Genomic DNA, 72,089 nt, shown 5'->3' with positions numbered 1-72,089 from the left:
CCTTTCTACCAAACACGCTTATCCCGGGGCCCCTGTGGAACGAGGCGATGGACTGAGTGCAAAGAGCTTGTTCTCAAGCCAGACAGCGAATTAAGTTCTTATTATGACGTTGTTCCTGTGCTTTCCCAGTCTCTCTGATCGTAAATTAGCCGAACAAGAGCAAAACATCCTTAATATAAACTGAATGATCATTTGTGAACAAGTCTTCAAAGGCAGAGTCATCAGCATGATGTTTTAGAAAAAGTGCTGAAATAAGAATTAGGAGAGAAGCATTCTGGCACCATTTGTACCTTTCAGCTCTTGGTGGAACGTTAGGTGGGTTATTCCACTTCTGTGACTCCCTTTTCTTTCCTAAAAAGAGAGAGCAGAGTGAAGAGTTAGACACACTAGCTCTAAGGTCCTCTCGGGGTCTAAATCATATCATTCGAAGCGTATTACTCTAATAATAATAATATAACAATAGTTACTCATATGGTGTATTTACTGCACGTCAGGCACGTTCCATACAGTTTTTGAGTATCGTCGCATTGAATCCTCACAACTGTACAAAGTAGGTATTATCATTCCCATTCTTGAGTAAGGACACCAAATCACAGAGAGATTAAAGTTCCCAAGCTGTCCTCACTCTAAGGGCACAGCTCTCCTATGTGTGTATTTCGGTAAACAGAACGTCTTGAAAAGGTGGTCACCGGACCAGAAATGTCAGTATCATCTGTGAACTTGGCAGAAATGCAAATTCTCCACCCCACAAATTCAGAAGCTCTGGCTTTGGGGCCAAGCAGTCTCTGCGAACAAGCCCTCTGGGTGATTCTGATGTGAGCCAGAGTTCGACAACTGCTCACGGTCCTGCTCCGTGACTCTTGGCAGAGGTGATGGTAGAAACCAGGAAGTGTAGAAAGTGATGGCTGAGGCAGTCTCCCAGGTCAACTACTCCAGATGAACAAAGGGTCCCCTAAGCTGAAAAGGACCTTAAGAAAACCTACAAAAGCAGGTCACTTCTGCAGGCTGGTTACCTCTAGAAGACATCATCTGCCTTTAACATAGCACTTCAGTGAGCAAGGATTAAGAAGAAAATCCATTTTTTCCTCAAAATATTGTCCCTGGCCATTTTTTTTTTTTTTCAAGTTGAGGTATCTTCAAGGCATAGCTCTGTGCTTCCAAAATGCTAGCCGTGGACTGCCATTGGACTCCTCTGGAGAAATCCAGCTAGAGCCACGAACGGATGCTTTGATGTCTTTACCTCCAACGGACAGTCTCAGACCCAGCATCCGATGTTCTGAAAGTGGTAGAAAGCATCTTACGATTCTCTTTTCGCTCTTTGGGCCCAACAATGTTGATTCAGTGGCTTTTTTCTAAGAGGCACACCGGATTGTCAGCTTGCTTTCTTTAAAAAAAAAAAAAAAAAAATCTCCAGGCTAAGATATTCAAATTACCAAACCAATGGTATCATGGGAGACCATTATAAAATCCTCTCCGAGTTAAGTCTGCATGCCTCAAAGAGCAAAAAATTAATATACTGTCGTTACACAGTTGAGAGGGGAAATTAATTTATACAGAAACCTTTTCTAAGGCATGTTCACACTGCCCGGATACTGCTCCAAATGGGAGCATTATCTGCCTTCCCAAAATAATACACCATATGCCCTAATCTGGCAGACACAAAGATAATTACATGACTCTGGCAGAGGCAATATGCTTGCTAATAAATGGGAAAATGAGGACAATGCAAATCAAAGTTAAGTTCAATGGTTATTCAGAATTGTGGTGGGGAAGCTACCTGCTACAATTAAACATTATGACAAGCAGAAAATGGGTCTCTTGCACAGATTAAAAGACCCAAAGCTGCTATGAGATACCCCTTTGTATCAAGGAATACTAATGGACCAAGTGGAGCCATGTGTGGGCATGTGTGGTAGTCTCATACGTCTCCAAATCATGGGGCAACTCCCTTTCTAATAATCCGCTCTTACAGGGATTCAATGGGAGTTCTTAAAAAAACCAAAGCTCAAAATGATTAATTCAAAATTAGCTCAAAATTCACACAATTATCTGCAATTTTAAAGCAAAGAAAATCGGGGCGCCCGGGTGGCTCAGTCGGTTAAGCGTCTGACTTCAGCTCAGGTCATGATCTAACAGTTTCGTGAGTTTGAGCCCCGCGTCAGCCTCAGTGCACTGATTGTGCAGAGCCTGCTTGGGATTTTCTCTCTCTCTGCCCCTTCTCCACTGGCACTCTGTCTCTCTCTAAATAAATAAATAGTAAAAAAAAAAAAAAAAATTTTTTTTTAATAAATAAAGCAAAGAAAATAAAATGCAAAACGTGGTCTGGGAGTTGGATTCACATCAACACAAATCTGCTCTTGATGTTATGCCCCCAAATCATGGAAAGCTCTAGCCTATAGTCAAAGATCACCATCTGACATCAGCATACTCTTCAGCTCTCTCTTTTTTAGGCAAGTGATCTTTTTTCTTCACTATTTTCTCATAAAACTACTTGGAATTCTTGTGTCTCAGCTTCTGGGTCCCAACATGCACTAAGAAGTGCTAAGAAACTATAATTATCAGGCCTCACTCCACAGGACTATGTATGAAAGATGTGGATAGCCACCCCCTGAAAAGTGGTGCTCCTTTTAACTTGGAAAGCATGCCATTTATGTTGGAGAAAATTCTTTTCCTGCAATTTTTCCCTTTATCTTTCCCCACCGATATGCCCCTTGCCCTAATCTCAGCAAGCCTTCCTATGTCCCAGTGATAAGAGAAACATTGGCTTGAGGGACCTAGAACCATCCAGAATCATAACATACCAGTGGGGTGAGATATTGGGAACATGGCGGGTCCTGTGTGACCTTCTAAGCTGAAGTGCCTCTTGTCAACCATGGGGAAAAAATCAGACATTAGGAACAGGAACCCTTGGAGAAAAAATCCCTTCTAGAATGCTAACAAATAAGGTCCCACGAGTCACTCGTGCCAATTAAATTCCAGGAGAAAGACAGTGACAGATGTGGGGGTGCCAGCAGATTTGAGCTCTGTCAGTAAAAATACCTTCACAAGGGAGATTGCATTGTAGAGAGGAAGACAGCAGTGATGAAATATTTACATATTTATACATATCTAGACATCAACAAGCTTGCCAGATTCATTCGGTGCATTCTAAGGAGTAGTCCCAGGGAAGAGAGAGAGAGAGAGAGAAAGAGAGAGAGGGAGAGAGAGAGAGAGCCCTTGATGAAGGGATGACCACAGATTTAGGAAACCAGGCAGAGGCTAACCATAATCTCCATTCCAGGAGGGTACCCATCACGTCATTGCTTCAGGGCTAGAAGCAAAGAAGAGATTATTACAAACCCAGATATGCCTCTAATACAACATCTCCTAAAGCATTTTCCCCACTATTCCCGGGGGATGATGAGGGGGAGGGGTGCTTCACTGTCAACTAAACTTGGGAAATGTTTTATTCTTAGAGACTCAAGGTGTTCACAGGCTTAGTAAAGGCTCTGGAAAATCCTGCAGTAAAGGCAGGTGTTAAATGTCGTCTAACCCAACATTTCCCCAATTCTTTGGTCATAAGAATCCTTCTATGCGCCGGTACCTACATCTTGTGGAATCCAAATTATCCTTCATCACACTGTGTAATATAGTCAAATTTAATTAGGAAAAATTTCATTTGCTTATTCAGTATTTTAATGTTGAATTAAACAATAGTGCATTTATTTTCCAACAGTCTAGCCTAAGACAAGTTCATTTGAGAAGAAGGAAAAAAAAGGAACAGGATTGGAGTGCTTCTCAGGTTCTGTTTGATTTAAATCTTTTTTTATTTACCATTCTTGCGCCGGAGGCTAAGGTCAGACTTCTTTCTATAAAGACAAACATAAAAGGCACAACCACACTAGAGGTCATTCCCTGACACTCTAAAACAACAATAGAAGGATTGAGGATAGTTCTCTCGGGGTGGGGGAGCGGGGGGGGGGGGATTATTCCTGAGAAGTGACTGAGTTTGATTGATTTCTGGTCTAGCTTGTCCGCTTGCCATGGTTTCGAACAAGATACTTAACTTTTTAATAAAAAGGAGTTGCTGAGCTGCTTACCCAAGTTCATTCCCACTTACAACAAATTCTGAATGTGAAACTATCAAAATTAGTCCTCCTGGCCACTTTCCCCACTCCCACCTAGGGCTGACTTCCTTATTAGCAATCCAACATGATTCACCTGCTTTCACCTACCAACCAGGTCTAGGCTAGTTACACTCTAGAACTGGCCCTAAGTGCAGACTGAAACGCAGAGAGACTTCCTTGCTGAGGCAGGAATGACCTTTGTGCCCTCAGTTTCTCTAGGATTAATCAGTTATTGCTGCAACGATGCCACATCACAAAGTACCCCAAAACTCAGTGGCTACAACAACAGACGCATATTTCTCGCACAGTTCTCTGGGATGGCTCACTCTGCTTCCGGTTGGCTGGTTTGGCTCCAAGCTGTGAGGTGGGCTCGGGTGTCTTCATTCTAGGTCTCAGGCTGAAAAGGCAACAGATGCTTGGGCATTCTTCCCTTAGAGTGGATCACTAGAGCATAAGAGGGTATGCCCAGTAACCCAAGCACACGTAAGGTCTCTGTTCTTATCATCTCTCCAAAATTCCGCGAGACAAAGAAAGCCATGCAGCCAAGCCTGACATCAATAGGGTGGGAAAGTGAGGGAGAGAGGAGTGAATAATTGCTAAACGATAGTTCAAACTACATCACACGTCTCTTCCCTTGCTTCTCTTTGCTCTATGTGTCTTGAGGTCCCCTCACCCCTAACTGCTGGCCTGGCTTTCAGCAGTCTGGGTGATTTTGATCACTGCTATACTGCCTGCTCTCTAACTTTCAAGGGGTCTTCTAGGATGCCGGCCCAATGAATGAGGCTGGAGTGGAGACATAGAAGGCAAAATCGGATCAAGTGCGATGAGTAGCGTAAGGAATCCAAAATAGAATCAGAGTGGGTATAAGCCCTCATAATAGAAAGCTGCAAGATAACAGGGGGAAGCCCAGCCCCACCTTCCCGGCTGGAGGGTCCCAGCACAGAAGGTAATAAGAGATGAACCTCAGTGGTCAGAGGCTGAACTGACCCTGAAACAGGATGGAAGCTATAGAGGCAAGGAGACTGAGCGGGTTCTGCCGGCTGGTTTCTGCTTGGCCATTAGAGTCTCACTTTGGACTGTCCCAAGCCAAATTTGTTACTGTGACCTACTGTCCCACCACAGGGCCACGGCACCCTCCCCGAGGGTAGTAAGCTGGCGGTGGTCTCCCTCAGCTCCTCACTCACCCCCAGGCATCGGGGCAGATGCAAGAGGTGGTTTTGAGTCCCTTGTCCCAGCCTCGGCTTAGCCCTCCCTGTGATGAGGAGACATGGCCCAGAATCCTCCCAAATGATTTCCCCTTTCCACCAAAGCCAGTGGGTCCCAGACTTTATATGGGAATCACCTACAGATCTTCAAAAAGTAGCTCCTACCCATAGGCCCTCTGATTTCATTGGTTTGGGGTACAACCTGGGAATCAGAGTTTTTAAAAGCTCTTCAGATTATTCCTTTTTTTTTTTTTTTTTTTAGAGAGAGACAGAACAAATGCAAGTTGGGGAGAGGAACAGAGGGAAGGAGGGAGAGAGAGTGGGAGAGAGAGAGAGAGAGAGGGAACCCTCTCAATCCCATGACCCTGGGGCTCAATCCCATGACCCTGGGATCATCACCTGAATTGAAAATCAAGAGTCAGACACCTCAGCCAACTGAGCCACCCAGGCGCCCCATCTCCTCAGATTATTCTAAGGAGTGACAAAGTTTGGGATCCACCAGTCTGAAAACCTAATCTAGCCAATGAGACTGTAAGTTGGTGTATAGAAACCAGAGAGACCCCAGTGACTCTGCATGAGCAAACAAGGGTCCATAACCCCTGATTCTGAAACCCAGAAGACTCTGAAAACTGAAAGTTTTTTTTCAAAACTCCATGGCGGCAGAACCTGACCTGACGTGAACTCACTTGGTGGCAAGACTTGACTCTTTATAGTCTTTATTCATCCTACTTAGTGTGAATATTCACGCATTTTGCCAGGAAAATATTAATGTATTTAATTACACAGCGCTTTCCCAGACCCTGCTGGAGTTGTTACATAACACAGGGTACGTGTACCTTTCTACATTCTGAAATTTCTGAATTCAGAAAACAAATGTGTGGTCCCAAGGGTTTAGGCTAAAGGAATGTGAGTTTACAGAAGGAATCTCTGTTTTTGCTCCTTGGATATAAAGAGCAGAAAGGGAAAAGAAAGGAATAAAAGAGAGTAAAATGACCAAACGACATGGCCCTTGTGTGACTTACATAGAAGTGTCCAATCTGGGTGGATTAATTAGACAAAAGGACCGCCTCTGGCTAAACACAGCCCTTCAATAGGGCTCACAGCTTGACAAGCAGATCACAGGCTGGATTTTACCCCCACTCACCTCTCTTGGCCAGATTCTTTTGTGCAGTGCACAAACTACACAACCAAGCAGGTGGCCTTGCCAAGCAATTTTGATAGCAGCTGGAACCTAAGGTATCGAAATGGGCAAAGCTTTTTCTAAGCACAAGGATGTCTAATATTCAATGTTCCATTGTCTCTGTCAGCGGAATGAAGTTGTCTCTGCCTCCCAAACCTGGGGCGAAGCGCATCAGAAGCTTTGGGGCGAAGCGCATCCGAGTCCCTGCATGGAGTGTGTGCATGGAAGGGCATGTATGGGATGGCACGCACAGAATGGCAGCATGGGAGGGCCAGGTTTCAGAAGATGGGGCACTGGACCTTACACAAACTATTAAAGGGGTTTAAGCTATTTTCATCCAACTATTACAGTACAGCGTCTAGTGTGACCTCAGCCAGTGTCTGGGCTACAGAAACATCTCACTAAACATGGAAATGAATGTAAAAGGAAGGAAGCTAGGAGCAGTTAGGTGATTTGCCCAAGTAAAAGTGGTGAAAAAGTGGCAAGGCCAGTAATTCAACCTACATCTTTCCCATGTCAGAGCCAATGCTCGTAACCACCAGTCTGCACCTGCCTCCTCCTTGCAGCTGTAACAGCACTTGCCACGACGTCTGGCATATACGTACTCAAAGGCTTTCAGCAAAAGCAAAACCTGGTGCCCACCCAGCACTGCATCTGGGGGGATCTTGTTAAAGCTATGCCTTAAAGCCAAACCATAACAAACACCCTACCAGATGAACACAAGCGTGTGAAACACTTGACTGGCTCCTGTATACCTACCTGCCTCATTCACATTTATATAGTCTCCCGTACAAACTTCAGCTGTATTTTCAGGAGAAGTGTTTTGTTTGGGGCATTTCATTCCTAGGATTCATTAAGCTACATCTCCAGTGGTTGCTTAGAACCAAAAAAACTTCTCATGTACTAGGCAAAGCTAAAATTATTCACGGCATTGTTCATCTGCTAAGGTGGTTTCCACTACCCACAGTCTAATGAATATGCAACAGATCACAAGAAATTCAGCCAATCCGGAGCCAGCAGTGCCTTGTCCTGTGGCCAGTCACATACGGGGATGTTTGTTTAAGTTATCAGAACTCAGCAACCAAACTACACTGGTGATGGATATGGCACTTAATAAGCAATACCAATAACATCATCTTCTTTCTGCTGTGCTAGTTATGTTCTGTTTTGGGATCTGGAGCCAGCCATTAAGTTTGTGAAAATGTGTTGGGCTGTACATTTATGATACATACACTCTTCTGATTGTATACTGTACTGCAGTGAAAAGTTTCTAAAACACAAGTATCCAGTCTATACAATATGGGCAAATAAAAAGAATAAACTGAGAAAAAGTGCTGTGTTCTTTTCCAGGTCTAATGTTGTTAATGGAAGCAGATGCCCTGGCAGGGACTCCATTTCCCAGAATCACTTGCTCGAGCCCTTTTCATCCCCAAATGTAATGCCTGGAAGACAACGGGAGAGGAAGATGATGTCAGGAGCTTACAGGACTTTACTCATCATTTGCATTTCTCAGGATTTCAGGTAAGCCGACCGGATTTCATTTCAGACACTAGGTAATGAAATGCAGAGCTAGTTTTAGGAGTTATTATTTACTAATCGATTAAGTCAGGAAGTTGTTTAATACCCCCATGTGTCTTATTCTCACCAAGAGAAAATGAGCAGAAGTAATATATCGCACTTCTAGGCCACAGTGGCTAAGATATTGTGTACTTTCTCTCCTTTTTCCCATCTCCCTAATGGATGAACAAGATTCCACTGTCCTAGAGCACAGCAAATCAACAAAATGGAAAGCTTCCCACTGACCAGGAACAACCATATTGGATTTTTAGTAACCTATAAATAAAATTCTGTGGCGTTAAGCCGTCAGAATTCGGAGTCTCCTTGTTAAGGCCGCTAGCATTACCCTAACTTATATACCTGCCCGAAATCTGTTCGCTCCTTCTTCTTGACTAATGGAACCCTAGTTTTGGGTTTGGGGCTTTTTAGGCTGACAATGTGTCCCCTTAAAAATACTAACCTCGCGGGGCGCCTGGGTGGCGCAGTTGGTTAAGCGTCCGACTTCAGCCAGGTCACGATCTCGCGGTCCGTGAGTTCGAGCCCCGCGTCAGGCTCTGGGCTGATGGCTCGGAGCCTGGAGCCTGTTTCCGATTCTGTGTCTCCCTCTCTCTCTGCCCCTCCCCCGTTCATGCTCTGTCTCTCTCTGTCCCAAAAATAAATTTAAAAAAAAAAAAAAAAAAAAAAACGTTGAAAAAAAAATACTAACCTCGCTATATTTCCTTGCAACTAGGCCATGTGACTCCAGTCCTGGTCAATGAGATCTAAATGGAATTTGCTGGCTATGACCTCCAGAAAAGTCCTTGGAAAGATTCAGCTGTATCCCGTGTGGAGCAGAGGCATATTATGTGACGTCCAGCAGCCATTACACAACCGTGAAAGCATGCTAAAGACAGCCATGAGCACCTCTTATGAGAACCACTCAGTCAAAAAGTAGAAAACAGCCACTCCCCACCCCAGAAATCCCTGGGGTACCCTTTCCTGATCTCCACCCCTTTTCTTTCCCTAGAAGTAACCACTATCCTGTTCAGTCCTCTTATTTATGGCATTCCCCAATCCTACACGCATGCACCCATATTGCAACACACATATTGCAAACATTCCTTTCCAATGGCATTTGGGTTTAAGGAGTAGGGGACACAAATGTCCTCATGGCAATGACCTAGTGATATGCTCAGGCCTAGTCTCCTCTAAGGGTGTATGCCATCTTCACAAGAGAGAGTATCAAGACCCACAGGTTGTACGAGCCCTCTTTTCTGCCTCAGTGTCTCCTTCTCTTTCTGCCTCCTCTTTGCCCTTAAACCACCTCACCAGAAGGGACAGGCTTCCTATTGTGTCATATTCTCCTTCTTCTCAACTCCAGCCTCAAGACCAAGCCTTAATAGGAACAAATATTTCTTTCTTCACTAAATAGGAGAAACTCTAGGAAGGCTGACTTTTGCTACGCTACAAAAAGAACTAAAGGAATTTAGAAAAATCACCCTTCTCAATAATGCCTAATGCTGGAGTCTATCTCTTGCCAAAGAAGTCAAGAACTTAATCTTCCCTGCCTAAATCACTGCCCCTCCAGGCTGGTAGTTCAAGGAGAACTTAGTAGCTTAAAATACAACCATTTATCCTGCTCAGGCATCCACAGGTCAGCTGGGCAGGTTCTTCTGATCTCAGCTAAGCTCACTCATGCGTCTGCAGTCCAGCTGTGGATTGGCTAGTTAGCTGTGCCGATCTTAGCTAGGCTTTCCCTTACATGCCCAGGGGTCATTTGACTGTCAGCTGTTCTACAAAGGCCTTGGCTGCTCCATATGTCTCATCTTCTGACAGGCTAGCCTGGCCATGATCTCATGGCAATCACAGAGGAATAGAGAAGAAAGCAGAAATACACCAAAAGCTTTCTCCAGCCTCTGTATCAAGTCTGCTAACATCCTACGGATCAATAAAACACGAAGCCCAGTTTCAAGTGATGGGGAAATAGATGCCCTCTTCACTGAGAGAAACTACAAAGTCATGGATTCAGAGAGGGTTAAAGAGTTGGTACCATCAATGCAAATGATCTATCATTTCCACCATTTCCCATTTGCTATTGACTTAGGACTATTTCTCAGAACTGCCAGACTGCCCTAAGAGGTTGGGTCAAAAGAAAGCCCTCAGGAGGCGCCCGTGTGACTCAGTTGGTTAAGTGTCCAACTCTTGATTTGGGCTCAGGTTGTGATCTCGCGGTTCGTGAGATCGAGCCCCATGTAAGGCTCCAAGCTGACAGTGCAGAGCATGCTTGGGATTCTCTCTCTCCCTCTCTCTCTCTCTCAAAAGCCCCTCCCCAGCTTGTGTGCATGCATGAATGCTAGCTCTGTCTCTCTCTCTCAAAATAAATAAATAAACATTAAAAAAAAAAAAAAAAGGAAAGCCCTCAGGCACAGAATTACAGATACTTAGAGTACCACAATGTTGGCAATTACTGGAATGGTGAGTGCTGAGGGAATGCGGGTATCAATCTACAGTTTGGTGGGTGGTCCATGATGGAACTGACCTATCAGATTCTCACTCAGGAATTCGTACTGGAGGTCTGGAGAGATGTGACAGAAAAAGAAAAACACGCCAATTAACAGGACATAGAAAAATGGAGTCTCTCTGTCTAGTTCTAGGCTACAAAACCTAGAAATATGCATTTTATAACAAACCCCCTTTTCTTGAAAGTACCTCACTGTACCTTTGTGTGTGTTTTGATTGCCAAAAATGGGCCAAATTCTCCATCTCTCCGTGTATCCATGACCTTGTGCAAAGTGATTTTTAGGCCTTCCAATGAAAAAGTCTATCAATTTTCATAACTTTTGAATCTTGTTACCTCTTTGGCAATAACATACAATAAAAATGATAGCGATCCAGTTCCAAGTCTGGATCTCACGAGGTGCACAATTCCCTTCTCTTTTTTGGATCCTCACTACCACCACAAAAGAGAGGACTAGAGAGACCGTGTGAAGAAAACGAATCATTTTTGCAATCCCAGCCAAATTTATCCCACAGCCTCCAGTGCAGCTGGCCCTTAAGCACCGAAGATCAGCAGAGGGGTCTGCCCAACCCACCACTGATCACATATACCTGAGGGAGCCCAGCCCAGCCCAGAAAAATTTCCTAGGCAACCCAAAGGATTTTTCTTCTTTATTATTGTTAATATCGTAGATTAAATTGATTTTTTAATACTAAACCAGCCTTGCTATTCTCAGGACAAACCCCATCTGGTTGTGATGTATTACTCTTCTTATGTATGGCTGGACTCAATTTGTTAATATTTTGCCAAAGATTTTTGCACCCGTATCGTGAAGGTTAGTGGTCTGTGTTTCCTTTTCTTGTACTCTCTTGGCCTGGTTTTTGAATCAAAGTAATGCTGGCCTCATAAAATAAATTTGTAAGTATTCCCTCTCCATCTGTTTTTCTGGAAGAGATTTTGCTGAAATGGTGTTATTTCTTCATTAAGTGTCTGGCAGAATTCACCAGTAGAGTCGTGTGGAATGAGAGTTCTCTTTTTTTGAAGGTTTCTAAATATCAATTCAATTTTTTTAATAGATACAGGACTATTCAGGTGATCTATTTCAGGACTATTCAGGTTAGTTTTGGTAAATTGTGGTCCATGTCTATTATTGAATTTGTGTGCATAGAGTTGATCATAGTTTTTTCTTATTATGCTTTTAAAGTCTGTAAAGACTGTAGTGCTATCCCCTATTTCATTCTTGATATTGGTAATTTGTATCTTCTCTTTTTTTCCTGCACATTGTAGCTGCAGGTATATGAGTTTTACTGATCTTTTCAAATAATCAACTTTTTGTTTCATTAATTTTTCTTTTTGTCATTGTTTAATTCATTCATTTCTGCTTTTATCATTATTATTTTCCTCCTTTAGCTCACTTTGAATTTTTGGTGACTTCTGTTTTTTTGTTTTGTTTTGTTTTGTTTTGCTTTGCTTTGCTTTTACTGGTTGCTTAAGGTGGAAGCTTAGATTATATATTTGAGAATTTATATCCTTTTTAATATGTGCCTTTAATGTCACAAATTTTCATCTAAATACTGCTTTACCTGCACTACCTCCCACTAATTTTGATATATTGTATTTTCACTTTCATTGAATATTCACCTTGAGATAAATAAAATAATTTACCTTGAGAGTTCTTCTTTGACCCATAGATTATTGGCAAGTGTGTATTTAATTTCTAAAATTGGCGGGGGGAGGGGGGGTTCAAGTATCTTCTATTATTGATTTCTAGTTTAATTCCATTAATGTCAGAGTTTATACTTCGAATTATTTCAGTTCTTTTAAACTTGCTAAAGACTGTTTTATGATCAAGGATATAGTCTATCACGGTGAATGTTCTGTGTGCAATAATTTTCCTTGCTCTGAAGTCTGCTTTGTCTGAAATTAATATAGTTACCCAGCTTTGTTTTAGCATTAACATGGTATAGCTTTCTCTATTTCTTTGTTTTTAATCTATCTGTTTCATTATATTTAAAGTGATTTCCTATAGATAACAGAGAGTTGGGTCTTTTTTTTTTTTTTTTTAAATCCATTCTAACAGTCTCTGTCTTTTAATTGGTATATTTAGACCATTCACATTTAAAGTGATTATTGGTGGGGGTGCCTGAGTGGCTCAGTCGGTTGAGCAACTGACTTCGGCTCAGGCCATGATCTCACGGTCCATGAGTTCGAGCCCCGCATCAGGCTTTGTGCTGACAGCTCAGATTCTGTGTCTCCCTCTCTGTCTGCCCCTCCCCCACTTATGCTCTGTCTCTGTCTCAGAAATAAAGATTAAAAAAATGAAGTGATTATTGATATAATTGGATTAATATATACCGTATTTTTAATTTTGCTTATTACACATTATAACTTAATTTATTGCCTTTGTTGTTTGTTTCCTTTTTTATCTTGTCTTTCCCCTTTTTGTCTGCCTCCTCTGGTTTTAATTTTATGATTCCATTTTCTCTTCTCTCTTAGAACATCAATTATATATATTTTTTTAAATTTTAAAAATTTGCAACAAGTGGGCCAGGTGGGTGGCTCAGTCCATTGAGCATCTGACTCTTGATTTGGGCTCAGGTCATGATCCCAGGGTGGTAGGATCAAGCCTGTGTCAGGCTCCATGCTAAGCATGGAGCCTGCTTGAGATTCTCTCTCTCCCTCCCCTGGCTCTCTGCCTGGTCTTGCTCGCTCTCGCTCTCTCTCTCTCTCTCTCTCTCTCTCAAGTTAAAAAAAAAAAATTGCAATGCACATTTACAACTAATCCAAGTCCATGTTAAATTAACACTGTATTGCTTTGCCTGTGTGCAACTACATAATAGAGTATTTCCAATTCTTCCCATGCCTTGCAACGTTACTGCCATTCATTTTATTTATCCATAACTATAGTCATCCAATATTGTCACTGTCTCTGAAAAAACTACTATCTGATATATCAATTAAGAATAAGAAAAATAAAAATTTTATTTTACCTTTATAATTTCCCCTCTAATGCTCTTCCCTTCTTTATGTGAAGCTGAGTTTCTTACCTATATCATTTCCTTATCTCTAAAGAACTCCTTTCAACGTTTCTTACAAGGAAGATCTGCTGGTTGCCTCAATTTTTGTTTGCATTCAACATCTTTATTTCTCCTTCACTTTCCAAGGAAAATTTCACTGGATACAAAATTGTAAGTGGGTGGCTTTTTTCTTTCAACACCTTAAATATTTCACTCTATTTTCTTCTTGTTTGCATTGTTTTTGAAGAGAAGTCTCATCGTTGTTTCTTGATTGGTCAGGTGGGTTTCTTCCTCTGGCTTCTTTTAAGATTTTCTTCGTCTTTGATCTTCTGCAGTTTGACAATGATATGCTGAGGTGTAGTTTTTCTGGCATATATCCTGCTTGTTGTTCTCTAAGCTTCCTGGATCTGTATTCTGGAGTCTGGCATTAATTCGGGGAAATCCTCAGTCATTGCTGTTTCAAATATTTCTTCTATTGCTTTCCCTCTTTTCCTTTTAATATTCTCATTTTGTGTATGTTACACCTTTGGTGATTGTCCAATGGTATGTGCATATTCTCTTCCATTTGTTTTCCTTCCTCTTTTCTCTTTCCTTTCCCACCTGGGAAAGATATTGACATATCTCCAAGCTTACTGATTTTTGTTGTTGTTGTTCAGCCACATTCAGTCTACTTAGGAGTCCATCAAAGGCATTCTTTGTTTCCGTGGGGTTTTTTTTCCCTAACACTTTGTTTTGATGCTTTCTTAGCACTTCTATAGCTCTGCTTACATTATCCATCTGTTCTTGCATGTTGTCCACTTTTTCCATTAGTGTTGTTAGCATATTTAGTATAATTTATTTTATTTTAAGTGTTTATTTATTTTTAGAGAGAGAGAGAGAGTAGGGGAAGGGCAGAGAGAGGGGGAGAGAGAGAATCCCAAGGAGGGTCTGCACTGACAGCATATGCGGGGCTCGAACCCACAAACCGTGAGAACGTGACCTGCGCCAAAATCAAGAGTCAAATGTTTAACTGACTGAGCCACCCAGGAGCCCCTACTATAATTATTTTAAATTTCTGATATGAGAATTCCAGATTTTTTGATATCGCTGAGTATGGCACTGACATTTGTTCTGTATTTCCAGGCTGCATTTTTTTGGTGCATCAGCTTCCTGACTCCTAAGCAACACCACCTTCTTCTTCTCCTTCTTCTTCTTCTTTTTTTTTTTTTTTTACATTTATTCATTTTTGAGAGACAGAGAGAGAGCACAAGCAGGGGAGGGGCAGAGAGAGAGGGAGACACAGAATCGGAAGCAGGCTCCAGGCTCTGAGCTGTCAGCACAGAGCCCGACACGGGGCTCGAACCCACAGACCGCGAGATCATGACCTGAGCCGAAGTCAGATGCTCAACCGACTGAGCCATCCAGGCGCCCCAGCAACACCACCTTCTTGCTGTTGCTTCTCCGGCCACTCTGAGACTTTTACAACCAATTCTCTGCATTAAATCTCTCTCTGTTTGGAGTATCTAGAAAGGTTTATGTTTTCCTATTAGATATTGACTGGAAGAATAAATGGAGTAGGACCCTCCTATGCGGTCCCTGGAGTGCAATGCATGGGCAGCAAAAAGAATTCTCATTAATGCAATTGAAGCAAAATGTATTCAGAAATATGTGGCTCAGGGAGCAGCAAAGACATAAATGTCATCACACAGTTCAAATGAGAAAAGGAAACAAAAGTTTTAATTCATGAATTTGCTGGTGCTCTTATCCTATTCCTAACTGTTGTTTAGCCTTAACATGATATACGCAGCTATTAAAATTAAATGTGGACCCTATGCCATCTCCTTTAAAAATTGTTTTAAACTGATGTCTTTCAATAGGTGAATGGATAAATAAACTGTGCTACATCTGTACAATATCATATTATTCATCAGGAAAAAGAAAGAAGCTCTCACACTATGAACAGACATGGAGGCAACTTGAAGGCATATTACTAAGTGAAAGACGCCAACATGAAGAGGCTAGATACTGTATGATTCCCAGTCTATTCCTTCGGGAAAAGACAAAACCATGGAGACAGTATAAAGATCAGTGGTTGCCACCGGGTTTGGGGAAAAGGAGGGACGATGAGGAAGAAAACAGGATTTTTAGGACAGTGAAATGATTCTGTACGATAGTATAATAGTGAATACATGTCATTATACATTTCTCAAAACCCATAGAACATCCAAGAGAGAGAGTGAACCCTAATATAAACTATAGTCCTTGCTGATAATGATGTGTCAATGTTGGTTCATCAGCTGTACAAATATACCACTCTGGTGGAGGATGTTGATAAGTGGAAGACGGGGTGCCTATGTGGGGGCAGAGGGCATATGGGAACACTCTGTACTTTCCACTCAGTTTGGCTGTGAACCTAAGTGCTCTTAAAAAAATAAAGTCTATATATTTAAAAAACTAATTGTTACACTGAGAAGGACATTGCACAAAAATGCTCCATTTAGGGATAAAGCCATTGGTTTACTAATCCACATAATAAGAGGAAAACCAACATATTCTCACAAATTTCCTCTTTCATGCATTCCCACGAAAGCCAAAGAGTTAAAGCACATCAGAAATAAAAACCACTGGTTGTATTATCCAGCAAGTAGGACTATTCCTTAGGCAGATTTTTAAATCTTCTGTTCTGTAGAAATTAATCCTTCCACAAATATCACAGAAACTGCAAGCTTAACTTGATGTTTCTATAGAGAAGGAGAAAAAGGAACATAGACCAACATGCATACACCATCTCGGAATGCAGCCTCTTGCAAACACAATCACATTTGCTTCTTCATGCTGAATCAAGATCACAGAGACACGCAGAAGTGAAATTAAATGAGGGCACAATAACAATCAATATGCCTGCGTAGTTTATTATTTGTGCCAGTCTGGAAAAGTACATTACACTCTAAAGAAAGAAATAATAGTACAGTTGAATGACAGTATATTTATTGTTTATTGCAAGAACAATTTATTGCTTTAATACCACGAAACTACATCTTATAACTGTTCTTTAAGTCAACAAACAAAAACAAAACTTTTTCTTTTTTTACAATCTGACCTTTCTCCAACTTCATCTATGCTTCTGTCATGGCCGATGCCTGTAAGCAACAAAAGCTGGATGTGAGGCAGGTCACAAAATCCTTTGGAGGGCTGGACAACCAGGCGTGAATGCGCTTCTAGAAACGGTTCCCAACACCCTGCAGAACTAGGCTGGTGAGGAAGCTGTTGCCACCACGGTTGCCACCCAGCAAGAATTACGCAGTTTGAACCACTGTCACATCCATGCCAGGAATTCTACCTCACAGTCTGACCTCCAAAGAAAGAAAGCAAGTTCACCATGTGTATTAGTCAGGGTTCTACAGAGAGACAGAATGTATGTGTGTGCATGTGTGTGTGTGTGTGTGTGTTACTGGTTTAAGAAATGGGCTCATGTGATTGTGGGGTCTCGGTAAGCCCCAAATCTGATGGGATAAGGTGAAAAGGAAGAGTCGCAAGTTCAAGTCCAAAGGCAATCCGTTGGCAGATTTCCCTCTCGCCTGGGGTAGGTCGGTTTTTCATTTTAGTCATGCCTTTAACTGACTGGATGAGTCTCATACTGGAGAGGAAAATCTGCTTGATTCAAAGTCCACTAATTTAAATGTTAATCTCATCAAAAAAAAAAAAAAAACAACCCTCACAGAATAACGTTTGACCAAATATCTGGGTACTGTGACCCAGCCACGTTGACATAGAAAACTAACAGTCACACCATCCCAACATTTTTCTGTCACCAGCTTTGGGGCAATGTTTGGCAAAATCATGTTTGATTGGCAGAGTGAATCAGTGGGGGTCCAGGCAGGAGAGAGATGGCATATTTAAAAGGATAATTGTAGAGGTTTTATTACGAAGACAGTTTGTCTCGGGGCGCCTGGGTGGCTCAGTCAGTTAAGCATCTGACTCTTGATTTCAGCTCAGGTCATGACCTCACAGTTCATGACTTCAAGCCCTGTGTCAGGCTCTGCATTGTCATTGCAGAGCCTGCTTGGTATTCTCTCTCGCTCCCTCTCTCTCTGCCCCTCCTCTGCTCACTCTTTCTCTCTCAGAATACATAAATAAACTTTTCAAAAAATTTTTAAAAACAAGAAGACAGTTTATCTTGATGTGGGAAGAGATGGTGATGTACCCAAGGACTAGCCACAGGGGGAAACCATTACTGCACCTACACCTGAAGGTCCAAGGGGAAGGAGCTATTTCTAGAACAGCCGGTAGAGATAGCAAAGATACTAAATAGTTGTTCTGTTTTGTTTTATTTTGTTTCATTGCAGAGCTTTGAAGGAATTTATTGAGAGCAGCTTTCATGTACCAAAAGGGTGCTAATCTTTTCTCTATCCCTGGCAGGTTCACTGCTGGTGGTCCTTTAATTACCCCTAGTTGCTAGGCCAGACTGCAATGACCACAATAGCCACAAGGGGCAAAAAAGTCACCGTTGTCTTCCCACAAGACGTTGACTTTCTGTCCCCCATATTCACACACTTGGTTTCAGTATGAAGTTTCTCATCTGTATTGCCCACCAGATCAGCAAGGTCATCAATTATGTCCATAACTCTCTGACATTCCTACTCTCTATTCCTGAAACAGTAGCAAGAGTCAGAACACTTTCTTGGCATTGATGGAGCTGGGGAAATCAGTGTTCCACTGTTCTTTTCTTCCTCTCTTCAGTCTCCTCTTATTGCCTCCCATTGGCTAAACCCAATCAGAAGCCAGAGGCAAGGAAACCTTGGCAATGTGGTCCATACAGGTCAGCATTGTGGGTGGGGGAAGGGTGGCAGGGCAAGTAGAGAAAGGTAGAGAGTGGATTTAGTAGGGAAACCTGCCACCCAGAGCCTAGATCACAGATATGAGATGGACCAGGAAGGTGAGAGCCAGGGACACAAGACCTGCCTTCTCCCTTCAGGGAGCAGGATTTAAAATGAAGGAAATTTCCAAAATACAGGAAAAGTGTTCCAGTGTTACTGGGTAGATATAAACAAGACAATCGTCCCCTTCGAATTCCATCAATTGGGTACATAGAGGTCTTCAAACAGTAGTCACTCCTGTGGTACACACCTTTCTAATCTTAGAAAAGCTGAAAACAACAAGGATGCCTCCTCATGCACAGATCTTTCTCTGCTTTTCTAAAACATCCCTTGTTCTGGGACTCCTAACACTTTGCACCTTCACGCAGGCCTTCATCCCTGCCCTGGGAGGAGATTGGAAATTTGCTAGTGTTATCGGAGAAAAAGAGACAAGAAATAAACACCCTTGCACAAAGACAAAATGTTTCATTTCAGCAAGGGGACTCTAAATATATAATTCAGTACCCAAATCTCTGATTTAATCTCAGAAATATTCAAAGTCAAAGGGCATTGGCCTGAATCAAGGAGAGACTCTGAAAGGACATATAGCAGGCTCCTGCTATCCTCGTGGTGGCCTGGGTGATGAGTCACCAATCTGTGGTTCGGGGGCCACGGAAGCTGGCACCAGCTCTTCCTCCAGGTGTTTTCTAAAATCACACACACCTACGCAAATACAATCTTAAACTCTAAAGCTTTCATCCCAGAAGCCATGCTTATAAAAATAGACCAAGGTCAGAAGTTGTTATTGGTGGCTTAGGGTCAAGTCTGCCCTGCAAAGTTGTGCTGTTGGGCCTGCGTGGTATTATCCTGCACTGAATATTAGTTTTTACTTGCCAACATTTGAAAATTGGGAAATTCAAAACCAAAATTCAGATTGTCAGCTGCTCTTAAAAATCAAGATGCTCTGGGGGCGCCTGGGTGGCTCAGTCGGTTAAGCGTCTGACTTCCGCTCAGGTCATGATCTCACCCTCTGTGAGTTCGAGCCCCACGTCGGCCTCTGGGCCGACAGCTCAGAGCCTGGAGCCTGCTTCAGATTCTGTGTCTCCCTCTCTCCCTGCCCCTTCCCTGCTCGTGATCTCTCTCTCTCTCTCAAAAATAAAATAATAAAAAATATATTAAAAAAAAAAAATCAAGATGCTCTGAGAAAACTGGGCCCATGTTCCAACATGGCAGCACTCAGTAGGAGCTGAGACCTACTTGACTCCTTTTGCTGGGACATGTGCTCTCCAAGTTATCTTCTTTCGTCCCCTAGAAACTAAGCTGACCATGAGTGACGAACTGTCATCATAACTGAGCCTTTGTTTCTCCTATAGTCAAGTTAGAAAAATATTTCTCATGTACGTCCATCTCAAAGTGTGGGGGAATTAAAGATAGACTAAGAGAACCATATGTTTTGAGAAAAAGGGGAGGAAGCCTATTTTTGTGCTGATGTGACCCAGCCTGCTTCACTCACTGCTTCTGGCATAGCCCCGAGTGACAGATGGGACTGTGATACCAGGTGTGACCCTAGCAGCCTCCTTTAGACCATGTTAGCCTCTCAGTTCCTTACTTGATTTTACTTGCTTTTCAAACCCTACACATAATTTGTTTTCATCCAAAATGCTACATGTCACCTGTAAGAATAGAGATGTGCAGGGTACCTGGGTGGCTCAGTCGGTTAAGCGCCCGACTTCGGCTCAGGTCGTGATCTCGCATTTCATGAGTTCGAGCCCCGCATCGGGCTCTGTGCTGACAGCTCAGATCCTGGAGCCTGCTTCGGATTCTGGGTCTCCCCCTCTCTCTGCCCCTCCCCTGCTTGTGCTCTCTCTGACTCTCAAAAAATGAATAAATGTTAAAAAAAAATTTTTTTAAAGAATAGAGACGTGCAATTTCATTCATTATCCAGTCTGAATTCGTTATCCAATTATGAAAGCCAATTATATAGGCAAGGTACTTTGCTAAGCACCAGAGATATAGCCATGGCAAAGACCAGCATGATCTTGGCCCTCAGGGAGCAACCACTCTCTGTCCAACTCTTTTCCAGAAATTAATTGGAGGGTATTACTATGTAGAAATCTCATTTTTCAATGAGCAGCTTCATAGCTTTCTCGTCAGCCTGCGCTCTGACCTTACGTATGGGTAAGGTACAAGAACGTATTACGTATGGGTAATAAGGGTTGCTCTCTGTGAGAAGAAATCAGACAAAGAGGGACAGGGGCAAAAATGATTTCCCCTGACTAGGCTTCAAATGTTTTCACTATTGTATCAGTCAGGATGGGCTGTTGTGCTGTGGTAACAAACGACTCTAAGTCTCAGAGGCTTACTTCCTGTTCACGCTGCACGTCTCTCCCAGGTCAGCAGTGGTGTTCCTCCAGGTCAACTTCATACAGGGACTCAGGCTGACAGCCTCTACCTGTGACCTGGCCAGTACGCAGCAGAAGGAAAGAACTGTGGCAGAAGTGAGTACTACTTATCTGCAAGAAATTGATAGTTTCCAATTTAGAAAACCAAATAATATCGCACAGGAAGAAATGGACAGCCCAGGGTCAGATGCGTCCCCTGGTTCCTCGCAGCAACGGCCCTGGCCACGTGTTGGCCTCACAGAGCAGCTGGATGCTCACACTATGTATCACAACCTGCATTCCAAGGTCAAGTTTCCCCTGCTTGCTCATCATCCGAAGTGACTAAAACAGGAAGCCTAGAAAATTGTTGGGGGGCGGGGCGGGTATTAAATACCTTCCTGACTTAATGGATTGATGAATAATAACTCCTAAAATTAGCTTGCGCTTCATTACATAGTGTCTGAAATGAAATCCAGTCAGCTTACCTGAAACCCTGGGAAATGCAAATGATGAACAAATGTCTTTAAGCTCCTAAAATTGTCTTCCTCCTCCTCTGTTGTCTTCCAGGCATTACAGATGGGGGTGGGAGGGGGATTCATTTCCATTTGTATAGCCTCTCTTTTCCCACAGCTTCCAAGAGCACCCACAGGTTTACAATCTTAACCATCAGAAACGTCTTAGTTCTTTCTTCACTCCCTTAGAAGGAGATAAAGATTTGGGGACTGAAAACTATAATTACTTCCCACCCATGCTAACTCGTACCTTTTCTTTCCAAAAATTCACCAGTAGAATTTATAAAATACAGATGGGAGAAGGCAGCCATGTGATTCCTAAAGATCTCTGGGCAAGGGCCAGAGGACTGTAAATACATAGACGCCTTGCAGAAGGGAAAGGAATCCTCTAGTTCCCGGACAGGAAGGCACTTAATCCCGATAGGGACTGGTGAGGAATCCTGGAAGATGATTCCTTTGCCAAGGAAGGTGAAGGAAACCTGAGTCTTTTAAAGCAATGAACTATACCTGCAGACTATCTGAGTTGCAGTTGATTTTCCTTAGTTTGCTTTCAGCCCAAAGAGACACAAATTAAAGTTCCCCAAATTATTCTACTACAAACCACTAAATGTTAACTTCATGGGAAAACAGGATTAAAAATAGAAATACTGTTATTATGGGTCTGAGACCCTTTTGTCAAGATCTGAATGTGGGAGATCAAATGTGCTTTCCCCAAGGTAAGCTTCTTAAGCCACATGACCACTTCCTCTCCCACTGATTTCCAAACTCAGTGAGTATTTACCAAGAATCTGTGGGCTGAAAAATGACTTCACATGCAGAATGCACCAACCTACGAGGCAATGAAGTGCTTGCCCCTGTCCACCTCGGAGAGGATGTACACGCAAACAACCCGGCCAAATGAGCAAGCTCCCATGAAGTCTTAGATAAAGCCCTCCCCTCAAACGTGAGAAGATTTGCAGTTTCCTTAGCACGAGCTTATTCACAAAGAAACTTGGGAGGAACCTTGAAACGAAAGCCTACGGGTCACATGGAAGATTTTCTCAAAGCCGTGACGTCAAGATGGCCTTGTCCCGTGCAAAAAGTCACAGCTTCTAAGATGGAAGTGCTACACTCAAAAAAAAAAAAAAGGTGGGCATACAGTCTACACACAATTAAATGGTAGGCAGTAGAGCTACAGACACAGTTCCCATCTTTCGTGGAGCTCACAGTCTCTGAGGAAGGATAGACAGATGTTTGGAAACCGGATGAGCACAGTAAAAGGAGAGGGACACGGGTCTCTGGAATATATATAGAAGAAAGACATTTAATTTGGGCGAGTCAGAAAAGGCTTCCTTGAGGAAGTGCCTTGGGAGCTGAGACCGAGATTTGTGGAATATTCAGTAGAACATATGGCAGCTCCGATCACCCCCCACGGAGATTCTCACTGTTGTCAGCTCCCCCCCTTCCCGTCCTCGAAGCCCCCACCAGGCATGGCACCTCACAGTCATCAAAGCTCGGCATTGAACCACCCACCTGATTCCATTAGGCAGATGATGAGGCAAATAAATGGAGAAATCGGCTGAGGACTCTTTTCAATCCAAAAAAGCTTAAATGGAAAACCCCAAAGTTTACTTGTTTGCTAGATACTAGTTTACCACCATCACAGAAGAGAGCTCCTTTGGAGTCTATATATAAGTAGGTGGTCCCAGACTCCTGCCAAGACCGGGGTAACTAGACCTTCCCACGGTCAAGAACAGTGCACCCTTCTTTTTGATAGTCTTTAAAAGGTAATGAGATAGGAAAGGACACTGTCGCTTTATAAGTGGAACAAGGAGGAACTTCTTGTCAATCGTTTGACAAAGGTATTTGCAACCTTTCCTCCAAGATTGGTGCAAAAAGAAAGAAAAATAACAACAAGTGTTACCAATAGTTAATATCACTCTTAGATTTAAAGATAAAATGGGGCACCTGGGTGGCTCAGTCGGTTAAGCGTCTGACTTCAGCTCAGGTCATGATCTCGAGGCTCTCTCGAGCCGCGCGTCAGGTTCTGTGCTGACAGTTCAGAGCCTGGAGCCTGCTTCGGATTCTGTCTCCCTCTCTCTCTGCCCTTCTGCCGCTCATGCTCTGTCTCTCAAAAATAAACAAACATTAAAAATAAATAAAGATAAAATGTACATTGCTTTTCTTAAATGTCATGCTTCAGCCAGAACGAGAAGATTTGATCCCATGGTTTTCACAAATGAGCAACAAACTAGTTTAACCAGCAATAATTGAACCGGCAACCAGTTGCAAGCAGTTTGATCCAACTGACAAGGCTGGCTACGGAAAACTCCCAGCCAAATGATTACAAGTAGGACAGCTGCATGAGTATGAATGTTTTGCCTTCTGAAGACGTGTGGTCCTAAGAGATAAAAATGTTCTTAGATATAATTCTCATGATTAGGCTGCCTGTTTCTTCTGGGGTTTATTTTAACGACATGTGGTGTCTTCCTCATTAGCCATGCAAAGAGAACTTGAGATCAACCAAAGAAGGTCATGAGCAACCTCAACTCCATGCCCAAAGTGTATGGTCCTTAGTGTTGGTGGGACAACTGGTGTTACTTGTCCCCATTCTTCTGCCAAAGCAAATTACAACAAGTTCTCTTTGTTGACCTTGAAGGCATTCCATCAATTAAAACCACCTTAGCTGAGGGGCGCCTGGGTGGCGCAGTCGGTTAAGCGTCCGACTTCAGCCAGGTCACGATCTCGCGGTCCGTGAGTTCGAGCCCCGCGTCAGGCTCTGGGCTGATGGCTCGGAGCCTGGAGCCTGTTTCCGATTCTGTGTCTCCCTCTCTCTCTGACCCACCCCCGTTCATGCTCTGTCTCTCTCTGTCCCAAAAATAAAAAAAAAAAAAAAAACATTAAAAAAAAATAATAATAAATAAATAAAACCACCTTAGCTGAGACACCTTTCTTATTCAGCCAAGAGCAGAAAGACTTGGGGGGGTGGAGAAGGCCTTGGCTACAGAAAGCACTCGCTCAGCTCCCAGAGATTCTTTGGTTAGGGAAAGAGGCCACTTGGGGTGCATCATTCCTGGGGCTCTGTGGTGTGTGTTAACAGGCAGAAGGACTTCAGAGGAGATTGCTTTTGGCCTTTCTTTGAAATAAATGTAACTATAACTTCGAGTTTGGGGATGTACAATATAGAAGTGAACTCCTGGGTAATCTCACATGTTGTGACATATTCGTGGGGTGGGGATAAAAGTCTATGAGTTACGTCTTATTCTTCTAGGGAGAAATCCCTTGAGAAAATTATAGCAAAGCAATGAGATTCTTTATTTTGTGTTCTGTTTAACAATAAAAAAACAACTCTTCTGACGGTACCATTGTATATTCTGATATTTTTGTCCTGAGGAAGCTGCACCTTGCCTTATTTGTAATGTGACTTGAATGAGTGTTATGTATTTCCACTATCCATATGATGCAGGGATGTTTACAATGTTCCTACTAGGGCTAATATTCATCAAGTGAGTCATTATACTTTATTTCCTCCAAATATTAATAACGCATTTTTAAAATTGATTTCTCAATTATGAATTGGGGGGCTCAAGTAAAATACAATGAGTTTTCAACATGTCAGTTTTTAGCCTTCTGTGATTTGTGTTAGATTCAGTCATTCTTCCAAAGAATATGCCTACATATTCATTGGATGACCTATTACATTCCTTTCCTGACCTCTCCTTGCCCACCAACACCAGAAAAAAAAATATCCCCAAAAAGCCAAGTTAAAAATATAAATATTAGCTGATAGACTGTCAACTTTCCAAATGTCAGTGGAGAAATGAAAAACTGCAGACTGATTATTGGTGGAAGCGGGGACATACAAAATGACCCCAATCTATCTAAAGGACCATCTTTTGTCTACCTTGTGCCAGACCTGTTTGCAATGATCCCAGCTCGGATTCCATTGGCGATATTTACAAGTCTTTGCTGTTTATGTAATTCTCTTCTTCAAATTGACTAATGGTCCTTCCTTTCCTCTCTTCCACTCTCTCTCTCCCCATTCTCTAGAGGTTTTGGCTCTGGGAGGAACATGACTGAACTACTCAGAAGCTTTTTCATGGCTCTAAAAAGACAATCTCTTAAATTTTCACACAGGGAGTTTTCCTTTATGACACATTTAAATTTATTAGTTCACCATTATGTTCATAATTATCCACATTTTCTAAGTACTTGTGATTTTCTCTTCTTTAAAGATTCATAAATACCTCAAATGCTTCAGCTATTTTATTTATCACTTTCACATGGATGGTGTTATACTTGGCACAATGCAGCATTAAAATTTTCCCTAAGAAAACATACAAGAAATATCATTCTTCCTACCCTTTGATCTTCCCAAAGATCTCTCAGTTTAAAATATCCCAGAGAAGAGCCCTTTTTTTGATTTTCCCTTCAAATCATAGGGAGGTTGTCTCCAGGAACAGGAAAGGGAGGACAGAGGTTGTCTCCAGGAACAGGAAAGGGAGAGAATAGGGTAGGAGTGAAAGTTACTTTTCACTTGTATTAGTTCTCTATGGATTATGACAAACTTCATGGCTCAAAACAATACATAGTGAGAAGTCTGGTTTCGATCCACTGATATGTTTACTCAGGGTTCCATTAGGCTGAAATTAAAGTGTCAGCCAGACTTGTTGCCCCCTTGGAAGCTGTGGAGAAGAGTCTGCTTTTCAGCTCACGTAGGTCATTGGCTGAATTCAAGTCCTGATGGTTGTAGGACGGAAGTCTCTGATTCCCTGCTGGCTGTCAGCCAGAAGCCCGTCCTGGAGCCTCCAGGCTGCTGCATTCCAGACGGTCCCCTCTTGCCACACTTGGTCCAATCACGCTCACTCTTGGAATCTCTGGGCCTTCCTCTTTGGCAGTAGATCTCCAATTCCGGCCTGAGAAAATTCTCTGCGTTTTAAGGGCTCATTTGATTAGTCCAGGAAAATAGACAGTCCAGGAAAATCTTATCTTAAAGTTCATAAACTTAATCACATCTGAGAGTCCCTTACACCATGTAACATATTCATGGGATCCAAATATTAGGATGCGGACATCTTTAGGAGGGTGCCTTCTTCCATCTGTTACATCGCTGTGTATTTGTTTTTCACATTTTGAATTTGTGCCATGTATGTGTGTTATCTATCCCTCCCAAAATTAATTAAAATAATAGAAAAAGACATATGGAACATATGGAACATATGGAACAACATGGCAACATTTGTGGAAGTCGCAGCGTATTTGCTGAGTGCTTGCCGAGTGGCAGACTGTTCAAGGTGCTGTATACGCATCACCTAACTTCGTCATCACAACATTATCGTCCAGACTTGACAAATGAGGAAACCAAGACCCAGAGGGCTTAAACGTTTGCCCAGGGTCACACAGCTGGCGTGTGACAGAGTCTTGCACACCCAGAGGTGGCTGGCACCCCCGGAGCCTGCGTCTCACCCCTACACGGCCAATCTGCCAAGCGAGAGTTTGGGGAAGCACTGCTCTGACTCCCCTCTCATCTCCCCCTCTTACACAAGTTTCTCTAGGGGAAGAAATGACTGGAGGAAACAGCTCTAAGTGCACTCTGTTTTATGAGAGCCCGGGGAAAGCTTTCTGGTTCTCACAGATCAGCACGTCTGTACAAGCCACATCCCTGCTGCCCATCCCCAGGTGGGTGAGGCGGAGGCCAAGCTAGGAAAGGCTTGCGAGAGGGAGGCATCGGGTGCAATTTTTGGAGGGGCAGGCAACAAATCACTTCCCTTAGTCTACCTGCTTCTAAGTACCAGGTGTATATACTACCCCCAAAGACCTTGAGTGGCTGCCTAATGTTCCTCTGAGGCTTCCTGCCCCAGATCACTTCTCAGTTAAGGAGAGCCTCCGTTTTTCCTAAGACCAAGAGAATCCCAGGTCTACCTGAGCCCCAAATGGCAGAAGGGGCTCAGAGAGGGCAGAGAACAGAGCCACCACACGCCCCCCCTCCGGATACACACTTTCAGGCATCCTGTCTACTACTGCGTATGAAACTAAGCTCTATTTTTCCAACTATACGAATACTACACATCCGCTGAAAAAAAAATTACAAACTATACAGATGAGCAAAGAGAAGGAATTAAGCTAACATATATCTCTGCCAACAGAAAGCCACTGTAATATTTTGGTGTACGTGCCTCCAGATGTCTATATGAGTGTATATGTGTTTGCGTTGTCAGGGAGAGAGAGGAAAGAGGCAAAGAGAGCAAATTGATTTCTCTCTTTTTTTTTTTTTTTTTTTTTTAGGTAGAATTGTCCCACATATAGTTGAACACCCTCTTATTTACATTTGTTATTCTTGGGAACTTTTTTTTATGTTGGAAGACGAGCTTCTACACTGAAACTCTTTTACGGTTCAAAGGGGGTTTTCGAAAATATTTTTAAATAAGCGACATATTCATTGAAGAAGAAGAAGAAAACACAGATGAGCAAACTAAAAACATAATTCCACCATGTGGAGACCACCATTGCAAACATTTCCACCTTCGTTGTTACTAAATGCACATTCTTCTAGTTCTCCAAATTTGAATGCTGTTGCCAAGAGTTTGCTAGACAAGATTTTGCTAGACACTCTTTTGCTAGACAGGCAGCAGCAAACGTAAGAGGAGCTAAATCTTTGCTCACGTCCTTGGTTATTTTTTAAAGACTGCTCTAGAAGAAGTGTTAGGTCAAAGGACATGTATGTTTTTAAAGCCATCGATCAATATTGCCAAATTGCTCTCTGGGAGAGGTTGCAGCAGATAGGGGTCTTTTTCCAGTCCTCCTCTTCAGTTTTTAGTAGCATAATTTTTTTTTATGTGTTAACCTAATTTATTTTATTGTAGATTTGCACTGGCCTCAAGTACTTTTTATAGACTTTAGCTTTTCTTTTTTTTTAAATATATGAAATATATTGTCAAATTGGTTTCCATACAACACCCAGTGCTCATCCCAAAAGGTGCCCTCTTCAATGCCCATCACCTCCCCTCCCCTCCCTCCCACCCCCCATCAACCCTCAGTTTGTTCTCAGTTTTTCAGAGTCTCTTATGCTTTGGCTCTCTCCCACTCTAACCTCTCTTTTTTATTTTTTCCTTCCCCTCCCCCATGGGTTCCTGTTAAGTTTCTCAGGATCCATGTAAGAGTGAAAACATATGGTATCTGTCCTTCTCTGTATGGCTTATTTCACTTAGCATCACACTCTCCAGTTCCATCCACGTTGCTACAAAGGGCCAGATTTCATTCGTTCTCATTGCCACATAGTACTCCATTGTGTATATAAACCACAATTTCTTTATCCATTCACCAGGTGATGGACATTCATAATTTGGCTATTGTTGAGAGTAGCAGCATAATTTTTATTTTTTTTTAATTTTTTTTAACATTTTATTTATTTTTGAGACAGGGAGAGACAGAGCATGAAGAGGGGAGGGTCAGAGAGAGAGAGACACAGAATCTGAAACAGGCTCCAGGCTCTGAGCTGTCAGCACAGAGCCCGACACGGGGCTCCAACTCATGGACCGCGAGATCATGACCTGAGCCGAAGTCGGCCGCCTAACCAACTGAGCCACCCAGGCACCCCTAGCAGCATAATTTTTAAAAATTCTTTCAGGCCTATCCTTTAAAACATTGGCAACTTCTCCAAAGGTTTTGGTTTGAGAGCACAAGCTCTGATATCCTTTCTGGAACACTGTTTAATCAGATCCTGGCCCACCACGAGAGGCAGATATGTTTTTAAGCAAGAAAAATCATTAAATACATAGAAAAGAAGTATGAAATAGTAAGAGAAAAGATTCAGGTGAAGAAAAAAATGGGATGCTACTTTGAAATTTTTTTCCAGAAGAAAATAGAGTTATCCTTGCTTTGATTTTGTTTTCCTTAGCAACCAGTCCCAAGGAATTCATTTGTGACTTCAAGACTGTGGTGTCCAATGCCAATATAAAACCCCTGAATAGGCTCTGACATCCCTTTGGTGAACACCCTCGTGCAAAGAAATGGAAACACAGGAACATCCCATCCTTTCCCCTCTTGCTCGGCTCGTCAAACGACAAAGCACCTGTTCAGAAGGTTCATCATTAAGACACTCAGATTCTGCCTTTTGTGGGTCTGCTTTCTGTCAAAGAACACATAATCCGCCACATGGAGCTCAGTCCAGCGAAGACATTGGCCCGTTTCCAGCAATTATCTGAGAAATTCTATTTCAGCCGCTAAATCTCCAGTTTTAATCAACTTGCAGATCCCAGTCACCCCCAGCAGCAAGCAATCACCATTAGGTCTGATGGAGGCAGTGATCGTGTGTGTGACCCCGGAAGACCTCTCTCCATGAGCTAGCACTTGGAAATCCCTGGGGACACATTGTCTCCCATTAAAATTTCACCAGTTTCTGAGAAGACATCTGAATAAAGGAAAAGATGTCCGGGTGCTGGAAGCGCTGCTAACCTGTGGCCCCCCGAGGCCGTGTCTTTTGGGCCGGACACCGTAGAAGGGAAAGAATTACCCAGGAAATAGATGTGTATTCTGTGCCTTCGTGCCATCAGATGCCTGGCTTGACCTGAGATTTTTTTCCCCCAGCTCTGTACCAGCCACTGGAGGGTAATTGATTCCTTGGCTAATTTGACTTTGGTACCGGCAGCTGTTTGGAGGAGATACGCACCCAGAGCTTCCAGTTTTACCCGAGCAGTTAAGCGTTTTTGGCACCATCAAAAGCAGCCACCTACCTTGCCCGGCAAAAATCTGTGTGTGCCCAGCAGAGGTCCAGACTGTGCGTTCCAGCAGGTAGAAGAGGTCAGCTCTTAACCGTGGCTCGCAGAGCTCATTCGTTCTGGATGAACGTCCGCATGTTAAAACTACGTACCAAGTAGAGAATTGTTTTCTGTCGTAACATGAATCTAGAAAAGAATGTGACAGGACATACCACTTTATATTATGAGTGAAAAAAGCAAAAAACAAAACAAAACACCACACACACTATTTCTGCTTTCAAGCGTTAACGTAAAAGGAGAGGACAGAGGCAGCCAAAATTTGCTGTTAGAAAACGAGATCTTCCTCCCAAAATTGCCAGAGCAGGTTTCCTAAAACACTTTTTTGAAAATTAATTCTCTGTATAAAAACGGTAATTGAATTCTAACGAAGTTCCATTTTTTAAAAAAAAGATAATATTTATGCTCTAATTTAACCTAACAAAAACACTACAGGCGTTTCTTCAACTGGGTCAGAAATTAGGAAGTTGTCAAGCACACCTACCCACGATTTAGCGTCTCCTTGCTTCATGCCTCTCTGAACAGCAGGACATGTTCAGCGTTGTCACAACGCTACTTTCCTGTGCTTTGCTACGCGAGCATCTTCCACCTGCATTATCTTCCAGGGTTTATTCTCCTATCTTGCAAAAAAAAAACAATTGCGCCTACCGGTTCCTCTATGTACAAAGATTCCTCTGATAATTTTTATTATTCCATAAAGTCCCGATTCCCTTTAGTCGATTCAACTTAAGCTTTATCTTAAGCCTAATGCCGGAGATACCTGCATAGTGTTTCTGCTTGGGATGTGGAATCTGTTAAACACTGATAAATAACATCAGGCAAGCTTTACTGCCACATAGTCTGACGTGATGATGCAATGCATTGCTACTGGCCATGTGCGCTCTGAGGAGTCACTGACCCTGTCCGTGCTCTGCGGAAGCCAGAGGAGCTTGAGAATTTATGCCACCATCTCTGTACCCCAAGCTGATCCTTATCTAATAACCGGGAACATGAAAATCCAAGGTCAAGGTAACTCAGACACAATTCAGATTTCCCCGATGGGATCAGGCTAGAGATAACCTCCATACGGTTTTGCTTAATTTCACCCGGGCTGGGTTTCTTCCTGTTTCCATTACCTGTTGCTTACTACCCCTAACCTTCTGTTACGTGGTACACGACAACCCCAAATTGTTTTCTCTTGTTGTGTAAAAAACACGCCCAAACTTCAGTGGTCTATTGCTGCGTAATAAACTACCTCAAAGTTCAAAACTATGATCATTTTATTGGCTCATGCGTCTCCTGGTCAGGAATTCAGACAAGGCACAGTGGGGATGCTTGGGGACATCAGCTGGGAGGGCTCAAGTAATTGGGGGTTTGGCTGGGATGGTGTGACTGGCATCAGATGTTCCTGTCGGCTGGGTTCTTCAGTTTTCCTCTGTGTGATCTCTCCATGTCACTAGTTTGGATTTCTTCATAGCTCAGTGACCTCAGGGTGGCCAAGTTTCTTACATGGCTGGCTACCCTTATGGACAAGAAGTTGCTGGGCCTCTTAAAAGAGAAGCCTGGAATTGGCTCAGCACTGCTTCTCCCCCATCTGTTGGTCAAGGCAGGTCAGGAGGCCAGCTCTGATAGGGGGAGAAACAGACCCCATCTTGGAGAGCGGAGTGGCACATGCAAACAAGGAGGAAAGGATGGGAAGGCAGCCACCCTTGGAAACCGGCGACCACGCCCCCCCCCCCCCCCCCCCCGCCCTTCTGGATCATTCCAGAATTCTCCTGGGGGCACTTTCTAATTGCAACCCTTGCACACAGATGCTCATCTCACCGTCTGCCTGAAGGGAACCCGACCCTAAGACAAAGGTTATTCCAATCCAAGGTTCCAGTCTCTTCTCCCAAGAAGCTCGTCAGTGCGAGCACAGGCCACACCCAAGTCTCCATCAGACATGCGCAGAACCGCAGGGGATCGCAATTTGAGCGGCTCATTATAAACACTTGAGAGTAAAAAAAAAAAAAAAAATCAGGTCCTACCAACCCCAGAGATTCTTAATTAGTTGCACTGGAATGAGACCTACACATGGTTATTTTGGGTTTGGGTTCTTACGTTTTCTTTTTTTCTAATTTCCCACAATAATTCTAATGTGCAACCCAGGTCGAGAAGCGCTGTTCTAAGTGGTTCAAGATATGCATGTTCAAGCTTAATATGTGTGTCAGGGGCGGGGGGGGGGGGGGGAGGATTTATATGCCACAAGGTGTCCTATGAAGAGGAAAAAACGAACCGTTGACCAAATCACCTCTTGCCTTGGAAAGAAAATCTTATCACTGCCACCAAGTAATGCGGGTTGCAAATCCAGTTTCCAAGTGTGGTTGCTCTAATTTCAAGTCTCAGAGTCGACTGGCTTGTTGTACATGTCTTGGCCGAATAAAAGTCATGCCTCACCTTACAGCATATAGCATAGCAAATGTGACTCCTAAATCCCTCTGGTGTTCTTGAGACACAGTAGTACCTAGCTTTCTCTTCATGAGGGACAAAAAACAACCTTGGTTTTATCAATGCCTGAGTTGGAAAAGACACATCTTCCAGGGCTATTTATTAAGCTTCCAGGGTGACATCTGCCCATTAAAAGTCCATAGTCTAAAAGGATGGTTCAGAGCATAAAGCATGAGCAGACACCTTTCCTGGCTAATTCCACAATAAATATGACAGTATTTCCCCTTTTTCTTCTTGGCTCATCCTGTTCATCTTTAAATGATACAGAGGACAGAGGCGGCAGTGTTCTTTCTGTTATTATATTTTCTCATTAAACTGTACCCTTATTCCTGATTCTCAGTTTGGTTCCTATAATCACTGGCTCTTATTCTATAAAATTTTGTTTTTTAATTAGCCAGATAGAGATCGATGTCATACAAAATATGTGCTAACGCAGAACTCGATTCTGTTCTCGCATGCACGGATGCCAAGTGAGAAGAGAATCTGCAAACACAGTTCGAGGGAAACTTGATCTCATCCCAGAAATAACAGCCTCCTCTTTCACGGGAAGCAGCAATCTTGAAACATTGCCTTTCAACACGGCAAGTCCCCTCCCCTCGGGAACTTTAACATCTGTGAAATGAGGGTATGTCTTATCATTGTCATGGTTTCATTGGCTTCTTTTCCTTTACGGTGATATATAAAATGATGGTGCACCTTAAAACTGATAATGCCTCTGTTTAGATGAAACATGGGCAATCCACATCAGCTCAGCCAAAGAGAGAACTGAATGGATTTCAAGTTAAACGCAAGCATGTGAAAACAAAGAGAAAAACTTTGAATTTCCTCTCTGCTGTAGCCCCTTTTGGGTTCTTTCAGAAGCAAGCAGCTCTACTCAAAGCTTGGATTTCTATTTGCAGGTCACGATATACATATATATGCATACCTACATATCTAGATAAAGATATAGATATAGATATAGATATGTCACCTCTCACCTATTGCAATTTCAGGTATATTGAACACATTTAGAATGAGCCCTGAAAGAGACTATATTGAAAGCCTAGCGTCATGGTAATAAATATCGCAATTACCCAGTTGGCATTTGGTTGGGTTCGTATGGCACACTTCTCTGTTTCACAAAAACTGCCCTTGGGTTTTCTAAGACAGAAGTGCAATCGTTCTTAAACTTTAGTGAGAATAATCTTCAACATGTGTTAAACGTGTTAATCCCAGGGCTTCATCTCAGAGCTTTGATTCGGAAACTTGGAGGGTGGCAGGTCGGGGAGGACGCCTGTGTGATTAGCAAGCTCTAGGGTGTTTCGGATGGATACCACCATTGAACAACTTTGCATTGGTGGTTTTAGGACTCTGGTGAGGCACAGCACACACCCCAGCACATTGGTGGGAGATTTCCTAAGCCCGGCATCTGTGCGAGCCTGAGCCCCAACTGTCCAGAGTCCCCGGGCTGTGTTCACACTGACCCCTGGGTGTATCTCAAGCCCGGTTCTCAATTCACACTGGCTCTGTCCTTCCCGTGATCTGCTGGTGTTCTGCCCGTGAACTTCTTGCATCCCAGGACTTGGGCATCTGTAGCAACTGCTCTGAATGTGCTTTTCAAGGAAAAGGAACTCAGGCCAAAAATGGTTTACCTGAAATAGTGAAGGGTTAAGGAAAGTTGGGTTGACTTATTTGCAAATAGTTTTTATTTTCAACAGCCACACGGAAGCTGCCTTTTTCACTAAATGTGGAATCATAACCCAGCTCAACACTCAGTGCTTGCTCTTCACCTCCCCTCCATTTGTCTGTAAGTTACAGACAGTGGAAATGGGTGGCTAAATAATGGCCTAATCCCTGGAACTGTGAGTATGCTACCTTAGATGGTAAAAGGAACTTTGCAGGTGTGATTAAGTTACGGTTCTTGAAATGGGGAGAGTAGCCTGGATTATCTAGGTGAGTCCAATGTAATCACAGGGTCATTATCAGAGGGATGTAGATGGCTCAAGGTCAGAGAGAGGGAGAGAGAGGATAGAAGCAGAGGTTAGGGGGGCGGGAAGAGGGAAGAGCTATGCCATTGGCTTTGAAGCTGGAAAAAGAGGCTGGAGTCAAGGATCACAGGGGGTCCCCAGAAGCAGCAGCTCAAGCCTGCTGACACCTTAATTTTAGACCAGTGCACCCATCCAGAACTGTATGTAAGACAATACAATTGTGTTGTTTTAAGCCTCTAAGGTTGTGATAATTTGTGATTGCAGCAATAGAACATTAATATAATGGGGGTTTTAATTATCCTTCTTACTACTGAGCGTAAAATTCTCTGACCCACAGTAGACCCAAGGAAGAATGCCTTGCATGGAGCCCAAGAGCCATGGCACTGATTTTTTCCTGTTTTTCAAAGGCAGTTGGGATTAACCGACTGTAACTCTGATTCTGAAGCAGCAAATGCCAAGGTCTTTGGGCCCATTCCAGGAGATGAACTGCATTCTGCAACCAAACCAGAGAACTCACCAAGTCTGCAAGTCCCCCGGTGAAGCTCACTTGTGTTTGAAATCGTGCTTGCTAGCTCCTGGGATGTACATACGTTTCTATCAGGGTCTAGAGGAAAGCTTAGCCACCAGTGTTCCAGAGAAGATAAAATTATGCCCCTTAACTTCTGCCCTCCATAAGATTGTGAAAGGGGCCAAATGGTCTCCTGCCTAAACATCTTCCAGGTGTTCCTTTTTTTTTTTTTTTTTTTTAATATTTATCTGTTTTGGGGAGAGCGCCAGCCGGGCATGGGCAGAGAGAGGGGAACAGGAGATCCAAAGCGGGCTCTGTACTGACAGCAGCAAGCCCGATGTAGGGCTTGAATTCGCGAACTGTGAGATCATGACCTGAGCCCAAGTTGGATGCTCAACCGACTGAGCCACCCACGTGCCCCACATCTCCTAAGTGTTTATAAAGGGATACTTTTCATCTGCAGGAAGTGCCTCTTGCTGTCCCATTCATTGTTCTCTCTCTTGCCCTTTCTCTGATCCCCGACCTCTTCATCCTAAGAAGGTCATCCTACACCCGTTCTGAAGCTTTGGGACTTTTCAGATGCTTTTTACCATCAGGAAGAGGCTAGAAAATTTTGGGGTGAGGTGCTACATGGTGTCTATTGTCCCTCAGCCCTACACTCCCCTTCCATAGCCTCTTTTCTGCTGCCAAAGCTGAAAGTCTACAAACTACACTTCCCAGACTTGCTTTCTACCTTGTTGCATGTCACTGATGGGAAGCACTGGCAAGAGTCTGGAAGGTGAGGGGAAAGAAAAAGCCTTTTTGCTGTAGACCTGGTTACGTTTTTCTTTTTTTAATGTTTGTTTACTCTTGAGAGAGAGCGCGCGCGTGCACGAGCAGGGAAGGGGCAGAGAGAGATATGCACAGAATCAGAAGCAGGCTCTAGGCTCTGAGCTGTCAGCACAGAGCCCGACGACGTGGTGCTTGAACTCACAAATCTCAAGATCGTGACCTGAGCCGAAGTCAGACGCTCAACCCACTGAGCCACCCCAGGTGTCCTGACCTGGTTGTGGATTTTTTTTACGAAAATAATTTACTGTGAAATTGGCTTACACACAACACCCAGGGCTCACCCCAACAGGTGCCCTCCTCAATGCCCATCACCCATTTTCCCTCTCCCCCACCCCCCATCCACCCTTTGTTCTCTGTATTTAAGAGTCTCTTGTGATTTGATTTCCTCCCTCTCTGTTTGTATCTATTTTTCCCCCTTCTTTTCCCCCATGGTCTTCTGTCCAGTTTCTCAAGATCCACATATGAGTGAAAACATACAATATCTGTCCTCTGACTGACTTATATCACTCAGCATAATACCTTCCAGTTCCATCCATGTTGCTACAAATGGCAGGATTTCATTCTTTCTCATTGCCAAGTAGTAGTCCATTGTATATATAAACCACAACTTCTTTATCCACTCATCACTTGATGGACATTTGGGCTCTTTCCACAATTCGGCTATTGTTGAAAGTGCTGCTATAAACATTGGGGTACAAGTGCCCCTATGCATCAGCACTCCTGTATCCCTTGGGTAAATCCCTTGGGTCATAGGGCAGCTCTAGTTTTAATTTTTTGAGGAACCTTGACACTGTTTCCCAGAGCGGCTGCACCAGTTTGCCCGGTTGTGTTTTTGAGGAGGCAGCGGTAGCCTTGGGCAAGTGCGAGCTCCTGGGTTTCTGCCAACTCTGACAAACACATCGTGTACTCTAAGCAGTGGGGACTTTTGCCTTTGTTCTTCCAGGTCTGGAGGGGTAGCCACTTGCAATCACTGATCTTTGGGAAATCTTGCCTTGCCACTTTTTCTCCTCTGTTTCTACTCACACCTTTACGACCAACTCTCTACTCGAAAACCTAGAGTCGTTTCTGTTTTCCTGATTAGATACAAACTGATAACACCTCAATCTTTCACTTTTTTTAGCAAGGGACAGAGACTTTATCTACCCTTGCTTTCAGAGTGAGGGACTTCATCTACTTTCAGTATCCTGGGCTTTATGGACCCCATTTCATTGGGATCAAAAGACTCAAAGTAGGATCCTGCCCAGAAAAGGGAGGTAGCTTGAATTTGGCAACAAGTGTCAAACCAGGTTGGAAGCAGTGTTCTTTCTTAGATTCTCATGGTCTTAGTTTCTCTGGGCATAGTCTCTGAGGATTGATGCATTAGTGACTTATGGGGGTGCTACTATGAGAGGCCTCTAAAAGAGTTAATATATGGAGCGGGAAGCTAAGCAGAGGTGAGATTACAGGTAAAGCCACAGACAATCACTCAAACCTAATCCCCAGGGGAGCTCTGGGGTGTAAGCTCGGCCTGAGCTTTTGTGATCCGCGCACCCATCAGTCATTCTTTAAGGGCTGCCCTAGGGTCCATAAAACTCCCAGAAATTCCGACTGGCTTTAGAAGCCTGAGAACAGGTCCCTGAAGAAGAGTAGCAGGTGTGAGCCTTCGGAAACAAAAATCAACCAAAGCTAAGGGAAGGTACAGAGAAAAGGTAAAAAGGGACCCTGGGCATCTGGCCAGAGTGCAGATAGAGTTCCTCTGATTAGGGCTCTTACTGTATCTGACTCTGAGAAGACCTTCAGAAAGGGATGGCCAAGGCTTCACTTCTGCCTCCCACATTTCATGCAAGTTCCTCCTTTGGCCGACTAACCAAGAACCACAGAGGGAAGGGGATTCTGGGAAGTGCAGTTCCCAGCTTAACCGAGTTGATGGTAAAACCATCCAAACATTAGGCCTAGCTGTTTCAATAAAGTGTCACAAAACCCCGGAATAGAGGTGGGCCTCCTTTTGCCAGAAGATCCACAGGCAGCCGTCGGTGGAAGGCCCAGCAGTGCCAGAAAGAACTGTTGACACAGCCCCTGTGTGGTCCCCATGAGGTGTTCAGTTGATGGAGGGGACGTTCTGCAGGTGAAGGACAAAGTTCTACGCAGAGCCCGGCCCTGGAAAGCACGAGGCCAACACTATACCTCTCCACGTGGCCACCCCATTCTCACCCTCTCACAACTGTGCCTCCATGCTTAGCCTCCTTGAGGCTTTGATAGCAATTCTCGAGTGCTTATTTGGGAAATCAAAATTCCTCCTCACTGGTGGTTTTTATTCTCTCTGTATACAAATTTAGTCTGTGTGGTGTTGCCACTGAGAGCACATCAGACTTTTGAGAAGTCAGATTTTCTGGACTCGAGTATTAGGCCATCACTTACCAGCTGTGTGACCTTGACCAAGTTACTTCTCTGACTCAGTTTCCTCATGGTAAAATAGAAATAGTGTTACCACTTATTTTATATAGCTTTTGAGAGGATTAAAGGAGTTTACCTGTGTCAGTCACTTAGAATTTAAATGAATAACATACTCTTCAAGCTTCAATGCTCATAGTCACTTTTACTAAGTGACAATATATTTTGTATCATATCTCTTCTACTAACGCATGACCCAAAAGGATGTGACAATGCTTTGGAACAAATTAGCATTGTCATGTGTAAGAAAACAGTAAAAGTGCACAATATTTACAAAACATTGACTTTTCCAACTCAATCACTATTTCAGAATGACCTTCCCCCAAATTTGTGAGGTTTTATCATGCATGAAATCTACTTACAAGATAGTCTTTGGAGAAAAATTTTCTGATAAAGGATAGGGATTATAGAAAAGTTAAAGACCAATGATGAGATATTTGAAGTCTTTTTATTTCCATCAATAGTTGGCAAATTTCACCAACAACTGTTTGCCTAAATAGTGGGAACATAGAACCGTAAGAAACATTCACAAGTATTGGGTTTCATTTGAGATCTCCGCAAGAATATAAATGTATCTTCCCTAGAGTTTCCTATGCTCAGTCTCAAAGAAATACGGGCAAACTCTAGTTGTCTGGTATGATAAATCGCAGTCAGAACTTTCCCTCCAAAAACACTTTTATACATTGCTGGTGGGATTGCATATTTGGTACAATCTCTTTGGAGGAAAATTTAGAAACTCTGTCAACACTTTCAATGCTCATGCCCAGGGATGTGCTATTAAGTGCTGGACAAATTTGAATGGTCTTTGTCCCAGGTTCCTGGGAAGAGCCCCCTTCTGGGGCTTTGGGGTACCTGACACCAGCCCAACTTCCTGACCTCTGGTGAAGGAAGGTACAGGCCTGGAGACAGAGTTAAACCACACGGCCAATGATTCAATCAAATGTGCCTACATAATGAAAGCCCAGTGGCAACTCTGGACACGTGAAGCTCCATGAGCTTCCTGGTGAATACGCAAATGTACTAGAAGAGTGATGTGTCCTGAAGCCACAGAGAGAAGACACAAAAACTCCGCATTCAAGCCCCTGCCAGACTCATCAATAGGTTTCTTTATTTGACAGGTCCTGCTTTGCATCCTTCACAATAAAACTGTAATGATAAGTGCTTTCCTAAGTTTTAGGAGTCAGTCTGGCAAATTATTAAACCTAAGAGAGTTGTGGGGACCCCCAGATTTATAGCCAGTTGCCCAGAAGTATGGGTGGCCTGGGGACCCCCAGACTTACAGCTGGTATCTGAAGTGAGGGCAGTCTTGTTGGGACTGTGCCCTTTAAAATGGAGTCTGCACTAACTCTAGGTAGTGTCAGAATTAATACAGTATTGCAGCGTTTAACAACCAGCTCTCCAGAAGGGAAAGGAAAAGTCCTAGTTTGTAGTGTTTGCAGATTTCCATGATATAAGTGCTCTCACTATGGCCAATTTCAAGTTACCAACATGCTGTCCTTGATCATGATTTTTGAAAGAGATGTGCCCAGTCTGTTCCTCTTGAGTCTGTGCAACTCAAGCACACTATTATTTATACCTTTTGACCAAGCCATTCCACATCTTAAAATCAGCAGAAATGCTGGCACATTTTCCTTAACCAAATATGTACAAGGATGTTCATTGCAGCATTGTTTGTACTCATAAAAGATTAAAAACAAGCTACAGTCCCACCAATAAGTTTAAACAAATCATAGCACATGAATAAAATGAAATGCTATGTGGGCTTTAGAAATGATGAAGCAAATCTATACTTATATGGCATAATCTGCAAGATATATCATTAAGCAAAAAAGGAAAGTCACAGTATAGTCTGCCGTTTGCTACTATTTGGTATAACACGAAGGGGAGATTATATATTGCCTGTATACATGTATAGGCTTTGGCTTTCTTGAGAGGGATCTCACACACACACACACACACACACAGTAAAAGAGGTAGCTTTTGGTAGGACATCTGAGTGAAAGAGGCAGTACTTTTTACATCTACCTTTTTTGTACTTTGTGTTTTTTACGGTATCTAAAGAATTAAAGCCATAGGTAATGATAAAGTAGGGCAATAAGAATGAATGAATGAATGAACAGATGAACGAATGAGCCCTCTAAATAAAATGACCTTAGCTCTTTCATCATAGTTAATGCACTTCTCACCAATCTCTGTGCCCAGCCTTGTTCTAAAGTCCACTTCAGTGAGAAGGTGACAGAGTTCAAAGAGAATCTCCAGGGCACTTCCTCCACAGTGAGGTAACCACTGAAATGCCTTTAGGTGCCAGGTAGACACCACAAATGTATGAAGTTGTCCAGGTGGGGGTTAGGTTAAACAGAAGGGCTCCTGCCACAAACAGACGGAAGCCACGACTTCTCCCACGGCGGCCACTGGCCCGCAGAAATGCAAGTTCGGTGTTACCAGACCTTTTGATTTTTTTTAATGTTTATTTATTTATTTTGAGAGACAGGGGGAATGAGCACGAGCATGGGAGAGGCAGATTGAGAGAGAGAGAGAGAGAGAGAGAGAGAGAGAGAGAGAATTCCAAGCATGCTCCACACTGTCAGCACACAGCCCAACTCAGGGCTCAAACTCACAAACTGTGAGATAAAAACCTGAGCCGAGCCGAAATCGAGAGTTGGATGCTTGGGGCACCTGGGTGGCTCAGTCTATTAAGCCTCCAACTCTTGATATCGGTTCATGTCATGATGTCCCAGTTCGTGGGATCCAGCCCCACATAGGGCTCTGTGCTGACCATGTGGAGCCTGCTTGGGATTCTCTCTATCCCTCTCTCCTTCTACCCCTCCTCTGCTTGCACTCTCTCTCTAAGATAAGATATAAAAATTAAAATTAAAATAAAAAAAGACTTGGGCATTCAACCAACTGAGCCACCCAGGCACCCCAGATCATTTGATTTTTTTTTTAAAGAAAATTCAGAAATCCAAAATAGGGTGTGAAATGTCTTCACAAGCTTAAATAACTAATATAAATCTTCCCACGACAGAAAGTGGGCCCAAGAAAACCACTCTAACTTTAAATAGTCAAGGAGGATGGCTATGTCTCACCTAGCAAAATAGAGGAAGTTACTTTAGGCTGAGTTTAAGTGAGTAACAAATGCTTGGTTTTGGCCTTCTAAGGAAAGGGATTCTATCCTCCCCCCACCACAGGTCCAAGACAATGAGATGAAGGGATGGCACTTACGCAGTCAGTGTCTTAGTCCGGAAGGGCTGCTATAACAAAACACCGCAGCCTGCATAGCTTATCAATGACAGAAATGTATCTCTTACAGTTCTGGAGACTGGCAACTCCCAGATCAAGGCACAAGCATGGCCACATTCCCTGGTGAGGGCTCTTTCCTGGTTCATAGGCAACACCCTCTCCCTGTGTCCTCACATGGTGACAGTGGCTGGGGAGCTCTCTGGGACCTCTGTTATAAAGGCATTAATCCCACTCACGAGGGCTCTACCCCTGAGACCTGACCCCACCTCCCAAAGACCCCACCTCCTACTGCTACCATCTCTAGGGGTTAGGATTTCAAATTACTAATTTGAGGGAAACACAAATGTCCAGACCATAGCAGTCCCTTAAGCCTGCAACCTATTTCTCTTGGCAGCATATGTTGATTAACAGATTTTAAAAGCTATGAGGAGTTCATCAAGCCCATATGAAAGTGGGGGGTGGGAACATGTGGGCCAAAACCGAAAGCCAGAAAAAGGGATGCAAAGTGGTAACCAGACAGACACGGGGTTGGGCACCAGAGAGGGGGGCCCGGCAGGGGAAGTGCCAAGAGGGAACTACAGTACTGCCCCACTTGAGGAAGGTGGGAAAGAGGCCCAGAGAGAGGACGTCCAATCATTATAAGGTAGCTCTTTGCAGTGTTTTCTTGGGTATTGATCTCCCATTCTGAATCCTCTGTGTTCCCACTGAAATTTGACTAGAATTGTCTAAGCCCGTCAATAACCACATTATGACTAATCTATCCCTACTGACTTAGATTCTCCCGGCCCCCTGTTGGCTGAAAGTGTGCTGATTTCCGGACTCTCTAGCTTTTTAAAAAAAAATCTCAGCTGTACATATGAGCATGCTTCTATGGAACCTCAGGCCCACAAGTGTTAAGCAAGCCCAGATGGGAAAAAAAATTAATGGTGATACCTGTGTTACTGCAGAGGGAGAGAAAACAGTGGCATTGACATTAATGATGATGATGGTAGCAGCATTTATTATGGGCCAAGGGGCTTTACCAGAGAAATAACCAGAATTCTCACCCTATTACTACATCCAGCTCCAAGTCTCATGTCCCTGGGGAACGTGCCTTCCTCCAAATCAGGTCCGTGCGTAACTTCTCAAAGTCCAGTGATGATAGGTTTGAATATCTCCAATACGCCATCATCGACAGAACAATAATAGAAGGAAAATAAGGTAGCCACAGTAGACTCCTTTTTGGATACAAACAAATAGAATAACCCAGTCCTTAGCATATTCTATATCCAGACAGAAAAGACTGGCAGCAACTGCCGTCCTTGGCAATGAAATAACGTCCTTGGTCAATGTGGCTGCCCTCAGTTTTGCAAACAGAAAGGACTTTGCATAGCAAGGTTCCTTTTATAAGAGCCAGCTTGGACTAAACTTTGTCCCATTCTTTCAGGACCTTACTGCAGGCTGCAAGAATAAGCCAACACAACCAACACTATGGCATATTTCTACCTAAGTCAAGGTTGAAGTTACATGTTATTGTCTCCTACCTGCAGAGCAGGAAGCTGAGACTCAGAGAAGATTAAATAAGCGACCCAAACAGTTAAGAAGCAGAAAACAGATATGAATGAGTTTATCCTATTTCAACATTATTTGTTTTATTTTATCTTATAACTTTTTCATTTCTAACTGCAGAAGTAAATACATGAGCACAGGAAAAAAATGGAACACACAGAAGTGTGTTTTGTATATCTTTCCGGTCTCTTTCATTATTACATGCGAACACACACACACACATACACACACACACACACACAATTTTATCAGGATTTCTCATTACATGTTCTTTCCACCTTCTTTACAAAGGCACAGAATTCTCACACTTGGGCAGGAAAAACCACCCCAAGAATTCCAGGTTTCTAACAGTTTATCGCTTAGGCAGGAACAACCTCAAAATTACCTCAGATGGGCTTATGTTTCACTGTATTAGCCATCAAATAACCTATTACAATGAATAATACAAGCAATAGATTAAGATTGTTAGAAGATTTCTCTTTCACGCCTGATTTCACAATCGGCGATGGTACATAATGAATACCAAATTTAAATAAAGTAAAAAATAATCCTGGCCATCCGGGAGATGATGAAGAGAAGTAAGTTAAGGTCAAACATCAATATATTCATTTATCACTCAACAACATGATTTTGAGTACATTTTAGGTGCCAGGCATTGTTTCCAGAATTGAGGGTACAACAGTACATCCAACAGACAAATTCCCTGCTCTCAGGAAGCTTATACTCTAGTAAGGGGACACAGACAACACACATATAAATTGAGAAACTGTCCAGTTGCACTAAGTACTACAGGAAAAAATAAAGCAGAATAAGGGATATGGAAAGTGTTAAGGAAGGAGGTTGCTCTTTAATACAGTATATCAGTCTGCTTAGGCTGTCATAATAAAATACCACAGACCAGGTGGCTTTATCAACAGAAACTTATTTTCTCACAGTCGTGGGGGTTAAAAGTCCAAGATTAAGGTTCCAGCCGATTCAGTTACTGGTAAGGGCTCTCTTTCTGGCCTGCATCCAGCCACTTTCTCTCTATGTCCTCACATGACCTTCCTTGATGTGAACTCTCTGGTGTCTCTTCTTATAGGGACACTAGTGCTACCTGATTAGGGCCCCACTTAAACTTAATTACTTCCTTACTCCAAATACAGCCACACTGTATTTGTGTGGGTTCCATTGAATTTGGAGGGGTCGTGGGGAGGACACACACATCCAGTCCATAATATCCAGGACAGTCCGAGAAGGCATCTCTGACAAGATGGCGGTAGCTAGCTTTTAAGACAGCCCTCGGCGAGCCTCAGCTTCTGGTATTCACCCCCTTGTCTAGTCGCCTCCCACAGGGAGTCAGGGATGGATGTGTGCAGTCAAGCACAGCAGCAGTTAAGGTATTTGACTTCTGAGGTGGGTCATAAAAGGCATGGGAGCTTCTACTTTGCTTTTTTGGATCACTCACTCTGGGACAAAGCCATCCACCATGTCATGACATTCAAGCAGCCTTAAGACAGGACCCCGTAGAGAGGAACTGAGACCGCCCACCGACAGGATTAATCTGTCAACATGTGGATGAACCACCCTAGAAGTCGGACCTCCAGCCCCAGGAAGGCGTGCAGATGGCCAAAGTCCCAGGTGAAGACCAAACTCCAACCTCATGTGAAACTGTTAGCCAGAACCACGCAGCTAAGTTTGTTCCCAATTTCTGGCCTCCAGAAAAGGTGAGATAATAAATGTTTCTTGTTGTTTTCAGCCACGAAGTTTTGGAGTAACTTGTTACACAGTGAGAGATAAGTAATATATAAGGTGACATCAAGAACTCTGAAGGAAGGAAGGAAGCAAGCAAGACAAAGCCTTTCAGGTAGATGGAGAGGCAAGCGCCAAAGCCATAAAATGACAGCGTGTCTGGAATGTTCAAGCAGGGACAATCTAGCGTCAGATCATACAGGGCTGTACATTTCCTCAGCCTTGCCGGAATAACACGTAGAGAGACATCCGCTTGGGAGGAACATCTCATTTGTTTAGATGAAATGTTCTGTCACGTTTTCAATCTCATGCCGTCAGATTCTATCAACCACCTTGGGGATCTCAGTAACTCTCACGCTTTTAACTGTTATTTACATGTTTACAATTCTCAAATGTATATTGCCAGTCTTGATCTCTCCCTTTTCTCCTTTCAGCATCTTATACCCAAGGGCCTAGTCAGCATCTCCTTTGGAATTTCTAATAGGTATCTCAAATTACTATGTCCAAAATAAGATCCCTGGTTTCCCCCACCTCACCCCCGGAGTCTCCCCCATCTCTGAAAGTACAAACCTATTCTTTTAGGTACTCAAGCCAAAAACCTTAGAATCCTCCTCCCCACCACCATATACCTATCCAAATTATCAACAAAGTGTATTAACACTCCTTTTAAAATGTATCCAGAGGGGCACCTGGGTGGCTTAGTTGGTTGAGCCTTTGGCTCTTGATTTCGGCTCAAGTCATGATCTTACAATTTGTGAGATCAAGCCCTGTGTCAGGCCCTGCGCTGACAGCACAGAGCCTGCTTGGGATTCTTTCTCCCTCGTTCTCTGCCCCTCCCCTACTCCCACACATGCTCTCTCTCTCTCTCAAAATAAGGAAAAATAAAATAAAATAAAATAAAATAAAATAAAATAAAATAAAATAAAATAAAATATTTCTGGTCTGCATTACAGTATAAACCTTCTAACCAGTTACCTTCTATAATCTGTTCTCAGCTCAGTAACCATAGGGAGATAATGCAGATCATGACATTTCTTTGCCCTGAATCCCTGGCTGTCTCCCTATCTCACTCAATGTAAAATCCAAAATCTTCACAGGATAAGGCCTTTCAGGATCTTGCTCAATTATCTCTCCAACCTCATCTCCATTAACTCTTGTCCTTGCTCACCCAGCTGTAGCCACAATGGTTTTCCAGTGCGACAGTATAGGGACTTAACTCCTGTAAAGTCACTGGTCTGAGGCAAGGGTTAAAAGTTTCCATACACTTAGAGACAAATAGCCCTTCTGGAAAAATGAACAAATGAGAGATAACAGCCATTAGGGAGTAATGGTTGTCTGGGCAAATTAGAAGTAGCAATTTAAAGCCTGCTTTCCCAAGTATTTCTATTTTCCAGGAACCCTAAAAGAACGTCAACCATGGAGAAAGGCATCCTGTGATTGTCTGGTGTCCACTAAAAGTAAGGTAAAAGGGAAAGTAAGATAATGACCATGGGTCTGAAGGATCCTTACCCACTCCTAGCCTCTCACTCTTTGGAAAAGTGTCTTTATAAGCCTTGCATTCTACCCCTTCAGAGAATGACATTCCTCTTTCTGGTTGGCTCCCTGGTGTACAAGCTATCTCCAATAAACTCTGCCTGCTTTCTTTCTCTAGAGTTCAGCGTTCATTTCTTTGACATTGACACTCGAGAACCTGGTCCGGGGGGGGTGCCAGTAACACCTCTGTCTCAGAAACAAACCGGGCACACTTCTGCCTCAGAGCTCATGCTCTTGCTGTTCCTTTTAGCTAGAATGCTCTTTCCTCAAATACACCCAAGATTCATTCCCTTACCTCCTTCAGAAATGTGCTCAAATGTTACCTTGTCAGCAAAATCTTTCCTGACCACCCTACTAAAAATTGTAATCCCCTCTCCAGAATCCCTTAGCTCTTCTTTGCCTTATTTTTGTACATAGCTCTTACCACTACCTGACATGTTATACTTTTTTTTTTATTATTGAAGCATAATAGACATACAGTATTATGTTAGTTTCAGATGTGCAACATAGTGAGTCAACATTTGTGTATATTACAGAATGATTGTCATAATAAGTCTAGTTACCATCTGTCACCATGAAAAGTTATTACAATACTATTGTCTATATTCTTGGTGCGGTACACTACATTCCCATGACTTATTTATTTTATCACAAGAAGTTTGTACCTCTTAACCCCTTCACCCATTTTGCCCACCCCCGGCAACCATCACTTTGTTCTCTGTATCCATAAGTCTGGTTTTGTTTTGGTTGGTTTTCCAGATTCCACATATGAGTGAAATCATACAGTATTTGTCTTTCTTCTGACTTATTTTGCTTAGCGTAACATCCTCAAGTTCCATCCGTGTTGTCACAAATTGTAAGATTTCATTCTTTCTTGCAACTGAGTAATATTTCATTATATATACCCCATCTTTTTTATCCATTCGTCTACCGATGGAAACTTAGATTTTTTTTCTTCCATATCTTGGCTAGTATCAATAATGCTGCAATGAACATGGGAGCACATAAAAATTTTCAAGTTAGCATTTTCATTTTCTTCAGATAAATACCCAGAAGTGGAATTGCTGGATTGTATGGTAGGTCTATTTTTAATTTTTTGAGGACCCTCCATACCAATTTACATTCCCACCAACAGTGTGCAAGGTCTCCCTTTTCTCCACATCCTCACCAACATTTTTGTTTTTGTTGTTAATAGCCATCCTGACAAGTGTGAGGTGGTATCTCTTTGGTATTGATTTACATTTCCCTGACAATTAGAGGTTAAGCATCTTTTTATGAGTCTGTTGGCCATCTGTACGTCTTCTTTAGATGAATAGAAAAATTTTCTATTCAGATCTTCTGCCCATTTTGTAACCATATTGTTTGTTGTAGGAGGTCTTTACATAGTTTGGATATTAGTCCCTTATCAGATATATGATTTCCAAATATTTGCTCCCATTCAGTAGGTTGCCTTTTCATTTGTTGATTGCTTCCTTCATTGTCTAAAAGCTTTTTAGTTTGATTTAGTCCCATTTATTTTTGCTTCTGTTGCTCTTGCCTATGGAGTCAGGTCCAAAAAAATATCCTGGAGACTTATGTCAAGGAGCTTACCACCTAGGTTTTCTTCTAGAAGTTTTATGGTTTCAGATCTTACAATAAAATCTTTAGTCCATTTTGAGATTATTTTTGTGTGTGGTATCAGAAAGTAGTCCAGTTTAATTCTTTTGCATGTAGCTGTCCCGTTTTCCCGACACTATTTCTTGAAGACAGTATCCTTTCCCCATAATATATTCTCGCTTCCTTTTTCATAGATTAATTAATCGCATGTGTGTGGGTTTATTTCTGGGCTCTCTATTCTGTCCCATCAATCCACATGTCTGTTTTGGTGTCAATAGCACACTATTTTGATTATTACAGTTTTGGAGTATAAGTTGGAACTAGGAAGTGTGATACTTCCAGCTTTGTTCTTCTTTCTCAAGACTGCTTTTATTGAGGGTCTTTTGTGATTCTGTACAAATTTTAGGATTATTTGTTCTAGTTCTGTGAAAATGTCGTTGGTATTTTGATAGGGATTGCAGTGAATCTATGGATTGCTTTGGGTAGATGGACGTTTTAACAATATTAATTGTTTCAATCCATGAGCATGAAGTAGCTTTCCATTTGTGTCATCTTCAGTTTCTTTCAGCAACGTCTTACACTTTTGAAAGTACAGGTCTTCCACCTCCTTGGTGGAAGAAAAACTAAAATTATTCCTAAGTGTTCTTTTTGATGCAGTTGTGATGGGGTTGTTTTTTTCTGATAGTTCCTTATTAGCGAATAGAAATGCAAGAGACTTCTGTATACTATTTTTGTATCCTGTAAGCTGACTGAATTAATTTATTAGTTCTAACAGTTTTTTCATGGAGTCTTTAGGGTTATCCATATACAATATTATGTCATCTGCAAATAGTGACAGTTTTACTTTTTCCTTTCTGACTTGGATGCCCTTTATTTCTTTTTCTTACCGAATTGCCATGGCTAGAAGTTCCAATACTATGTCAAATAAAAGTGACAAGATTGGGCATCCTTGTCTTAATCTTAGAGGAGAGGCTTTTTTAGTGTTCACCACTGAGTATGATGTTAGCTGTGGGTTGGTCACATATGGTCTCTATTATGTCTGGGTACATTCCCTCTGTACGTACTGTATTGAGAGTTGTTATCATATATGGGTGTTGAATTTTGTCAAATACTTTTTCTGCATCTATTGAGAGGATCATATGATTTTAATCCTTTATTTATGTGGTGTATCGTATTGATTGATTGATTTGCAAGATGTTGAACCATTCTTACATCCTTGGAATAAATTCCAGTTGACCATGATGTATGGCCCTTTTAATATATTGTTGAATCTTGTTTGCTGTATCTTACTGGGAATTTTTACACTGATGTTTATCAGGGATATCGGCCCATAATTTCTTGTTTTGTGGTGTCTTCATCTGGTTTTAGTATCAAAGTAATGCTGGCCTTGTAAAATAGTTTGGAAGCACTCTTTCCTCTTCAGTTTTTTGGAGTGGTTTGAGAAGGATAGGTATTAAAATTTGACTGTTTTGTAGAATTCACCAGTGAAGCCATCTTGTTGGCCTTTCTTTTTTTTTGAAAATTTTTAAATTGCTGATTCAATCTCATTACTAGTAATCAGTGCACTCATATTTTCTGTTTCTTCATGGTTCATGTTGGAAGACTGTGTGTTTCTGGGAATTTGTCCATTCTTTGTAGGTTGTCCAATATGTTGGTGTATAATTGTTCATACTCATCTCTTATAATCCTATGTGTTTCTACCATTTCAGTTGTAACTTTTCCATTTTCATTTCTGATTTTATTTATTCTGGCCCACTCTTTTTGATGCATCTGGCTAAAAGTTTGCCAGTTTTGTTTATCTTTTCAAAGAATCAGCTCTCAGTTTCATTGATCTTTTCTATTGTTTTTTTTTTTTTAGTCTTTATTTAATTTTTTCTGCTCTGATCTTTCTTTTCCTTCCTTCTACTAACTTTGGACTTCATTTGTTCTTTTTCTAGTTCCTTTAGGTGTAAAGTGAGATTGTTTGAGATTTGTCTTGTTTCTTGAGGTAGGCCTGTATCACTATGAACCTCCCTCTTAGAACGATCTTAACTGCATCTCATAGATCTTGGAATGTCATTTCTACTTTCACTTGTCTGAAGGTATTTTTTTAATTCCCCTTTGATTTTTTTGTTGACCCACTGGTTGTTTAGTAGCATGTTGTTTAATCTCCATATGTTTTCATTTTCTTTCAATTTTTATCTTGTAATTCATTTCTAGTTTCATACCATTGTGGTCAGAAAAGATGCTTGGTAAGATTTCAATCCTCTTAAATTTACTGAGTCTTGTTTTATGGCCTAACATGTGATCTGTATTAGAGAATGCTCTGTGTACACATACAAAAATTGTTTATTCTGGTGCTTTTGGTAGAATGTTCTGTTTATATTTACTAAGTCTATCTGGTCTAATGTGTCATTTAAGGCTAATGTTTCCTTATTGATGTTCTTTCTGGATGGCCTATCTACTGATGTAAGTGGAGTATTAAAGTCCCTATTATTATTATTGTATTACAATCAATATCTCCCTTTATGTGTGTTAACATTTGTTTCATATGTTTAGGAGCGCCTCAGAGGAGTGCATAAATACTTAGAAATGTTACATCCTTTTGTTGTATTGACCCCCCTATCATTATGTAATACCTTTCTTTGTGTCTTTGTTTTAAAGTTTATTTTGTCAGAGGGGTGCCTGGGTGGCTCAGTCGGTTAAGCATCATCTTTGGCTCAGGTCATGATCTCACAGTCTGTGATTTCAAGTCCCATGTCAGGCTCTGTGCTGACAGCTCGGAGCCTGGAGCCTGCTTCAGATTCTGTGTCTTCCTCACTTTCTCTCTGCCCCTTCCCCATCACACTCTCTCTGTCTCTCAAAAAAGTGAATAAATGTTAGAAAAAAATTTTTTTAAGTTTATTTTGTCTGAGATAAGTATTGCTGCCTCAGTTTTCTTTTCATTTCTATTTGCATGGAATATCTTTTTTCCATCTTTTCACTACCAGTCTGTAGTGTCTTTAGAGCTGAAGTGAGTCTCTTATAGGCTACATATGGATGGGTCTTGTCTTTTATCCATTCAGGCACCCTATGTCTTTTGATTAGAAAATTTACTCCTTTTACATTTACAGTAAATATTGATAGGCATTGCCATTTTGTTGTTGTTTTCTAGTTGTTTTTGTAGTTCTTCTCTGCTCCTTTCTTCTCTTGCTCTCTTCCCTTGTGATTTGATGACACTCTTTAGTGTTGTGTTTAGATTCTTTTCTTATTTTTTATGTATCTATTATAGGTTTTTGGTTTGTGGTTACCATGAGGTTCATGAACAATAATGTATACATATAGCAGTCTATTTTCAGTTGGTAGTCACTTAAGTTTGACCACATTCTGAAAGCACTACATCTTTATTCTCCCTTCACATTTTAAGTATTTGACATCATATTTTATGTCTTTTTGTTTATTTTATTCCTTTATCTGATTATTGTAGTTATAGTCAATTTTGCTACTTTTATCCTTTAACCTTAATCCTCCCTCTATAAGTTGTTGATCTACTCTCTGCACTGTATATTTGCCTTTATCAGTGATCTCTTTTTCTTTCATGTATTTTCTTATATTTAAATGTGACTTTTTCTTTTTTAGCTTACAGAATTCCCTTTAATGTTTTTTGTGAGGCCAGTTTAATGGGGATGAACTCTGTTAGCTTTTGCTTGTCTGCGAAACTCTTTCTCTCACCTTCTATTCTGAATGATAATCTTGACAGAGTATTCCTGGTTGGAAGTTCTTTTTTTTTTCTTTTCAGCACTTTGAACATATTTCTGGCAGCACTTTCTGGCCTGCCAAATTTCTGTGGAAAAAAATCAGCTGATCGTCATGTGGAGCTTCCCTTGTATGTAACCAGTTGTTTTTCTCTTGCTGTGGTTTTGTTTGTTTGTTTGTTTGAAGATTTTCCCTTTATCTTTAACTTTTGACATTTCGGTTTGATGTGTCTTGGTGTGGACCACTTTGGGTTCATTTTGTTCGGGACTTTCTTTGTTTCCTGGACTTGGATTTCTGTTTCCTTCCTCAGGTTAAGGGAACTTTTCAGCCATTATTTCTGCAAACAAGTTTTCTGCCCCTTTCTGTATCTTCTTCTTCTGGGACCCTATAGTACAAATTTAGTACACTTGAAATTGTCCTGCACATCCCTTAAACTCTCCTCATTTCTAAAATTCTTTTATCTTTTTGCTATTCTGTTTGGGTGATTTCCACGACCCTGTCTTCCATGTCACTGAGTCATTCTTCCATATCATCTAGTATGCTGTCAATTTCCTCTAGTGTATTTTTCAGTTCAGTTATTGTGTTCTTAAGCTCTTTGAGTTGTTTGGTACTTTCTTATATTTTCTGTCTCTTTGTTCAGGTTCTCTGTGTATTCATCTACTCTTTTCCCAAGTTCCGTGAGTATGTTTATGACAATTACTTTGACTCCTTATCAGGTAAATCACTTATCTCCAATTTATTAAGGGTTTTTTTTCCCCTCAAATATTACCTTATCCCTTCATTTGGAACATATTTCTGTTTCCTCATTTTGCTTGACTCTCTGTGTTTGTGTCTGTATATTATGTGAAATACCTGTTTTAAAGGAGTGGCTCTGTGTAGAGGAAGCTTATTTTTTTTTAAGTTTATTTATTTATTTTGAGACAGACAGAGACAACACAAGTGGGGGAGGGGCAGAGAGAGAGGGAGAGAGAGAGAGAATCCCAAGCAGGCTCCACAATGCCCGCAAAGAGCCCAACACGGGGCCTGAATACAAAACCATGAGACCATGACCCGAGCTGAAACCAAGAGTCTGATGCTTAAATGACTGAGTCCCCCAGACACCCCTGAGCCTTATTCTTAAACCTTACCCCAGTTCTTGGTTGTCTCTTGAGATATCTCTCCAAAATTTTCTCAAACCCAAGGGGTCCAGAAATGCTGTCCTTGCCGGCCGCCTGAGCTTGGTGTTCAAGGGGCATCCCCTATGTGGGCCGCACACACCCATTGGCTCTGTCGGGGCTGCGTGAGTGTCTCTGAAGGCAGACAGAGAGAGAGAGAGAGGAGAGAGAGAATCCCAAAGAGGTTATGCCCTGTCAGCACAGAGCCCCACACGGGGCTCAATCCCACAAACCATGATATCATCCCCTGAGCCAAAATCAAGAGTCGGATGCTCAACCAACTGAGCCACCCAGGTGCCCATGTGCACAAGTTTTGAAAGAGCAGAATCATCATTCATTATAGCTCTACATGCCGCCCCCCCCCCCCCCGCCGCCGCCGCCCTGGATGTAATTCCTATTGGTTTTCAAAGCTAGACATTTTGGGGGCTTGTCTTTCTGGTGCAGAATCTGAGGCCTGATGTACTTGGTATGAAGTACAAACTCCTTGCCCTTTAGGGAGAAGTTCTGCTTATAAATATTTTTGTTTGTTTATTTTTTTGAGATCCCTCCTAATTGTGGGGTCCCTGTGCATGGGTAAGTTTTTTTGGTGAGAGCCTGTCTCTGTCTTGTCCACCCACCTAGGTGTGGTCCTTTTTATGCTTTATCATAGAGCAAGCGTTCTGCTAGTTCTCAGGTTCTTTTCAGAAGGAATTATTCCACGTGAACTTCAGAGTTGTGTCCATGCAAGGAGGTGAGATCAGGATCTCCTTGTACCATCATCTCGAACCACCTTCTCTCTGATTCTTCTGCCACGTTATACCTTGTAGCTATTATTTATTTCTGTTGTTTATTTATTTCTGTCCAGCTCCTTCCACTGTAAGCTCTTTGACAGTAAGAATTTTTGTCTGTTTTGCTCACCGCTCTATCTCCAGATCTTAGAACAGTTCTTGGCACATGATAAGCCACAATAAACACTTGCTGAAGGCATGAGTAATCCCATTAGAGTAGATAGAAGAGCCTCCAGTGTGTGACCAAATGATGAAATATGGTGACTAACCTGCTCTGCATGAGATCATGAGAACCTGGGATACTCGAAAGAGTGAGGGAAAGAAAAATAAAGTCAGGGATAGAGAAAAGAGCCCAGCATGGTTGGAGGTACCTGGGAAGAGGCAGAGAGAAAGTTCTGCCCTCGGGGTGAGCCCAAAAGGTTGGGGAAATTAGAAATATTAAGGAAAACTTTTAAACTAGTCTGCTGTGAGATACACAACATAAATGCCAATCCTCCACCTTCTCTGCAAAACATCTGCACCAATTCTTCTTTGCTTGCTGATGCCAAGAGTCACCCGGGTGGGGGGATTCCGACGGCGGAAACGGACGAGGACTGACTTCTGCATCAAAGCTGGCTGGGAGTCAATGTGTTCAGGTGCAGAAGTCAAAGGCCAAGAGCACAGCTGATATCTGAATCGCATGTGCAGGCTTTAACCTTGCTGTATATTTCCTTGGCTGGCTTCTGTTGAAGAGAATGGTGATTTTAACAAGGACAAGGGTTTTTAATTAATCAGACACTGTTCACTAGGGCTGTGGCCCAGTTCATCTTAGGACAGCTGCTTTCTTACACATTCTTCAATTCATACTTCTAATTATTATCAATAACTACCACATACATACACAGTCTGCCAGATACTACACCCTTAAAAGACGTGATCTCTGAGCTAAACAGCTTAGTTTCTATTTTAATCATGCAGTCCTAGGATCTGACTCCCCTATTTTTTCTAACAGCGTTAGCTCATTTCAAGCAGGTAGCCTTTTGAATTTGCCTCTCCATGAAATTTTGCTCAAGCCTGTTCTCTGGGAGTGCTGCAGGCAAAGAAATTTCTTTGGGGAACAACAAAGGTGGTCAAAGCCACCGGAGAAGGGCCAGAAAATTAAAGCACGAAGATAAGAATCATGTTATTTTGTATTGTCAATATAAAATCACACTGAGGTAGTACATCCTGTGATAGTTAAGCCTATTCACAGAGAAAAAAATGTATTTGTAGGCTAAAAAGCTATATTCAAAAAAACATATTCAAATATATATATATATATATATATATATATATATATATATTTTTTTTTTTTTTTTTTTTTAATCTACATCCAGTCTGGCTGACTGCTATCTGCCTTTATTTCATTCCCATTATATTTCATCAAGTACTAATCGTATGAATAGGCTAAAAGAGCCACAGGGATCCTTTTCCTTGGAAGGTCTGTTTAAATGAAACCCCAGCTTATGAGCAGCCCCTTTCTTACCCAGCTTTACTGATTACCGAACACTCACTCTTGCCAAAAGTGTTGGTCCTCTCTCCAACAGACTCTCCAAGTTTTCTACAGATAAAAAAACATACATAAACTCTCCCAAATCTCTCAGATTTTTGAACTCGATTTCATTTAATTTGAATACCACAAGGGATAAAAACCACACACACAAAAATGCCATCGTTACACACGAGTGAACAAGAACAGGGATTAGCAATGATATCTATTAGACGGAACTTAATAAAACTTCCTGAAACCAGACCAGCAAAGCACTGTGGAGATAGGAGGTGAAGCATGGGAAGAGTCGACTGGGTGCAGTAAAGTACTGATTCTCTACGCCACCCTCTACCCACATCCTATCACGAGTAATGTGACGTTTCTTTTAAAAGTCCTATGTTTAAAAAAAAAAAGACCTTTATTGATGCAGGGATGGACAAACAGGCCAGAGGAATAAGACAGGTAACCTAAAGCAGATGCATACCTTACAAGGACACCTGATGTATCATAGAGGTGACATTTCACAGCCATGGGGAAAGGCAGTCATTGAATAAATGGTGTTGGGACAGTTGTCCGTGTGGGAAATTTGAAAATGAATACCTACCTTACAACATACAATACAGTCCCAGTAGATTAAGAATTCAAATATGAGGGGCGTCTGGGTGGCTCGGTCGGTTAAGCACCCAACTCTCGATCTGGGCACAGGTCATGATCTCATGGTTTGTGAGATAAAGCCCCACATCAGGCTCCGTGCTGGTGGTGTGGGGCCTGCTTGGGATTCTCTTTCTCTCTTTCTCTATGCCCCTTCCCTGCTCATGCTCTCTCTGTCTCAAAATAAATAAATAAACTTAAAAAACAAAAAGAGGAAGAACACTGAAACTTTTAGAAGAGAATATCTTTATGACTTTAAGGGCTGGGAGCAGAAAGATTTCTTATTCAGAGCACAAAAACTACAAGCCTCATAGGATGAGATTGATTGGTAAATTGGGCTGTTAAAATTATGAGTTCATGTTCATCAGATGACACCATAAAAAAGTAAAAAGGCAAGCCACAAACTGAGAATAAATTTCTGCAATAAGATAACCAGCAAAGTATCAGTACCCTGAAACTACAAGAAGCCTTATGAATGGTTGAGAAAGGAAACAAACAGCATAGTACTTAAAACAGGCAAAATATACGAACAAGTACATCTCTGAATGTAGCCAACAAATATGACACGGTTAATAAATATGAGAAACGATGCTGTTTGTTAGTTAATAGGAAACAGCAAGTTATAACAATGAGATACCACTTCATACCTACTGGGTTGGAAAGTAGCCAAAAAAATGTCCTGCTGGGTGTTTAATGTGGAACAACATGAACTCTTATTCACTGCTAATGGTAGAAGGAAACTTGGTATTACCTGGTAAGGTTGAAGATGTGCATAGTCTATGCATAAGTCATCGATTTCACTCCTAGGTATAAATCCTAGACAAACTTCTAAAACTAATAACATAGGGGCACCTGGGTGGCTCAGACGGTTAAGCGTCCGACTTTGGCTCAGGTCATGATCTCATAGCTTGTGAGTTCGAGCCCTGCATCGGGCTCTGTGCTGACAGCTTGGAGCCTGGAGCCTGCTTCGGATTCTGTGTCTCCCTCTCTCTCTGCCCCTAACCCACTCACATTCTGTCTCTGTCTCTCTCAAAAATAAATAAACATTAAAAAAAAATTTCAAACTAATAACACAAAATTGTACAATAATGTATAGTTTACAAAGCACAAGAATTGGTATATGTAGTCTACAAATTATTTTTAATCCATTTTTTCAATTTTTCTTAATCCATTTTTAGCAGGCATTATTAACTCCCCTTTTCACAGAGGTTTAGCTATCCTCCTAAGGTCACACAGTTGGTAAGTGGTACTGACACTCCCCAGCGTAAATTCCCCCTTCTCCTGATAACAGCCCCAACTCTTATCTGGGCATCTACCTTTCCCTGTCTTATGGAGTCTGGATGCGGCTCCATCCAGACATGGTTGATCAAAGCACCACAGTGATTGGTTTAGGAATAACATGGGATCTAGTCCTGTCTAATCAGAATGAAACTTGGGATTCATTTGAAGAATGGTACCTTCTTCCCTTTTCATTCTGATCTGCGGACTGGGAGGAGATCACAGAACTGAGGTGAGCCCTCTGTGGTCTGAGAATGAAGCAGACAACCAAAAAGTTGAATTGGGAGATGGAAAGAAATTAAGGCTTCATGACATAGTTTACAGCTTGGAGGTACCCAAGGTCAGATCTACCCCTGAACATCTTGGTTACATAAACAAAAGAAAGGGAGGTCCCTTTCTGTTGAAGTGATCTTGAGTTGCCCTTTCTGCCACTTACAACCCAAAGAATTCTGGATGATACAATGACAAAGCCGGAACTAGATTGCAGGCGTCCCAGTGTCTACTGTTCTTCCCATGGCACTACCTAACATGATGTGGCTGGTGGGCTCCAAACCCAACATAAAAAAGACAAACAGCATTTTGTTTTTACTATAACAAAAGTTGTTGGGTTCTTTTTTCCCTCGGCCTATTATAGAGAAAAATATTTCTGCCCTTACTTTTTTGAGTGTATACCTCATTTGTTTTTGTCCAATTCAAGATCAACAGCTTCATAACTGAAGCAGGTGCTTTGTCAAAAATTCCCCTTATCATAGTCAAGGACAACATTCTGTAATCACATATAAATTCATCCAAACCACCAATTGTGTTTAAAAGTGATCGAAGTAAGGGCATATGTTAAATTATTATCACGAAAGGGATTTAGACTACTTATTAAATAACACGAAGTACTATCACCCTGTAGGTAAAATTAACCAACAAGACAGAGTCGTAAACAACGTTCCCTCTCCGCACAGGAGAGTGGGAGATTGTCAGAGCTGTCGCCAAGACGTTCTTGTCTCCTGACAAGAGGCAGACTGCACTCGGTGAGAGGATCCACCTTGCCAGCTGGAGTCAACGAACCAGAGCTGAGGGGCTCTGAAAACCGTGCCCATAATTGCACGACCATGGTTCCCAAACCTAGTCTGACAAGTGTGAATGTGCTTATGAGAACAACAGAACAGGATATTTGGAAGTGGAACTTCCCAGGAATCCCAGAATAGTGATCATCAACATCGACAAAAAAAACCATCCTCGGTCAGAACAAATAGGTCAGGATACCAAAGAAGGAGCTGGGATGTCAACACTGCTGCCAAAATTGCAGAGCATTCGGAGTTGGGCTTCAAAATCTCCCACCGCTTGTTAGCCTATCTGGGACCTCTGGCTTCCCTTCTCCCCTCCCCTCAGCCCCCAGCAACCAGATTCCTTTGTCTGTAGAAAGCCCCACAACGAGGCACTCAGTTCGGACAAACTCTCTGGGAAAGGACTGAAAGCTGCAAAAATAAGTCTTTGTTCTTTCCATTGTACTCATCAAAATTTTGGTTCCCTCACAGACTCGTGAACGTTGGAGCCGTGAAATGCTAGGTTAAAAGCCAAGTCACGTCACTTACAAACTAATACAACAGGGCAACTTAGTTAACATTCCTAGGCATCAATTCCCTCATCTGAAAAGTGGGAATAATAATAGCCCCTAACTCAGAGAGTTGTTGAGAGAATTTAGCGAGATAAAGCATGTTACCCAGTTTGCCCATGGAGGGTCCGTAGGAAAGGTCCAATAAACACCAGTAACTACTATTGTTACTACTACCAATAGCAATAAAGATAAGGATGGTCAATAGGTTTAACGAATCCTGTAAGAATTTGTCTATTTTTGAAAAGGAGTTTAACTGCCGGTGGACACCTTTTTGGAACTATGCATTTGCACTTTGCATCCGCCCTATTGCCGATGGGGCTTTCTGTAGAACAGATCATGTATCATTTACTGTCGTAAATTGCAATATTCCCTTTTCACAGTCCCATCGGCTCTGAAATAAGAAAGTCTTCATACATAGCGTGTAACCAACACAAACGATGCAAAACACTGCAACAGCCCGGAGATCTCGTGCTGGCAATGTACAGGAAGACCTTTCCCCCTTTTGCTTTGGTGATTTACTTTATGAATAAATTGCTTTTCTTTAAAGGTCACTTTGTTGTTTTAGAACACTTTACACCTGACTCTATCCTTTTACTGTAGGGAGTTGCACAAAGGACAATTCAAGCAATATTCCTAAGATTTTATCTACTACGTTATCACAGTTCTCCCAGAGAAAAAAACTAACTCAGGTTGTTGACTAAGAAAGGTGGTTTGCCTGAAAATATAAGTTTTACCAAATGTTGGAACAGTAAGAAATCTATTTTATATCTCTTCTCCTTGGATAAGATGAAGTAGTTAATTATGATTAATGTTTATTGAATACTAACTATACGTCTGGCGATACGCACTAATGGTTTTGTACATATTATCTAACTGAGTCCTGACAATTATTTTATGAGGTAAGTTATTATTATTCTCATTATGAAAATAAGAAAAGTAAGGCGTAGGGATATTAAGTAACCCAGCCAAAGTCACACAACTAACAAGGGATAAGTACAGGATAAATCTAACTATTCTCCTCCCTAATCCAAATGGGTTGCTCAGATTGGCTAGACCCAAATTCTTGACCACAACACCTCTAAAAGGAAAAGTTGAGAAGTGTAAATTAGGACAGCTTTGAAGGCCTGAATCAGAACACCCAACTGTAGTAAATCTTGCAGACTCTACCCTCTTAGTCTTCCTTGGAATGTCCACCCTGAACTTCTTATCCACTAGGATGGGATCTGAGAATTTCCCAAATTTTAGGGTGGATTCACTATGGAAAAAAAAAAATCAGATGCAATAATGATTACCTGCCTTGGACATACACTATTTCTTTCCATTCTCCCTATAACCCTTTGAGGTGGGTACACTTTCATTTTACAAACGAGAAAATAGATCCTGAGAGATTAAAGCAGAGACCACAACCCAATCTGAGGTCACAGGAATGTTCTTTTTGGCCCACAGAGCGGGATTAAAATATTTAAGCCAACATTTAAAAATTAGCTTGCATGCAAAAAACCTCACATTTCTGCATTCTATTGAGAATTTTGGATTCCTGGAGACCCCACCAAAATTCCCCCATGGTAATCAATAGTTAAAGCTGAGGAGCGGTTGCCCATGCTCCATTCTCTCCAGCCATCGCTGGCCCCATCAGCCAGCATCAATCATTTAGTTTCAGCGTGAGTCTCTGTTGGTTCCCACCTCTCATGAGAACACGCAGAATATTATGACCAATTGTTGACCACTCTAGAAAAGGCCCCAGCTGTGGGAAACATCCACTCCTACTGTGTCATCTTCCAAAGATGCTGAAATGCCAGGAGAGCTACAGAGGACTGGCACAGATACAAGGACCCCAAATGTATACACTCAGTCTATCAGAAACACTATCTGCTACAGGATACGTTTCAAAATTGTTATAGAATATTGTATTCATTAATTGTTTTGTGTAAGTGTCTATTATGTGGGCATTATTTGTTGTTTTTGCCACTTGGCTTTCCTAGGAGCGATTGTAACGAGAGACTTAGATCATACAGTATTAATTTTTCCTTCCGTTTTAGTAGTGGAATCCCTATGTGTTAGCTAGGCCTATAACATACATCCAAGAAGAAGCTGCATTCTCCAGCTTCCCTAGCAGTTAAGTCACGTGACAAACATGAAGCATGCAACTTCTGGGTCTTCTAAAAGATTGAGTTGGACACTTTTTTTTCCCCTTGCCCCAGGATAGACCCCCCAAAGTGGAAATGAGTCAGTATCAGCCCTGTGGACATTCAGGAAGATAAGACGGAAGGTAGCACGGTCCCTGAAGGTTCCCGTACAGCAGAGCCAGCCTACCAGCCCAAGAGAGCTCATTCTAAACTGTTTATTGGGAGATAAATAAACTTTTACTTACTTCAGCCACTCTTGTTGGATATGTCATTGTTACGGCGGCCTTTCTCTCCTTATCCACTCCCATCATTCCCATTTTCAGTAATCCTTTGTTCTTCCTCAGATTTGAGAGGACAGTGTATCCTTCCCTCACTGCATAAAGTATAGCCTTAGATCCTGACACAGTTTCCTGGGAAGAGTGTGACCTTAGCAAGTTACCTCTCTTCTCTGTACCTGATCTGCAAAATAATAGTCGGAAGGATTTGTAAAAAGGAGAGAGGACAGGTACCTCTACCTTGTACTTTGTGGTGTCTTTAGCGTATATTTTAGCCAAACCACTCTCCAACCAGTTTGTCTCTAATGCATACTTAAGCTCATTACTGCACACTAAAATCTGTCGATGGTACTCCCATTGCCCTTAGGAGAGGATCTAAATTTCCAAAGCAAGTGCAAAAGGCCCCAGATGATTGGACTCCAGTGTCATCTCCAGGCACACTCTCCAAGCGGCCAGGGATGCTGACCACCGAAAAGGCCCTATGCCAGCCGGGCCTGTAATTCTTGTTTTAAAGCCTTGCACTCTGAGTTTCCAACAGCTCAGCAAACCAGAAGGCGGTACACTGTAGGGGTTAAGACCAGAAGAACCAGACAGACCTAGATTCAAATCCTATCTCTACCACTTCCTGATGTGACCTCTGTCAAAGGACTTAACTTCTCCGTAAAATGGGCATAATACTATTGGTCACCCTGGGTCGTTCTGAATGTTAAATTAGATAAAGTATCCAAAGCCCTCAGCTGAGAGCCTGGTATGTAGCAAACACCCAATAAGTAGCTATTTTCATTAGTGCAGCTCCCCTTACTAGCTTTTTTGTTTGTGACAGTATAGAAGAAGCATGAAACACCCCCCACCTCAGCCCCCAACCTCTCCCAGAGGGTATGTTAGGGGCGCTACACAGCGAGCATTACATCCCACATTGTATCTCCCTGAGGACAATCTGCCAGTGATCACCAATGAAACCCAGGCCGTCTCCCTCGCGCCTGTCTATCCAACGCATTCCAGGAGAACTTAAGAGATGCCCAAGACTTCCTGGTATATGAGCTGCCAGGTCTCAGCATCCTTGTGCCCAATCATCAAAGCCAAATCCCTTTCAGGGCACCTGGATGGCTCAGTTGGTTAAGAGTCTGACTTCAGCTCAGGTCATGACCTTGCACTTCATGAGTCCGAGCCCCGTGTCAGACTCTGTGCTGACAGCTTGGAGCCTGGAGCCTGCTTTGAATTGTGTCTCCCTCTCTCTCTTGTTCCCTCCTCTCAAAAATAAACATTAAAAAAAATTTTTTTTTAATCCAAATCCCTTTATACTACCAGTTTGCCCCTATGAACTCTGGCTTTTGGAGGTCTCTCTTGGAGCCCTCAGTGATAAAAGTCCCTTGTGTAAAATACCCAAAGCCCAGCTGTATTGTTGTCTAGTCATGCATTAATTAAAACAACAAGCCAGCAATCAAAAAGTAATTTTTAAGTAGCATTTTACAGCAGTTTCTCTCAAAGAACACCAAAGAGGGAACACAGAAGAACTTGTTAGATATTCTCTCTTCCCCTTCATTCATTTCCAATTATTCCCAAACCCTGCAGCTGTCCCAAAGTCTCTCAGCCTTCTCTAAAACTAGGCACATTCACACATACACACACACACACACGCACGCACGCACACACACACGCACACACACACACACACAGGCACAGACACATGCACTCATGCACGCAGCCCACTAGAAGTACGTGAGAGCCAGCTTGCACCAGCTTGAAAGAAACAATTGTTAAGTTTTCAGGAATTTTGCCAGCTGGCTGTTAAACACATTGATTATTAAAAATTAAATTATATAAACTTACAACAAAAAAGATTATAAACAAAGGTGGCAAAGACGCAATACTCAGAGGAAAAGGGGAATACACATGCAACAACACAAGTGAATCTCAAAATAATGACACTGAAGCCAGATCGAAGAAGAGTACACAGTCCGTGACTCCTTTTATCGAAAACTAATCTGTAGTGATAAAATGCAGATCAGTGGTTGTCTGAGGGTGGAGGTAAGAAGCCATGGAGACAGAGAGATTGCACAGGGGCGTAAGAAAATTTGGGGGAGTGATGGACATGTTCATCATCTCGATGCTGATGATGGTTTCACAGGTGTATACGTGTGTCCAAACCTATCGAACTGTATACTTCAAGCATGTGCAATTCATTGTCAGGTACGCCTCAACAAAGCTGTGAAATAAACACTCAAAAATCTATCACCTAATTATTTGACAACATTTTACTCTATCTATACTCTTGAGGTTTCTTTCATATTTGTACCTGGATTGTGGAAATACTATCTAACAGTGCTTCTTGACATTTCTTCATAATTCTGTGCTCAGCGACGTCACGTTGGTAGCTTGAAAATCGGCCACGGAGGGAGTGTTTGCACCACGGAAATCAGCAAGCATTGCAAATCAGGGCTTGATTTTGTTTGTTTGTTTGTTTGTTCATTGGATGTCTAGACTTCAGAAAGTCATGGGAAAAATGCTAATGGTACACATTAAACTTCAAAGTGTCTTGTGCCTAGCGCATCAAATTAAGAAAATATTCTTTCAGTATTCAAAAACTATTATCTGAGGCAGCAGTCTCTCCCTCACATCGTTCATGAATGTATAAAGGGAAACATATTCTTTTTTGTTTCACTTTCTTATGTCTAACTTGTTAACATCAATGAAAATATTAACCAACATTTATGTTACAACTATATTCATTTGTCAATTGCAATGGCTGCAAGAGTTCAGCAGAAATCAATAAAAGCATTCCGTGAGAATCAATTGTTTATCTAGAATTTATAATAAAGGGTATATATGTCTTATTTGTAAACTGGGTGCTACACAGTAAAATCTATGATAAACTTATGTATCTATGTGCGTGTGCACATACGCACATGGTGTTTTGTTTTGTTTTATTTTTTCTTTCCCAGAAAACCTGTTTAGACATTTACTAGCACTATGTCATTTTAACGTCATTACGGGGTTTGCAACATAACTATTCCATTTTCTGGTGTCCTCTGCTCTGTGTTCACCTTAGTTCTTTTACTGTGTAGCTTTATGATGTAGTTTTCTTTATTCTGTAGATTGGGGGGGGGGTGTTATCTTTGTTTTTCTTTTTTAGTTTGTTTGTTCATTTTCCTCATTTCAGAACATAAGAAAGGAAGATTCCGGACTGACCAAACAAGCAAGAATCCTTCCTATTTCGTGAAGAAGGAAGACTGCAACCACTTTAATATAATCTGGGTTCTTGTCCTTTATTTCTGCCACATGCCTATTTTTGGTCCAGGGCTTTAGAGCCGACAAGGTGCTTACACACAACTCCACCTGCTCTAACACAGCTGGCTACACTCACTTCCACATTTCCCCTTCCGCTGCCTCTCTGGGTCCCGTTGTAAAAGCCAGCATGCCTTTGCCGAAGGCGTGGCAGAGTACAGGTGTTCATCGCATAACATCGACCAAGCTTGGAGGTGACAAACTAAGCCTTGACTCCAAGATTGGCTGACTGTAAAAATCACACCAACACGCTGATTACAGAGATAGAAACATTCCAGAGGCTTTCTTTCCTGCCAGGCCTGGAGAGACACAAGAATGCAAGTACTCGTTTGTTGGGGTGGTAAAAATGCGGGTGACCTATTTTCCTGTGTTTGAAATTTGAATTCTATTAATGCTGCCATGAGGGCGTTTGCATGACTGTAGAAACGATGAGGGGGGTTATTTATGCGCAGCATGTATTGACTTCCCTTTGTTCCCATTTCACTCTAAGGCACAAAGCATTGGACAGACTTCCTCACGCTCACCCCTATTCCACGCCCCTGTTACCCCCCACTGTAGTTCTCTCCTGTTCTCTCCAAACGTGTTTCCTCACAACCACAGCTTTGGTTTACTCTCCTCCTGCCAGCCTGCTAGGGCAGCCCTTTCCTGACCCCGCACGCTCTCCGCAAGCACACCCTCTCCTGCCCCTGACAGAGTCCAAAGCCTGCTGCTTCCCCAGTGCTGTGACCGTATCACCCAATGTAACCTCCTAGGCATGCTCCATTCCCTGGAGAGGCCGCCATTGTCATCGGGAAATAAAGCTAATCAATCCAATATATAATCGGCTACAATTCCAGAGGTAGCAACCGTTTATGGGCTACCCGCAGAGAACCTACTTAGAGAGCATCCCCTTCAGGAAAACATGCAGGAATCTCTCCAGTCTCCCAGGATGGGATTGGAAGCCCACCTGTATACTTGCTATGTCTGTTGTATTTGCCTGTTTACTTGTCTAGCTCCCCACTATGTTGGGATCACTTTGGTATCCCAGCTTCTCGCACTTTTCTTATATGCTGTAGATGCTCAACAAATGTTTGTTGAATGAATGAATGAATGAATGAACGAATGCAAGTCCCGTACATCTGGATTGTGGAGGAAGCACCACTTAGCTGAAAGGAAGAGAAATGCTGTCTCCGAGGGTTCTTATGTACAGTTGGACAGGTTGTGCACTTGAAAGCTTTAGGAAAACATGATTGATGTCATGTCTATGTGAAGGGCACCCCTAAGAACCACGTGGGGAGACTCTTCTCCACCTCTAAATTATCATTGCTCGAGGCAGAGACCCTGCCTGTGCAATTCTGCATACAACACCTAGCACAGTGTTCCACATCCAGTAGATTCAACTGGCTTTTAGAAGAAGGAATGCATATATTCAAACGAGTTCTTTCATGTTTATTTATTTATTTTGAAGGAGAGAGAGAGAGAGAGAGAGAGCATGGAGGAGGGGCAGAGAGAGAGAATCCCGAGCAGGCTCCACGCTGTCGGCACAGAGCCTAATGCGAGGCTCCATCTCATGAACCGTTGAGATCATGACCTGAGCCGAAATCAAACGGACGCTTAACTGGCTGAGCCACCCAGGTGCCCCTCAAATGAATTTTTCGTAAAGCTGTGGTAGTCAAAGAAATACCCTTCTCCATGTTAGGGATATTTTCATTTGTACAACTATGGCGAAGAGTCAAAAAGAATGTCTTTTCCTCCCTACAGGAATTCACTCATTTAACAGAATTTGTTAAAATTTCTACTATGTGCACAAGTACTGTCCTGGACACTGAGGATACAGCAGTGAGCAAAACAGAGGCCCTGCCCTCATAGAGTTACATTCTAGTGAAGAATAGACAAGAAACAAATTGGCAAAATAAGTGCACTGTATGACGTCAGCTAGTAGGAACTGACACGAAGAAAATTAATGACGAGTTACGGGATGGGGGAAACTGGGAACGATTTTACCAAAGATGGGTAGGGCAGATCTCTGTGGCGGAGGATATTTAAGCATCCCTAAATAAGCCACGTGAGAAAGGAAGGCATGCAGACGTCCAGGTGGAGAAATGCTTACCAGGCTGAGGGCAGAGCTAGTAGAAAGACCTCCGCGTGAGAATGAGTAAGCTCCGAATGCTTGAGCAAGAGCAAAGAGGTCAGCAGGAGTGAGCAGAGGGTGGGAGAAGAGAAATTCCAGGAAATTCTCGCATTCTGCCCTCCTCTCACTAGATTCCATGGAGACCAGGAAGCCCTTCAGTTAAAAATTAGTTGTTGTTTTAAAAAGTCACTCCTAGGGGCGCCTGGGTGGCACAGTCAGTTGAGCGTCAGACTTCAGCTCAGGTCACGATCTCACGGTTTGTGGGTTCAAGCCCCACATCGGGCTCTGTGCTGACAGCTCAGAGCCTGGAGCCCGCTTCCGATTCCGTGTCTCCGTCTCTGTCTGTCCTTCTCCCCCTCACGCTCTGTCTCTTCCTCTCAAAAGTAAATAAACGTTAAAAAACTTTTTTTAATAAATAAATAAAAATAAAAAGTCACTCTTAGCCTCAGGCTACCAGTTTATATCAACCTATTCAAGAGATTCTTAAAAAAAAAAATCTTTACATCCCAAACCTATCTTTTTTATATAAAACCCTAGATGGTTTTTTAAGAGGAAAGGAAGGAAGGAAGGAAGAAGGCGGGGAGGGAAGGAGGAAAGGAGGAAGACTCTCATTTCTCCAAATAGCACAAACTTTTTTTTTTTTTAAGGAATGTGCATGTGGAGGGGATTGCTTCTCCATGTGTCCACTCCTATCCTCGATAAATCAGACTTTTGCTAATTATCGTTTCAAAATGGCCTTTTCCTGACCTTGCCCCAATTTCTGAGCACCTCCTGTGTGTTGACTACTGGCAGTGTGACCAAAAGCAAGATGGCGCAGGCACGAAGCGAACAAGTTTCAATACAAAAAATAAAGAGGGATGAATTTCTAGGTCTTTGCTTCTCTAAGCATATAATATAAAAAGACAATTTACTATTGCTCTTTACAAGAAGAGCCTGGTTAAATAGTAACACTTTTCATCTTAACAGGGGGATTCCTTTTGTTCCTTATTAACCAAGTCAAATTTGGCCAAAGCATTTCTTCTTATTCTAGAAGGTAGGCAGCGTATTATATTGAAGTCTCTATTATACTCTAGAAAAGAATTTCTACACGATTTTTCTCTACCATAAAATACTGAGCAGTCTGATGATGCAAAACACTTAACCATCAGATGGGTTATGCTGAGAATATTCTTTTCTTTGTATGGACCAAGCCATAACATTGGAAAAACCCAAGTCAATTTCACTTGATCACCATGATATTATTTCTCTCTTTCTCACACCACATTCCGAGAAAATGATTGCTTATTTGGTAGTCTGAAATAATAGAGCTTCTGAGATATCAAGGATAAAGCGTACTCAGTGACCTTGTAAATAGTGGTTAAAACACTAATTAGTCTTTCATAAAACCTTGACAGGAGGTGATAAAACTATGAACACACCTCTCCTTTTCCTAGCCCATTCCATGTGAAAAACGTGTAGCTCAGAATTTGGGAGGAAAAAGCGATAGTGCGCGGATTTTGAAAAAGCTCCCCTCGTATCATGGTGAGTCTCTTACATCATTTTTTCCTCCTTTTTATTGTTCCTCTGTTCTGTAGCTACATTTGTGTTTATATGTATTTTTTTAATTTATGGGTGTATTACTTCTTTATCCCCTACTTTACCATCTCAAAATTTTAAGAGATATTAATTATTTCTTTCTCCCCTTCTTCCTTTTCTGTTTTATTATCTTCAGTAGCTCTGCTTTTTCCTTTTATTCCTTCTCTCACAACTGATCATACTACAGAGTTCAAGTTTCTTTTAAAATAGTTACTGTATCTCTGAAATTAAATTTATGTTCCCCATTCTTCATTGTAAGATCAGAGTTTGGAGGAGGAGAAATGAGCCAACATTTATGAAATACTTCAGTGCCAGACATTATACAAGGTGGTTTGAAGACATAAATTCATTTAATCATTTTAACAGCCTGTGGTACATTAGATTATTGTTCAGAGATACTCACTCCTTTCCCCTCACTCTCATGGGAAGTATATATTTCCTGCTCCAGTAAGGGTGGGTTTGCCTATATGACTTACTTCAGCTTTGTATTGGGCTGATATACTTCCTCTTTCCTTGGCTTAGGACTCAGTCATGTGACCAGCTTTGGCCAGTTGGGAGTTAGATGTGATACAAGCAGGGACTTGAAATAAAAGGAAAAATATTCTCATGCAGACCTCTGGTCCCAGGAGGAGGATGAGGCTCTCAGAGAACTCCAACCTAGATTAGCTGACGCCCAGCTGACCCCAGTGCTCCACAGATGCAGGACCTAATAAAGATTTATTGTATTATGCCACTGAGATTTTTGTGGCTTTTGTTACACAGCAATAGCTAACCAATACACAATTCTATAAGGTAAATAGCATCATCCCTTTTTAACCCAAACAGAGTAAGAAACAAGCCCATAGTCATACAGCTATTATGCTACAGAGCCAGGATTCACACCAAAGTCTGTCTTATCTAGAATCCAGCACTCCTTTACCTACAGCATGCTTCTCATTTAAATTTTATATTCCAAAATAAATTTGATTTTTACTTTCCAGTGTCTACTGAGTGATTTTTACTGAGATCAATAGCCCCGCCCCTAGAAAGTGTCTTCATTCCCCCGTCCAGACATCTGATTTCCTAGAATCAGATTTCTCCTTTATTCTATGAGTTCTCAGTGCAGCCTTCTGATAATAGGAATAAACACCTATTCACTGGTTATTCCAAAAATGTAATTTTTATATACATGTCCTTTGTTTTTAAGCTCAGAATTGATCAGATATCAAGATCAAGTGCTGGGTGCAAGTGGATAAGTGATGGGTAATCATTTCCTCACCCCTCCTAGGCCAGAGGCACAGTGTGTGATAAAGTGGGAGTAGTCAGCCAGGCGGGTTCTGATAACGTAGTCCTCGGCCCTCACTCCGCAAGAACCGGTGGCCTTACTGCTGAGTCACACGTCGTTATTTTTCAGAACGGATAGTGCTGAAATACCTGACAAATGAGGACACGGGACAAACACGGCGTCCATTATTTTTAAGAGGCCGGAAGACTCCCCTGGCTCTTTGAGGTTGATCAGTTTACCTTCAATATCTGAAAAGGTACTAGAAAAAAAACAGTTCATCTCAAATGATGCTCTAGTCAACTGAGTTGCCAGCCAGTAGGATATTCCCTTTGCTAGCTCCACCCTCAACGGTCAGTCTTTAACTATCACCCACAGTGGTTGTAAAGTTGATAGAAAATACTGTCATATATATATATACACACACACACACACACATATATATGTATATATAAAAATGTATATGTATATATAAATCTATCTTTGGAATAGAATTTAGTATATCTCTACCTGGGCACTATGGACACTTGGCCAGGATTACCCTTTGTTATAGGGTCTGCCCTATGCATTATAGACGTTTAGCAGTATGCCTGGCCTCTACCTGCCAGATGTCAATGTCTCCACATGTTGCCAAATGCCCCTGGGACTCTAAAAATTGCCCCTGACTGAGAACCTCTCAGGTACTTGCTCTAATTACATTTATTTGGTGGAACAAACTAAAATGTGATCTTCCTTTCAGCCTTACCAGCCTCGCAGTACTCAGCAGGCTTTGCCCACACTGGTATCACACAGTCAGCCCTCCTCAAAGCCCCAGAGTCCCAGCCTGCTCCTTCTCAGAATCAGCAGCGGGTGCTCCACAGGCATTCTTGAAGAAGCCTTCAGCTACCATCAACACGAGGTACTTGCCACTCTTTCCTCCTCTGTCCCAGCCTCCCTACCCGCCAACCCTGGCCCCAGGCCATCTGCCCCCTGGGAAGCCATTTGAGGACGCCTCCCCATGTAAGCGCTGCCAGTGCCTATCAGGATATCTGTGCTGCCTCTGGGAGCATTCAAAGACACCAGCCCTGCAGATGGCAGACTGATACCACCTTCCCTGGAGTCCTCACTGCACCAGAACCATTCTGGGCTCCCTGGAAGAGAGACTCTACGCTTCATGCTGCATCACCTGGGCATCAAAAGAATACTGTTTGTGCCTCGCCTTCCTCCTCCCATCACAGAATCCGCTAGGAAAAGAATCCTTTGGGCTCGATCTTTCTCAAACCATTAGGCCAGTGCTTTTCAAAGCTAATGTGCATTAAGAATCACCTGAGAGAACTTGTTAGCAAGGCATACTGCGATGGATTTCTGGGGTGGGGCCCGAGATGCTGCATTTCTTACAAGCTCCCAGGTGAGAATGTCCCTGTACTGCACTCTAAGCAGCAAGGTTTCAGTAGGTGTAAGAATCATCTGGGGTACAGATTCCTACGCCCTTCCACCAGGGATTCTGATCCAGAAGGTCTAAGTGGAACCCAGGCATCTGTCTTTTCAACAACTTCCCGTAGGCAGATCAGAGTCCATTGTTGGAGAAACACCTCACTGCTGTAGCCCTTATCTTAGAAGATTGAGAAACACGTTCCCAGGGGCTCGAGCCAATCCATGGAGCTATGAAGCTAGCTCCACATGAATGTCCTCTTCCCGGTTGGAAGCGCTCTCCCTACAGGCAAATCACCTCATGCAAGTAGCTGTCCCGTGGCACCCACGGGTCATCAGATATACCCAAATAGGTCCAAGCCCCAAGCACCTAACCTAGATTAAATGGCTGCTGGGTCCCCAGCAGACTGGAAAGAAATAAAGTTTGGATCTCCTCCCGGGGAGAGCCTCTTAAATAAAAGGCACCATTACCAACCCACATAGAAAGACCGTGCTTTTTCCAGCCATCTAGAAATGTAGAGTTGAAAAATCCTGAGCCTTTCAGGTATCGAGCCACAGCTCTGCCTGTCCCTGGGGCCTTTTCCATGAGCAATTTCATCTGACACAGAAGGTCAGAGATGTCTGCTGCCTGGAACTTCTTCCAGTGTCTTAGACTTCCAGGGTCAAATATATCTTTTGAGCATATATGGCAAGGAAGAGAGTTTGGAAGCACCACTCTAGGTTAAGATCCACAGAGGCCTCCTTCCCTGATGTTCACCAACAGGATTGCCTCTCAGCACCCTTTTCCCCACAGGGTGACACTTTCCCATCAAAACGGGCAGGTGACATCAAGGGAAACACAGAATAGTTCCAGCAAAAGACAGAGGAGGCTGTAGAGTTTAAGAGAGAGTGGGAGTAGTGCAGTTTTATGACACACTTATTTAAAGGGGGCCCCTAGGATTCACAGAAGTCAGCAGGCCTGGGAGTGAATGTTAGGAACGCATAGTGAGATCCTACTCTGTGCCAGGCATCCTACATACATTATCTCTTATCACGATCACAAGGAAGATGAAGTGCCGTTATTCCCATTTTACTAACGAAGACGTGACGTTCAAAGCATTTGAATGTAAAAGAAAAGGAACTTACATTCCTGACCCAACAGAGCTACCCTATCAGCCCTGTGCTGCATGCACAGAAACTTCTTTCTTGTCTGAGCCACTGTTACTTCGGGTCTTTCTGTGACAGTAGCTGAAATGTATAAACTAATAGATCTGGATTCTACACCCCAAATCACTAGGATATATATAGCATTTAAATACCATAATTTAGAAGATGTCGTGTCATCTTTCTGAGTGTTTTTCCTTGACGGCCTTTGTGCACGTGAATTTAAAAGGTGGATGTTCACTGCTTTGACCTTTGGTGCTTCTCCAGGCTCATCCTCACTCCCGCATTACCGGCTAACACCAGTAATGGCATCAAGTTCTTCAATAAGTACAGTATACAAAGCAATGTCCTG

This window comes from Neofelis nebulosa, chromosome 5, assembly GCF_028018385.1.
Source record: "Neofelis nebulosa isolate mNeoNeb1 chromosome 5, mNeoNeb1.pri, whole genome shotgun sequence".
Classification (NCBI taxonomy): Eukaryota; Metazoa; Chordata; class Mammalia; order Carnivora; family Felidae; genus Neofelis; species Neofelis nebulosa.
The sequence above is the reverse complement of the archived record's forward strand: the minus strand, read 5'-3'. Positions refer to the sequence as shown.